We start from the raw sequence: 68,948 nt of genomic DNA, 5'->3' as shown, positions 1-68,948 counted from the left end.
CGAGTCACGAGGTGTGCTGGGTAACTTCGCCTTGTTCTAAGATGTTTTACTTCTCTTGTGGTTAGATTACCGCACCATATCACATTATTTGCAACGGTATCCACTCAAGGAAAGGCAATCTCAACGTGCAATTTAACCGATAATGTATTGGCTGTTTCGATGTCCATTATGTACGCTATAAAGGAGTGTAAGGCTTGTATCACGAATACATTCCCTTACCCTACTTTATTTGTCATTTCATCTATCGTTGAATGTATATCTTCTCAATTTAGTCACTAATTCATTGTGAATACCTCTCTTTCAAAAATACCGCCAAATCCCTGCCATTTCATCGGCCCGCTCCGAATTATCATTACCTGATAGTTGGATTTCCAAGTTGGAATCTTCCGATTTATGATTCATTCATCCACCTATATGTTTCTCTCTCTGTCTCTCTCTTCGTCTGTCTCTCTCTCCCTAATTCTTTTTCTTTGATCCGTCAACGTCATGCGCGGCTATGGCATGACCATGCGATGTCTGATCTTCTGAGAACGGAGGGAAAAGGGAAAAGAAAAAAGAAGAAGAAAAAGAAAAAAAGAACAGAATGGTTTATTTGCGTTCAGACGTAATACATATGTATTAAGTACCTGAATCCGTAATTATGAGTCCTGCAACTGACAGTCATTTAGTTCTTTGCTCATGGCACGCCGCCCTCTATCTATGTGAAACCGGGCCCATCACCACTTGAACATCCACATAGAGACCTTCATGCATCCTGGCCAAACTTGAGACTTGAAGCATGTCGTGTCTTAATGCCACATCCTTTCTCTTATATATACTCCTTCCTAAATTCAAACCCCGGGAAGACGCATAACCTCTGCGGTATATATGTCCGGTTGGCTGGTTTGTTCCTCTTCTTGTTTTCTCAAATATATGAGACTATGTCACTCTGCCTGCCCCTTTCGATCAGTCCGGGTATTCTGCGAAAACTTCACACGCGAGCTACTCGTTTGTGGAATATTCAACACGCAATCTATCATGGCCTTTGTTGGATCATCCATGGGCAAGATAAATGGCGTTGTACCGCTCCTCTCACGAAAGACCTTTTTCTGCCGGACTCGGTCCCTGCAATCTTAATATCGTTTCGCAAGGAGTATTTTTCGAACATATCAGAGGAAAGGAATACGAATCTTCGATAGAAAGCCAAGGGTTCTGCCTATGTCCCTTCAGCACTCAAATGTCGTATATAGACGTCCACGATGAGGATAAGATCCGTGATACACTCTATGCTGAGGTCAAGGAAGTATTACGAAGGCTGACAGGAGCGTCAATCGTTCATATCTGGTCGCATGTGGTAACTTAGCGTCATACCCCATCCAAGAACGACAATCATATGTCTGACATCTGACATCTCCAAGGTCCGTGGAAAATATGCAGATGGTCGAAAGCCGAGTGAAAAAGCTCACATCGGTAAGAACACTTAACCAGAGCTCCAAGACCTTACTTTTGACCTTCGCTTCCCAGACACGGCAGAGAGCTGGCGTCAACGTTTGTTTCGACGGTACTGTACAAAGCCCAATTCAAACATTGCGCCATCGGTACAAAGCCCAATTCAAACATTGCGCCATCGGCGAAATATGAGTTCTATAAGTATATAATCCATCTACATGCCGTTCGTGGTACACCCGGCTGATTGACATATCTTATCGGTAGCCTTTGGTTGCCGTTACTTCCGGTGAAGAATTACATAGGGGCCCGAAGGGCCGCGTAGTGAGGGTAGTAATACATTCAATAATATTCAATAATAATATATTACTATCATTCACTATTATTACCTGTAATTACTTATTCTTATTTACTATTACTATATAGTTTAATAATAATTATATATAGTAGTAGTCAGTTATTTATATATTATAAAAAGATTATTTATTATTATTCTCAGATAAATTTTATTTTAAATTAATAAATCTTATTTAAACCAGATAATTATATTTTATTATTATAAAGTTATATACTGTTTGATAACACTTATTAAATTTTATTAATAAAATAAATAATTCTTTATTTAATATTTTATATATTAATAATATCTGTTATTTACAGTTAGAAAAAATATTATAAGATTAAATAATATATATAAATTATAAATATTTTTAATTTATTAATTATATTATTCATGTAACAATATATTCTTGTAATTAAAAATCTTAAAAATTATATAAAATTATATTAAAAATAATAAAAAACTAAATTATAATAATTATATAAAATTAATATTCTATAGATAATATACTAAATCTAGTCTATTATTATTAGTTAATAATTATTTAAAATTATTATATATATTTATTATAAAGATCTGTTTAATCTTATCCTGTAATTTTAATAATAATTAATTCTTTAAAAAATAATAGTAAGAGAATATTATTATTTAATTTAAATTATTAAATTTTTAATACTGTATTAAAAGAAATAAAAAAATTTGTAACTGAAAATAATATTTTATATTATAATTAAAATATATTAATAAAAATTTATATTTAATAAAGCTTCCAGCAGTAATTATTTATAAATAATTATAAATAAAAAAATAATTAATATAATATTAATATAGAAGATTATTATAAAAGATTTTTATAATAATCTTATAAAATAACTAGAGATTTACCAGGAATAGAACTTAATATAATAATAATAAAATAAATTAAATTTATTATACTAAATAAATACTAAGATAGAATACTTTTTCTAATAAGTAAAAAATAATATATTTAGTATATTTTACTTAGAAAAAAAATAATAATAAAATTTAGTAGAATATATTATTAAAGTCTGTATATTAGTATTAAATTTATTTATAAAAATATATTTCTGAATAAGATATAAATAAGATTTATATAATTTTTAAATTATTTAAAATAAAATTAGATAATTATCTTACTAGAAATCAGTAAGGTCCAGGTATATAAAATAATAAAATTAATTTAATTAAAAAAAAATAAATTATAAGCTGAAATAACAAGGTATAATTAATTTATTTTTTAAATATTTTTATAAAAAGTATCAGTAACTGATTATATATATTTAAATAAATACTTATTTATATTTTAATTTACTTATTAAAATATTACAGTTTATAAGTAGACTATATTTAATAATAAATATATAAAAATAAAAGTTAGTATAGATAATAAATATTTTAAAATACTTTATTTATTTATTATTCTTTGCTGTTATACTAAGATTATATAATAATTTTTTTACTGTATATAAATAAATTAATAAATTAAATTTATTAAAAAAAAGGATTAAATTATATAAAATATTATAGATTTTAAAGATGTGTAGCTGGGAATTAATTAATTTTAAAATAATAATTATTAAATATTAGAAAATATAATAGTTATAAAATATTTAAGTATATATATTATTAAGAGATATTACTTAATTAATTAAAATAAGTATAATAATAAATATAATTTTTATATAAATATAAATCAGCTACTAAAGGAATAAAGATAAATTTATAGTAAGAAAAAAAGATAATATTAATAATTAAATTTATAATAAGAATCTTGTATAGAACCAGACTGTAGTTATATAATATTAAAAAATAATAAATAAAATAATAATTTTTTAATTAAATTTTAATAATATTCAGGTCTTCAGATATTTTAGAAAAGAAAATTAAAATTAATAAATAAACTAAATTATTTTTTGTAAAGTTATACTGAAGCTAGTAATACTAAAAAATAAAAGAATTTTTTAAATATATTTTAAAAGATAATAACTAATTTTCTTTTAATTAAAATAAAATATATTATATAGACAGCCCAGAATAATATTAAAAATCAGGATAATTTATTTAATTAGTAAGAATATAGATTGTATTTTTTTAATATTAAAATATTTTTATTATTCAGGAATAGTTATCTAATGATTATTCTTAGCTTAATAATATTAATATTAAAAATAGTATTAATTATAAAAGATTATATTATATTTTAGATTAATTTTTTTTTTAGGAGTAATAGCAAGTCTGATATCTTATATTAATATTATAATTAAATATATTATTATTCTTAGCTTACTGTGGCATGTCTCCAGTAAATATTATAATAGATATAATAATAATTACTTATTTATTATAAAGAATATTATAAAAGTCTTTTATAATAATTTTAAGATTAATATTAATATTAATCAGAATATTCTGAAATAAAATATTATAGAAGCCTAGTATTATAATAAAAAAGTTAACTAGATATTTTTATTCTTAATAAAACAGGCTAGCTGATGTTAGATAAATTTTTTTTAAAGTTTTAAATATATTATAGTAGGCTTTAAAATTATTGTTAGGGGTCGCCCCTTGGTTCCAAGAGTATATTACCTATTAGATAAAAAGAAATAGCTGCTGTTTAGAACAAGATCTCAGAGCTTCTGAGATTTTATATATTATATTTAATTAGCAGGCAGTAACAAGACTAGTTAATTAAATTTTTTAATAAAGAACTTATTTTATAATATTATTTCTTCTTCTTTAGTAAGATGATAATATAAAAATTAATATATTTATAAATTAGAATATTCTAGATTTAGATTTCTAGCTGATCTGCTCTACTATAATCTTATATTTTATTTTAATTTTTAATTTTCTTATTTATATTTCTGTCTTTGGTATTCAGTTTCTAAATTTTATATTATTTTTATTTTTTTTATTTCCAGATACTTAATATCTCTTAAATCTTTTTTTTCTATATTTTAACTTTAATTATTTATTTAATATAACTTTCCTTATTATTTCAAGCAGAAACTTTCTTTTTAATATAAACTTATCTAATTAATTTATTAATTAGATAATTAATTCAGATTTTTATAAAAGAAAATTTTTTTTTTCTTTCTTTTTTTTTTTTTTTTTTTTTTTATAAATAAAGATAATCTATATTCCAGCTGGATATTAAACTAGTTTAGATTAAAAATAAATATATATAAAAATATAGACTTATTATTTCCTATATTTAATAAGAATAAGAAAATTTACTTTTTTTATTTTTAATTTTATATTATTATTTTTCTTATTTTAATTTTATTTTACTTTCTATTCCAGTTATATTATTTATAAAATTACTTTACTTAGCTTTAATAAATAAAAAATATATTTTTAATATTTTTTTTAGAGTTATAATCTCACTTTACTCTAAGTCTAATAATAAAAAATAAACTTTTATTATTTTTTTTTTATTTTTTTTATTTTTTTTTTAAATTATATTTATTCTCCTCTGTATTCTTCTTTTATATAAAATATATAAAAATAATTTCTTTCTTTTTTTTCTTTTTTTTTTTATATTTTTTTTTCTTTTTTCTTTTTCTCTTATCTTTTATTTAATTTTATTAACTTTTATTTTTATTCTAGTCCTGCTTTATCTATTTCTATTTATTTTCTAATTTTATTTTATCTGCTTTTACTTATACTCTAGTCTTATTTTATTATATTAATTATCTAGCTAAAAACCTTTTTTATTAATATTTATTATATTTTCTAGTTTATTAACCTGCCTAATAACTCCTTATAAAAAGAAATAAATTTATTTATATTTTAAAATCTTATTAAGCTTTATAATAATTTATAATTTAAATATAATATTTAGCTAGTCTGTATAATCTTTTATCTTTTATTATTATAATTTATAAGATTTCTCCATGAATTTTTCACAAAGATTAAAATTATATTAAAAAATAATAGATAAATATAACTATATTTTTATAATATTTATTACTAATATTATTTATTTTAATTATAATTTTATTAATTTTATTTTTACTTCAGTACCTATCTTAGTATCTGGTAAATATACTAGTAATCTATAAATTATCTTTAATAATAAATATTTTTAGCTTTAAACTTATTAGACTATACTAATCCCTGGTTATATAAATAATTAAGATTATTATTATTATTTTTTAAAGTATTAGTAGTTAGCTCTTTAAGATATTAATAATTAATTTTTTAAAATATTAATAACTAGCTAGATAGCTTTTCTTTTTTTTTTTTATTATTTTAATTTAATAAAATCTTTTCTAATCCTAATAAAAATATACTGAATTCAATTATAATTCTTTCTAGAAATTCTTTTATATATAAATAATAATAATATCTTAAAGGGCCTTAACTGATTTCTAAATATTTTATATATAATTTATTTATTTAATTTAATAATAAAATCTTTAATCTTATTCTTTTAGTTACCAGGCCTTTTCTAAAATAATTTTTATTAAATATTTTTTTTTCTATTAATATAGATAACTGGAAACTGCTAATTATTTTTTTATTAAAATAATAATTAATTTATAATTATTAAATATAATAAATCTATATAAAATATATTATAAATTCTAATAAATATATTTAAATAAATAGAATAAATATCCAGTATCTTAATAATTTAATATTTAGTATTTTTTCAGTCTAGCTTTTTATTTAATTAATTAATATTAATATTTTTCAGATTTAGTTAAATTATATTTCTAGTCTAGTATATTAAAGCAGATAATTATAATTAATTTACTTATTATTTTATTTTTTATTAAATATATACTAGTAATATTCTGGCCCAGTTACTAGTTTTTTTAATAATATAAATAATATATTTTTCTACTTATACTGGGCTCCGGGGGGTTCTATTATATAAAATAAATTAATTTTTAATAAAATTAAAAAAAAATAATTTATATCTATAACTCAGAAAGAACAGAAATATATTAATAAATATTAAAATTTAAATATTAATAATTAATTTAATAAGTGAGAGAAGCTGGCCCTAGTTATTTTAATTATATTAAATATAAATTTAAAAATAGATTTTTATAATATTATTTATTTATTCAGTAGCTTTATCTATTTAAAAATAATATATTATAAATAACTGTCTTTTAATATTTATTAATAAATATAATTATTTTTAAATTTTATTTATAAATTATATTTTATAATCTAAGATAATTATCCATGGTAAGCTATATTAATATATATAATTATTTAAAATTATCTAAGTTAAATTCTTAGTTATTATCTCTCTTATAGCTATTAATATTATTTTTTTTATAAATTAATTTATAATAATTAAAATATTTATATAATTACTGCTTTCTAGTAATCCAGTAATAAAATTTATATTAATATTTTATTATAAATACTCAGAAACTGGAAGAGATTTTAATAGTTTATATTTTTTTTTATACTAGATTTTTATTCTCCTGTAAATATTATAGTTTTATATAAATATTTATATATTTTATATTATATTAAACTAGAAATACTTTTAATTTATTATTAAATATATTTATTCTTAACCCGGATATCCAGTTATTAATAAATTATAAATTTTCTATATTAGTTTTGTTTATAAAAATTCATAATTAAAAATTTATTTTTATTTTTTAAAAATCAGATTCTTTTATAAATTAATTATATATTCTAAGATTAAAACTTTTAATTCTAGGCTGGATAAAAACTTTTAGATATTTTTTTAAATTATTTATTTAATTTCTTAATATTAATTATTTTATTTCTCAGTTTTCTTTTATAGTAATATTATATTAACAGATATAAGAATTATTTTTAAAAATCTAGTCTAGATAATCCCGCGGTATCTTTCTAGTTAAAAAAATTAGAAAATTTATATAGTAATTTATTTATTTTAATAATTAAATATATCTTAATCTTTTTAAAAGAATATATTAATTTAATTATTTTCTGTATCTTTTCAGTAAATAAAAAAGAAATTAAATTTACTAAAAAAAAAACTTTATTAAATATATTTTTTTAATAATTTTTTTAAAATATAAAAGTACTCCAGATTCTTATAATTTATAATTATTTTAAATTTAAAAATAAAATATAATTCAGTATTTTAAGTCTCTATATATCTAATAATAACTAATAATTTCTTATTATAAATCTTATAGTTATATTTTATAGATATTAATTATTTTAAAAAATAAATATATAAATATAATTTTTTTTTATTATATTAGAATAAGTATCCTTCCAGGTTATAATTTAAAAAATTAATTTTAAGAATAGTCTATCTATTAAAATTAAATAAAATAAGTATTAATTCTATATAAAATATTTTTTTTAAATATAAAAAATTTTTTTAATATTCCTGAGTTTACCAGAACTGTATATTTTTTTTAATAAGATTATAAAAAAGCTTAAATAATCCTGAAAAATTTAGTATAAATTAATAATAAAAATTAATAAATTTAATAAATTTATATACTTCTCTAATTATTATAAATAATTTTTATTTTTAAATTATATAAATTTTTTTTAGATCCATACTTACTTCTTATTTAATTTTAATAATAAAATTAAAATATTTTATTTTCTTTTACTTAAATTTATATTTATTAATATCTAGATATAATCTAGTATTTTATAATTTAATTAAAACTTTTTAAACCTGCTCCTAATATTACTATAAAATTCTAATTAAAAAAATAAGTATATTATCTAGATAAATAGAGTAGAATTTATTTAAGTATTTTTATAAAATTTAGTTAATATATTTCTAAAAAATACTAGAAATATTTATAAGTTTAAATAAAATAATTAATTATTTATAAAATTTATACTAAATGCAGAAAGCTGTTATCTATTTTTATTTTTTAATAATATATATTTTATAAAATATTGTAGAAATATTAAACTTAGTAAATTATTATATTTTTTTAATTTAATTTAATATTTTATAAATTAAAAATAATAAGTATTAATTCTTTTTTATAATAATATTTAATTTATAATAATTAATACAGAAATAGAGGTCTTTTTCTGATTTCTAAATAAAAAATATAAAAATTATAATTAATAAATTACTTATCCAGATAAATTTTTTATCTAGTAATTTTATAAATTTTTTTTTAAATATAATAAGTTTTTCTTAAAATATATTATATAAAAGTTTTTATAAAGACTAGAGTATTTTTCTATTCTTTTTTTTTAATTTAATAAAATAGTTAATACTAGATCTATAATATAAAAATAAAGCTTCTATATTTCTTAGCTTAAATAAATTTAAAAATTATTAATACTATTCTAGCAGCTTATTCTTTAAATTTAATTTAAGTTTAATATATAAAATTTTTTTTATATCTTTCAGAAATACAGTAAATATCTTTATCTTTAATATTAATATTTTTTTTTTAATTTATGCTTAGAAGACAGCAGCTAAAATCTAAATAAAAATATATTTAAATTAAAATATTTATATTATCTTAATCCAGATCTAGATTATCTAAAAATAAATTTAATTTTAATTTAATTTAATTTTTCTGTCATGGTACTCTAACCAAGAAAAACTTAAGATAATATTATACTTAAAATTATAATTAAATATATATATATATAATCCTGATTCTGTGTATATCCTGATATCTAAATATATTTAAATAATATAATTAATAATCTTTCTCTCTCTAATTCTAAATATTAGAATTAAGATAATAGAAACTAGATTTAATTTATTTTTTTTTATATATTTTAAATTAATAATATTATAGATAAAGTATCCAGTATTAATTATAATATAAATATTAATTATTTAATTAATAATAATCTTCAGAAATAGTAATTTAAAATTTATATATTTCTTTTTAAAAATCTTTTATTAAAAATAATTTTTTTTATTTAAAAGTTTTTATTTATAATTTTATACAGAGACTATTCTTTTTTTTAATTCTTATTTTATTTATTATTTATAATTTTTTTTATTAAATATTTCTTATACTCTGTAGCAGCTGCTTAGACTAAAAATTAAAATATAAATTTTTAATAATAATTTTAAATTAAATATTTATTTTTTTTATATCAGAAATAGAGATCTGCTTTTTTTTTTATTATAATTTTTTAATTAAAATTTATTTAACAGAACAAGAATTATACTAGTCTAGATTTTTAAATTAAATTATATACTTTTATTTTCTATTATCTATTATTAAGATAATATATTTTTAATTTATAATATTTTTTATATTATTTATTAAAATTATACAGGAATTATAGGCCTGTATATATTATTAATAATTTTAATATTTTTTTTTAAATATTATTTATTTTATATTATAACTATATTATTAAAGCTAATTATAATATTTTTTATAAAAGAGACTTTTCTCTAGACTAATAATAATTTATAATAATATATAATTAATTAAATTTTTTAATATTATAATTTTAAAAATATTTTTTTATATTACGCCACCTGCCTGGGTCAGGATAATATTAAAATTTTCTAAAAAATCTTTAAAATTTTTATTATCTTATTAAAGAAAGTATAGCCTTTCTAAAACTTTTATTTTCTAATTTTTATTTTTATAAATTTTAATTAATTTCTTTATTATCTTTTTATAAATAGCTGTATTATTTATATTTTAATATTATAATAAAATTCTTTTTTCTATATTTTTTTTTAATTATTTAAATATATAAGTTACCCGGGATACATTATCCAGATATATAATTAAATTTATAAGAAATTTAAATTATAAATATATTTTAAATCTAGGATAATCCCTCTTATCTTATTTATTAAAGAATTTAATTTTTAGATATATAGGTCTCAGTTACAGAACTATATATAAAAAAAATAATAATAATATTATAAGAAATATTATTTATAATTTAAATATTAATAATATTTTATAACTTTATAATATATCAGTTTAGCTGTTCACGTTTATTCTATTAAATTTATTAATAATAATTCTATTATTTTATTATTTATTATTTAGTTCTTTCTAGTTTATTAATAAGATTAATAAGAAATTATAACTATATTATATTATTTATTATTCTTCTATTTTATTTTATTTTATTTTATTATATTTTATTAGCTATATAATCAGATTCTATACTGTAGATTTATCTAGAAAGCTATTTCTAATATTAAGAATTATTTTTTAATTCTAAGAGTATATTACCTATTAAATAAGAAAAAATAATTATTATTTAAAACAAGGTCTCAGAGCTCCTGAGATTTTATATATTATATTTAATCAGCAGGCAGCAACAAGGCTGGTTAGCTGAGTCCTCTAGTAGGGGACTTGTCCTGTAACAATTATTAATAAAAAGAAAAAAAGAAAAAGACTTTATTTATAGCTAGTAGAATAATTATATAAAGTAATTATATTTAAATATTTCAAGCTTAAGTTCTGTTCAGAGTAAGTATATAAGAATATATAATTATATTTATCCAATATAAAGAATTAAAATATAATAAATAAAGATAATATTATTAGATAATATAATTAGAGAATTTGTATAAATAAGCTAGAAATTAATATAATTATTAATTAATATAAAAAAGATCTTAAGTATTATATTTTTTATTAATTAATATTTACTATTAATATAAAGATCTGTAAGTTTAAAAAAGTATTTATATTTATTTTAAATTTTAATAAGCTAATGTGGTTTAAGAACAGGCTGGATAATATAAATAATTTAATTATATATATATAAATAAGACTGGATATTTTTATTAATAAATATTATTTTATTATACTGAAATAATATACTGGAGTACTGCTATAACTAAAAAATAAATTAAATAAAATTATTTAAAAAAAAATATCTCCAGAATCTAGACAAAAAATATATTAGCTAGATATAATAATAAAAAATAAGTTCTATATATAATAATACTATAATTTAATAAAATAATTAAAATATTCTACTATTTTAAAATGTAGCTTAGATGATTTTAGATTAAATAATAAAATAAAAAAAAAGATATAATAAATTATAAATATATTATATAAATATCTCTTATTCTAAGGAATTTTTTATAACTGGTAAGACTGAACTTTAGATTTTAGAATTAATTAAAATAAAGTATATCTTTATTAATAGTATAAATAAAAAATCTTATATATATTTTTTTAAAATATTTAATTTTTTAGGAATAGATCTGAGCTTTTTAAGTAATATAATTAAAATTAATATTTTATATAATACTATATAGTTACTCCGGGAGATTAGAATAGTAGAAATCTATAATTTAAATATAATAATAAATTTAGAAAGCTGGTTTTAAGAATGATTAATATTAAATTTAAAATATTTTATAAAAAGTTTTTACTGGTTATTTTTATTTTTATAAAAAAGAATTTTCTAAGAGAATATGATCAGAAGACTCTCTAAATTATTAAAAAAAAAAGAAATATTTTTATAAATTATATTAAAAAAAGATATATTATTTCTAATAAAATTAATATTATTATTTATACTAGTATTACTATCAGTATTATTATTAGAACTAGTAATACTATTAATATTTATATTAATATTATTATCAGTATCACTGCTGGAACCAGTATTACTGTTAATATTTATACTAATATTATTATTATTATTACTGTTAATATTTATTTCTGTATTACTATTTAAATCAGTACTAATAATATATCTGGTATAAATATTAAGATTAATATAAAAGTTATTTATATTAAAATTACTAACTACTACTGGTTTAGTTATTATTAAAATTAATATTAATATATTTTAGTTAAACAGGCTCTGCTTGTATAAAAATATTATTTAAATATTTAATAAAAAAAAAACTTATATTATATTTTAATTTCTGGTAACTAGTTTTTTAAAAATAAAATATAATAAGTATTATTAATTAGTACAGACTGGTTAAATAAAATAAAATATAATTTAAGTTAAATAATAAAGGATAAAAAAGAATAAAAACTAATTTATAAAAAATATAGCTAGAAATAAAAGTTCTAGATAATTTTTATAAATTTTATAAATTATAATAAAAGCTTAATAATATCTAGAGCTATATTATTAATAAATAATATTTTCTAAAATTTAGATATATTTCTATTATTAGAGATTTATATATATAACTACTATAGTAACTGAAGATATTAATATTAAAAATATTAATTATAAAAAGATAAATATTATATATATTGATAATTTATAAATTAATATTATTATAAGAGTTACTAAGAGTTTATTATATTTATATTTATTTAAGATGGATATATATCATGGATTATATAAATAAAAAAATAATAAGTAGAATATTATTACTAAGTAGTACTACTAGTAATTAATTATAATAAATATTACTAATAAATATATATCTGAGATTATTACAGTATTACAGTAGTAGTACTAGTACTATATACTTAAATACTATTATTACTTAGTAGTTAGTATTACTATAATTATAATATAATTTTAATTTTTACTACTAGTACTTAGTTACCAGTCTTCTAATATTAAGAAGATTCTGTAAAAGCCTTTTACAAGATCTTATATATTTAATAATAAAAATTAATATTATAATTATTATAATACAGCAGACAGAATTAATTATTAATTATTAAATTTATAATATTAATTATACAGCTCTCTATTATTTGTTTAATAATATATATAATTTATATTATTTATAGCTTGCTATTAGTTATCTTTATTCTATTATTTTTATTTACTATTTTTAATTTTTTTATAGATAATTATTTGAATAGCTTTATTTTAGTATTATTATTATAATTATACTCTTGTATTATTTATTATAGCTTATTATAAGATTTATAATAAAACCTGTAATAAGATCTACTTATAATTATATAAGAATTTTTTTTTTTTTTTTTTTTATTATTTTATTTTTTTTTATTAAAATTTTTATTATTATATTTCTACTAAGTCCAACTCTTATATTATTATTTTAAATTATTTTCTGTGCTGCTGTTATGTCTGCTATTATATTTATTATTATAATTATTATTATTATTATAGTTATTTTTATTCCTACTAGCCTGTTTTTTTATAAAAAGAAATTTATTGTTAGGGGTTGCCCCTTGGTTCCAAGAGTACGTCGCCTGTTGGACAAGAAGGAATAGCTGCTGTTTAGAATAGGATCTCAGAGCTTCTGAGGTTTTGTGTATTATATTTAATTAATAGATAATAATAAGATTAATTAATTAAATTCTTTAATAAAGACTTATTTTATAATATTATCTCTCTTCTTTAATAAGATAATAATATAGAGACCAGTATATTTATAGACTAGAGTACTTTAGATTTAGATTTCTAGCTAATTTATTTTATTATAATCTTATATTCTATTCTAGCTTTTAGTTTTCTTATTTATACTCTTATCTTTGATATTTAATTTCTGAATCTTATATTATTTCTACTTCTCTTATTTTCTGGTATTTAATATTTATAAATTTTTTTTTTTTATACTTTAATCTCAGTCATATATCTGATATAATTTTTCTTGTTATTTTAAATAAAAATCTTTTTTTTAATATAAACTTACTTGATTAGTCTGTTAATTAGATAACTAGTTTAAATTTTTATAAAAGAAGATTTTTTTTTTTTTCTTTTTTTCTTTTCTTCTTTTTTTTTTTTATAAATAAAGTGGTCTATATCTTCAGCTGGGTATTAAATCAGTCTAAACTGAAAATAAATATATATAAGAATATAGACTTATTATCTTTTATATTTAATAAAAATAAGAAGATTTGCTCTTTTTTTTTTTTTTTTTTTTTTTTTTTTTTTTATTTTTATTTTTATATTATTATCTTTTTTATTCTGATTTTATCTCATTTTCTATTCCAGCTGTGTTATTTATAGAACCGCTTTACTAGCTCTAATAAATAAAAAATATATTTTTAATATTTTTTTTAGAGCTGTAATCTTATTTTACTTTAAATCTAGTAATAAAAGATAAATTTTTATTACTTTTCTCTTATCTTTTTTATTTTTTTTCTAGATTATATTTACTTTTTCCTGTGTTCTTCTTCCATGTAAAATATATAAAAATAATTTTTTTTTTTTTTTTTTTTTTTTTTTTTTTATATTTCTTTCTTTTTCTTTTTCTTTTTTTTCTGTCTTTTACTTAATTTTATTAACTCTTATTTTTATTCTGGTTCTGCTTTATCTGTTTCTATTTATTTTCTAATCTTATTTTATTTATTTCTGCTTATATTCTGGTTTTATTTACTATATTTATTACTAGATTAAAAATTTTTTTTACTAGTATTTATTATATTTTCTGATTTACTGGCCTGTCCAGATATTTTTTATAAAATAAAATAAATTTATTTATATTTTAAGATCTTACTAAGCTCTAAAATAATTTATAATTTAAATATAATATTTAATAAGTCTATATAGCCCCCTGTCCTTTATTATTATAGTTTAAAAGATTACTTTATTATTTTTTTAAAATAATTAAAATTATATTAGAAAATAATAATAAATAAATATATTCATGATTTTTATAATATTTATTACTTATATTATCTGTTCTAGTTATAATTTAATTAATTTTATTTTTATTTCAGTATCTAGTAACCATACTGGTAATCTATAGATTATTTTTAATAATAAGTATTCTTAGCCCTAGATTTGCTAGACTATATTAATTTCTAATTATATAAATAATTAAAACTGTTATTATTATTTTTTAGAATATTAATAATTAGCTCTTCAGGATATTAATAATTAATTTTTTAGAATATTAATAATTAGCTAGATAGTTTTTTTTTTTTTTTTTTTATTATTTAATTTAATAAGATTTCCTTTGGCTCTGATAAGAATATACTAGATTTAATTATAATTTTTTTTAGAAGTTCTTTTATATATAAATAATAGTAGTATCTTGAAAGGCCTTAACTAATTTCTAAATATTTTATATATAATTTATTTATTTAATTTAATAATAAAATCTTTAATCTTATTTTCTTAATTACCAGGTCTTTTTTAAAATAGCTTTTATTAGATACTTTTTTTTTTATTAATATAAATAACTAGGGGCTGTTAATTATCTTTTTATTAAAATAATAATTAATTTATAGCTGCTGGATATAATAAATTTATATAAAATATATTATAAATTCTAGTAAATATATCTAGATAAATAGAATAAATATCTAGTATTTTAATAATTTAATATTTAATATTCTTCTAGTCCAGCTTTTTATTTAACTAGTTAATATTAATATTTTTTAAGTTTAACTAGATTATATCTTTAATCTGGTATATTAGAGTGGGTAATTATAATTAATTTATTTATTATTTTATTTTTTACTAGATATATATTAATAATATTCTAGTCTAATTATTAGTTTCTTTAATAATATAAATAATATATTCTTTTACTTATACTAAATTCCAGAAAGTCTTATTATATAAGATAAATTAATTTTTAATAAAATTAAAGAGAAATAGCTTATATCTATAGTTTAAGAAAAATAAAGATATACTAATAAATATTAAAGTTTAGATATTAATAATTAATTTAGTAAGTAGAAAAAACTAGTTTCAGTTATTCTAATTATACTGGATATAAGTTTAAAAATAAATTTTTATAATATTATTTACTTATTCAGTGGCCTTATCTGTTTAAAAATAATATATTATAAATAATTATTTTTTAATATCTGTTAATAAATATAATTATTTTCAGATTTTATTTATAAATTATATTTTATAATTTAAGATAATTATTTATGGCAAGTTATATTAATATATATAATTATTTAAAATTATTTAAGTTAAGTTTTTAATTATTATTTTTTTTATAGCTGCTAATACTACTTCTTTTATAAATTAATTTATAATAATTAAGATATTTATATAACTATTACTCTCTGGTAATTTGGTAATAAAGTTTATATTAATATTTTATTATAAATATTCAGAAATTAGAAAAAATTTTAATAATTTATATTTTTTTTTATATTAAATTTTTATTTTTCTACAGGTATTACAGTTTTATATAAAAATCTATATATCTTATACTATATTAAACTAGAAATATTTTTAATTTATTATTAAATATATTTATTTCTAACCTGGATATCCAGTTATTAATAAATTATAAATTTTCTATATTAATTTTATTTATAAGAATTTGTAATCAAAGATTTATTTTTATTTTTTAAAAATTAGATTTTTTTATAAATTAATTATATATTCTAAAATTAAAATTTTTAATTCTAAGCTGGATAAGAATTTCTGGATATTTTTTTAAATTATTTATTTAGCTTTTTAATATTAGTTATCTTATTTCTTAGTCTTTTTTTATAGTAATATTATACTAGTAAATATGAGAATTATTCTTAAAAATCTAGTCTAGATAATTCCATAGTATTTCTCTAGTTAAAAAAATTAGAAAATTTATATAATAATCTATTTATCTTAATAATTAAATATATTTTAGTTTTTTTGGAAAAATATATTAGCTCAATTATTTTCTATATCTTTTTAGTAGGTAAAAAAGAAGTTAAACTTATTAAAAAAAAATTCTATTAAATATATTTTTTTAATAATTTTCTTAGAGTATAGAAGTACTCCAGATTCTTATAATTTATAATTATTTTAAATTTAGGAATAAAGTATAGTTCAGTATTTTAAATCTTTATATATTTAATAATAGTTAACAATTCCTTATTATAAATCTTATAGTTATATTCTGTAGGTATTAACTGTTTTAAAAAATAAGTATATAAATATAATTTCTTTATTTTATTATATTAGAATAAATATTTTTCTAGATTATAATTTAAAAAATTAGTCTTAAAAATAGTCTATTTATTAGAATTAAAAAAAGTAAGTACTAGTTCTGTATAAAATATTTTTTTTAAATATAAGAAGCTTTTTTAATATTTCTGAGTTTACTAGAATTATATATTCTTTTTAGTAAGATTATAAAGAAATTTAAATAATTCTAAGAAATTCAGTATAAATTAATAATAAAAGTTAGTAAATTTAATAAATTTATATATTTCTTTAATTATCATAGGTAGTTTTTATTTTTAGATTATATAAATTTTCTCTAGATTTATATTTATTTTTTATTTAATTTTAATAATAAATCTAAAATACTTTATCTTCTTCTGTTTAAATTTATATTTATTAATATTTAAATATAATCTAGTATTTTATAGCTTGGTCAGGACTCTTTAAATCTGCTTTTAATATTATTATAAAATTCTAATTAAAAAAATAAATATATTATCTAGATAAGTAGAGTAGAATTTATTTAAATATTTTTATAAAATTTAATTAATATATTTCTAAAAGATACTGGAAATATTTATAAGTCTGAATAAAATAATTAATTATTTATAAAATTTATATTAAATATAGAAAACTGTCATCTATTTTTATTCTTTAATAATATATATTTTATAAAATATTATAGAAATATTAAACTTAGTAAATCACTGTACTTTCCTAATCTGGTTTAATATTTTATAAATTAAAAATAATAAATATCAGTCTTTTTTTATAATAGTATTTAATTTATAATAATTAATATAAAAATAAAGATTTTTTTCTAATTTTTAAATAAAGAATATAAAAGCTGCAGCTGATAAGCTGTTTATTTAAATAAATTTCTTATTTAATAATTTTATAAATTCTTTTTTAAATATAATAAGTTTTTTTTAAAATATATTATATAAGAGCTTCTATAGGGGCTGGAATATTTCTTTATTTTTTTTCTTTAATTTAATAGAGTGGTTAATACCAGATTTATAATATAAAGATAAGATTTTTATATTTCTTGATTTAAATAAATTTAAGAATTACTAGTATTATTCTAGTAGCTTATTCTTTAGATTTAATTTAAATTTAATATATAAGATTTTTTTTATATTCTTCAGAAATATAGTAAATATTTTTATTTTTAATATTAATATTTTTTTTTTTCTTAATCTATGCTTGGAATACAGTGGTTAAAATCTAGATAAAAATATATTTAAACTAAAATATTTATACTATCTTAATCTAGATCTAGATTATTTAAAAATAAATTTAATTTTAATTTAATTTAATTTTTCTGTCATAGCACTCCAGCTAAAAAAGATTTAAAATAATATTATATTTAAAATTATAATTAAATATATATATATATAATCTTAATTTAGTATATGCTCTGATATTTAAATATATTTAAATAATATAATTAATAATTTTTCTCTTTTTAATTTTAAATATTAAGATTAGAATAATAAAGACTAGGTCTAGTTTATTCTTCTTTATATATTTTAAATTAATAATATTATAAATAAGATATTTAATATTAATTATAATACAGGTATTAATTACTTAGTTAATAATAATTTCTAGAAATAATAGTTTAGAGTTTATATACTTCTTTTTAAAAGTCTTTTATTAAAAATAATTTTTTTTATTTAAAAATTTTTATTTATAACTTTGTACAGAGACTACTTTTTTTTTAATTTTTATTTTATTTATTATTTATAATTTTTTTTATTAAGTATTTTTTATACTCTGCAGCAGCTGCTTAAATTAAAAATTAAAATATAGATTTTTAATAATAATTTTAAATTAAATATTTATTTTTTTTATATTAGAGACAGAGACCTGTTTTTTTTCTTTATTATAATTTTTTAATTAAGATTTATTTAGCAGGATAAGGATTATACTAGTTTAGATTTTTAAATTAAATTATATATTTTTATTTTTTATTATTTATTATTAAGATAATATATTCTTAATTTATGATATTTTCTATATTACTTATTAAAATTATACGGGAGTTATAAATCTGTATATATTATTAATAATTTTAATATTTTTTTTTAAATATTATTTATTTTATATTATAATTATATTATTAAAGTTAATTATAATATTTTTTATAGAAGAGACTTTTCTCCAGACTAATAATAGTTTATAATAATATATAATTAATTAAATTTTTTAATATTATAATTTTAAAAATATTTTTTTATATTGCGCCACCCGCCTGGATTAAAATAATATTAAAATTTTCTAGAAAATCTTTAAAGCTCTTACTATCCTGTTAAAAGAAGTATAATTTTTTTAAAATTTTTATTTTTTAATTCTTATTTTTATAGGTTTTATCTAGTTTTTTTATTATTTTTTTATAGATAGCTGTACTGTCTATACTTTAATATTATAATAAAATTCTTTTTTTTATATTTTTTTTTAATTATTTAAATATATAAGCCACCCGGGATATATTATCCAGATATATAACTAAGTTTATAAGAAATTTAGATTATAGATATATTTTAAATTTAAGATAATTTCTTTTATCCTGTTTATTAAAGAATTTAATTTCTAGATATATAAATCTTAGTTATAAGACTGTATATAAAAAAAAAGAGATAATAATATTATAAAAGATATTATTTATAATTTAAATATTAATAATATTTTATAATTTTATAATATATCAGTTCAGCTGTTTACATTTATTCTATTAAGCTTATTAATAATAATTTTATTATTTTATTATTTATTATTTAGTTCTTTTTAGCCTATTAATAAGATCAGTAAGAAATTATAATTATATTATATTATTTATTATTCTTTTATTCTGTTTTATTTTATTTTATTATATTTTATTAATTATATAATCAGACTTTATACCATGGATTTATCTAGAAAGCTATTTTTAATATTAAAGATTATCTCTTAGTTCCAAGAATATATTATTTATTAAATAAGAAGAAATAGTTACTATTCAGAACAGGATCTCAGAGCTCTTAAGATTTTATATATTATGTTTAGTCAGCAGGTAGTAATAAGACTGGTTAGCTGAGTCCTCTAGTAGGGGCTTGTCCTGTAACATTTATTCTTTTTACTACAGAAAATTTTTTTAAATTTCTGGATTTCTTGATTAAAATTCTAGAGAAAATTATTATAATTCTAGAAGTTATTAAGAAGATTACTAATATTATATTAGAAATTAAGAAAATATATAATAAAATATAATAAAATAAAAAAAATAAAAAAAATAATTTAAGATTAATAAAAATTTTAAGTAAGTTTACATTTCTTTAAATATATAATTAATATATAACTAATATATAATTAATATTTTATTATCAGTACTATAGCAGGTTGTTTCAGAAAGATTATTATTAAAAATATAAGATAAAAAAAGACAGAAAAAAAGAATAATTTAATAATTATTTAAATAATAATACTCAGATATAATTTCTTATAAAAATATAAATTTTTATAATTATTAATTTTATAATAATTTAATATAATTTATTATCTAGTATACTTTATAAATATTATAATTTATTTATTTAAGTTCCAGTCTAGTATTTTTTTTTTATTTTATTTATATTTTTTGGTTTCTGTCCAGTATTATTATTTTTATTTTTATTTTTATTTTTATTTTTATTTTTATATTTATATTTACTATTAGTATTATATTTATTTTTATTCTTATTTTTATTGTTTTACTATTATCCTTGTCTACTAGTACTAGATATAATTTTAATTATTTTATTTTTATTTTAAATAGCCAGCTCTAGTTCTTGTAAATAGAATCTAGCTATATTTATTTTATTATTAAAATAATTTAATCTATTAGATTTTTTTAGAAAAAAATGTTTTTTTTTATATATTCTAGTAGAATTATTTTTTATAAATTTATTTATATTAATAGTTAGACAGGCATGGTGTATTTTAATTATAGATATTAAATAATAAAAAAAGTTTTTAATATTAAGCTTATTTTGAAATTTATTATAATTATATAAATTGTTAAAGATATGTAGAATAAAATAGTAATTTTATTTATTTAATAAAATAATATTAGATATATTTATAAAATATTATTTATTAGTACTTGTAAAATAAGTTAATATTATAAATTAAATTATAATATCTAATATTAATTAATATTATTTATAAAAGTTTTTTATTATTTTTTTTACTTATACTATAACTAATTTTTATCTAGACTAAAATAATTATTAATAAATAATATTTACTAGACTTAAAGAAAGATATTAAATATTTAATTAAATTTAAATTGGCTAGCTATGGCCTGGTAAACTAGAATAAAATTAATTAATTAATAAATTTTTTATATTTATTAAAAAGAAAAAATAAAAATTTAATTATTAAATTTTTTTAATGCCAGGTCCAAGAACTTGTTTTTTTATATTTTATAAAGATTATAGATACAGGCTATTATATTCTTATATATCTTATAAATAATAGAGAGACTGGGAAATATTTATTTAATTAATTATATTATTTTTTTATTATTTAAAATAGTAATAAACTGCTGCTGTATATAGAGAATTATTTTTTTAAATATTTTATTATTTAATTTAAAAACTCTGATTTAATTAAATAAATTAGTAGAAATAATTAGCTTTAACTAAATTAGTCTGTTTTCTTATAAATTATTATAATTAATAAGTAATTATTTTTATAAAAATTACTGGTATAATTAAAAATTATTATTTTTATTAATTTAATTATTAGAATTGGACTTTTACTTACTGAAAAAATAAATAAATATTAAGATTTTCCAGGAACTTTATAATAATAATAATATAATAATAATATTTAATATTATTACAGCTATAATAATATATTTTAACTAGAATAGACTAGTTAAATTCTAGTTTTAAAAAAATAAAAAATCTAGTTTATTTATTTTTTTTTTATAATCTTGCGTAGAGAAGTCTGGTACTAAAAAAACTAGATTATATTATTTTTTATTTTAGCTGTTTTTAATACTTACTTAAAATATATTTTTAATTATAATATTTTTTTTTAAAAATTATTATTATTAATAATATATAAATATTTAATATTTAAAAAATATTATTTATTTTATTATATCTGATACTGGCAGCACTTCTTATATAGATTTTAATTAAAAAAAGAAGTAAGTCTGTTAAAAATAAAGCTGATATTAAATTAATATTAATTAATATATTCTAGAATAATATTTTTAAAATTTATTTTAAATAATATTTATTATTTTTATTTATTAAGTATCAGTAAGAATACGGGATAGATACTAGTATAATAATATTATAATATAAAAACTAACTACTAAGTATTTTTATATAATAAAAATAAGTAGAAGAAGATAAGAAAATATTTATAATTTAAATATTATTTTTTTATTATTAATAATATATTAATAAATAGATACTGTTGGAATGTCTAGTATATAAATATATTTATATATAAAATATATCTTTTATTATAAATATATATTTATGGTTTTTCTGTACTGTTTTATATATTTTCTTAATAAATCTTTATATTATTATTAATTTATTTTTTAATTAATTATATTATTTTTAATATCTGCCGGCCTCTTATATCTTTTAATTTATTTATTTTATAATTATTTATAAGTTATTTATAGAAGTTTTTTACAGTATAATTATAATTTTATTTTTTATAGAAAGGACGGCTGCTGTATTTCTAATAATTAAAATAAATATTATTATTATTATAAGAATAAGATAAGTATAATTATATAAAAAAAAGAATTTTTTATTAGATATAATATAATATAAAAATAAAGATAGCTGATATAATTTTTAAATTAAAATTATATTTTAAATCTTGGTTTAATTATAGTATTTCTAATTTTAATATCTATATTTTTAATCTGGGATATAAAAAGATTAATATTAATAACTTTTTTTTTTATATTTATTTTATTTTTAATAAATATAAATAGCTGTTCTCTGAGACTTTTAAAATTATTTATATTTATATTAATAAGTATACTAATTTATTAATTTTATTATATTTAATTTTTATTTATTAATATATTTATCTAGATACCTCGTGAAGATTATTAATAAGAAAAATTTTTATTTTTATATTTATGTATATTCTTTTTATATTATCTATATTAATAAGATATTATTTTATATTAATACTAATTATCTCTAGATCAGTATATATAATATTTTTAATAAATTTCAGAATATTATTATCTATGTAAATATTAGCTAGATTATTCTATTTATCTATATTTATAATATTAACTATATTACTATTATTAAGATTTTTTATTATTTTATATATAAGTTCTTCAATTACTAAAAGATTATTATTTTTAAGAACTAGAATTTTATTTTTATTTTATAAAAATTATATTTAGTTTTACTTAGAAAGTAAACTTAAATAAAATAATATTTATAGTATATATTCTATACTAGTATATTTTGATTAGAAATATATAATATAATATTAAAATAATTAATAATTTATAATTATTTTCATACTTATAGTATGTTTTATAAAAGTTTTTTATTAAATATTTTATATTATTATTAATAAAATTAAGATAATTAATAGTCAGGAATTATAAAGATTTTAGTTATTTTTTATAAAATTATATATAATTTCATATACTATCTGTTCTATTATTAATTTAATATTTATAATATTATTTTTCTAAAACTTTTTATTCTTATCTAGTATTACTAGTTCTTTATTTTATATAATTTATTTTTTAATTAAAATTTTTTTTTTTAAATTATTTAGCGCGGGGGCTAGTTTAATATATATTATTATAATAAAATTTAATAAGATTTTCTATATATTTTTTTTTATTAAATAAATATTAAAGATTTTAGGCACATAATACTTGTATATAAAAATTATATAAATTTAATTTATATATAGTATTTAATTTATAATCTAATTTTTTATAACTTTTAAGATAGCTAAAGAAAATAAATATAGATTATAATAAAGATTTTATAAATTTAAATTAATTAAATTTACTAAGTAGTTTATAATTAGTATTATATATTTATTAAAGTCTTTAATAAATAATTTAATAATAGTAAATCTTTTTTTAATTATTAATTTAATATAAATAACTGTATGATCTAAGCCAGTTTTAATAAATATAATAAAAATATATATTTTTTTTCTAGAAAAATAAATTTAAATAAAAGATTTTTTTTTTCTTGAGAAATACCTGATCATAAATAATTAATAATATAATATATATTTTAAAAGTATTCTATAGAAGTTATTCCAGGTTTTCTATATTAAATTATAATATATTATTATTATTATTACTAAGTAAGATGTTAGTAGAATAATACTTTTTTATTTATATATAAAAGTTTTTTATAAAATTCTTTTTTACTATAGTTTTTATTTTTAGATTTAGATATATATAAATTATTTACTTATATTATCTGATAATATTAAATAATTTTATAATAATAAAAATAAACAGGCTGTTTTTAATATTAATAAAATTTAATTATAATAAATTTAGAATTAGTTTATAAAGACGGCTCATGTATTAATAAATATAATTTAATTTTTTTTAATTAATAATAAAAATATTTCTGTAATTTATGATTTTATAAATCTAGTATATTATAAATTTTTCTAATTTAAAATTTAAATATAATATTTTCTTAAATATAGAAGAAATATCTGTCCTGATCTTATTATTTAATTTAATTAATAAAATAAAGTCTTATATATACTAGATTATAAGATATTAAAATAATTTTTTTAATTAATATAAAATAGTATTAGTATCTTATACTTTTTTATTAAAGATATATTTTATTATGAATTTCTAGTTATAAAATAATTAATTATTCTGTATTTCTGAAATAATATTTATAATTTATTATATATAACTACTAGTAAATATTGTTTTTATATTAAAATTTAAAAATAAAAGAAGTCTTATATATTCTAGAAAATTATATATATTATTATAAAAAAGTATAATTATTAACAGGACACAGAATCTGGTATATAATTAAATATAAATAAATAAAATATCTGATTTTTTATTATATAATAAATAAATTTTATTAAATATAATAATTTTAAAGTACCTCTTCAGATTGCCTGGGAAATCTGTAAGTATATAAAAATTAATTAAATTATATAATTTTTTTTTATTAATATACTAAGTTTTTATTATTTAGAGGCTGTGGTAGGTTTTTTATATTTAATAAAAAATTATTATAATAATATATATATTTATCAGCTTGTTTTTAAAGATTTTATATTTATTTATTAACTTATTTTTAATATAGTTTCTGGTCTGGTAATATATATTATTATAATAAAATAATATCTAAAATTTCTTAATTATTAATATAATTTTATTTATCTATTGCTTGATAAGATAAGATAAAATAATAATAATTATAAAATAATTTTTTAAAAAATCTAACCTGTCTTTCTCAGCTGTAATAAATTTATATTTAAATTTATTTAATTATTATATTATATTAGCTGTAAAAATCTTTTATATATTTCTAAAAAAATATTTATATATAAAAAAAATATAATAATTTTTTAGATCTTTCTAATACTGATAATATTTGTAATGATTACTTTATATAATAAATTAAATTATATAATTTTAATAATATAATTAATATATATAGATTACTAGAATTTCAGTTCCTGATTATATAATATCTTTTTTATATAAAAATTTACTAGATTTTTAATATATAGATTTCTGCAGGTTTTTTTATAGTTATTAAATTAATATTTTTAAATGTTTAACTATTTTTTATATATTAAGATTTTCTTATAATTTTTTAATATTAATTATATAAGTAAATTATTTAAATTTATATTATTATTAAAAGATTATTACAGATTCTCTGCAGCTTGGTATATATTTAATTTAAATATATAATTATTAAATATTTTTAAAATATTTATTTTTTTTTTTATATATTTAAGTTTTCTTGGTATAATCTTATTATTTTTATTAATTTTAATATTTTCAATAATTTCAGTACTGTTACTATTTTTAATATTTTTAATAATTATAATTATTTTCTCTGCTTAAGCTATGGTTTGAGATTTTAATAATTATAAAATAATTTTTATATAAATATAGATTTAAAATAGATTTTTAAAATTAAATATCTTTAACTAATATTTAAAAATTAGTTTTTATTAATTATTTAATAGCTTATACTTCTAGATTAAGATTTATAATTACTATACTTTTAATAGATCTGGAGATTTATTATTAATAATAAATAATAATAATAAAAATTTTTTATTTAATACTGGTTTTAAAATTTTTTTTATATCTGACTTATTTTTAGCTATAAAATTAATTTTTATTTTAATTATTTACTATACTTTAGTTTTATATATTTTAATAAATTATAATTTTATTATTTTAATTATTAGAATTAACTGTAAAAGTTTTTTATAAAATATTTTTAAATTTTTATCTAATAGAATTATCCTAAAAATAATTTTATTATTACTTAACTTATTAATCTGTGATGAGCTATATATTTATATTAAAATATTTTTTAAAATTTATATTATTATATTTATAGTATTTTTAGAAAAGTTTTTTTAATAAAATACTTTTTTTAGTCTTTGCGTGTTTTCTGATCTTATATTATATAAAAAATAAATAAAATATTTATTAAGATTTTATTCTGTTTTATTAATATATTAATAGTTATATTTAATAATATTTTATATTTTTTTTTAATTATAAGTTTTTAGATCTGGATAAGTCTAGTTTTCTATTTTTAATTATTAATTAAATTTTTTATTATATAATCTTAAAATTTAAATTAATAAAATTTAATTAAATTAAATAATAACCAGTCTCTCTAGTTATTTTTAAAATTAAGTTTTAATAATTTTTATAATTTTTTTTTATTTTTCTTAGTTAATTTCTGTATTATAATTATTTTTATTATAATTATTTCTACTATATTATTATTTATTAAGAAGAATTTTATATTATTTTTATTATTTATTTTTTTTATATTAGTACTGTTTTCTTATATTATCTATAAAAGTTTTTTAGTTTATTTCTAGTTTAATTTATTACTGCTTTAACTATTTTATTTTAATATAAGAAAAGAAAGATAGAAATAAAAAAAATAAAAAAAAAATAAAATAAATAAGAGAAAGAAGAAGAGAAAAAATAAAAAAATAATATAAAAAAAAAATAAAAAAATAAAAAAAGAAAAAGATATAATATATATAAGAAAAGAATAAAATAATAATAAATTAATAATAAAATAACAGTGAATAACCTGTAGAAAATTTAGTTAATATAAAAAAATAATAATAATATAATTCTTTATAAATAGATTAGAGATAGAAAAGTAATAGGCTTTTAATAGTAATAAATAATTTTAAAATAAATTTTAAATAGTTAATCTCTTGTTGTTTTCTTGAATATAGTTTTAAAGTAATATATAAATACTAGTATAATTATTATGTACAGTATAATAGAATATTTATAATTTATCTTAGTCAGTAATCATTGGGAACTGTTATATAACTGGCCACAACTCCCGGTAACTTCCACCAGCGGCCTACTATGTATCCTTTAGCCTTTTGCGAACCGAGTTCCGTGGAGCCGGATGATGTACTTCCTGTGATATATCACAGTGATAACATCCCCGGCCAGAACTGCGATTTGCAACAAAACAACTCCCAAAAGTGGTATTATAAAAGCAACCAACAGCCGTCTGAGGCTTGGATCTTCTATCAAGGGGGTAACAGATTCGATAATAAACCAGGTATGCCAGCGTCATTTGTCTCACATGATTCAATAGCTGTGGCTAATATAGTAATGGTTTTCGACAAAGGTGTCCCACATGCCTCGTTCCGCTTAGATGGAAGTGGTGCTCCACGACAGAGTATTGAATTCAAAGCCATGGTCTTTTTTTGAAAATTTCGATGCTTTTTTTTGGGCGACTATTAAGGTGATGGGAATTTGGCACTTTGGAGGAGTTTGATTTTGAATATTATGCTTCTTATTTCTAGATGGTGCAACTGAAAAGAATGAGTTATATTGATGAACCGAACGAACGACTTATTTATGAGGGATTGCGGGAAGGGGCAATCCTTGGTCCAGGTAGCTAGAGAAAACCGGACCACGACTGATCTCAATGACCATTTCGCTGGTAGTCAACAGTCGTAGCACTGGAAAATATCCCCAAGAAAGAGGTCAAAGAAAGGCACCAAAGAATCGGTTCTAATCTGGTCGCTAGCAAGGCTGTTTTCGGCTTCGTTTGGAGCGACCGCTGTAATATTCCGATCATCCTCATAACCCTCACTTATCTTCGTACGGGACTTTTGCTCATAGTAGCGTCGCTCTTCCTCTCTACTCATTGGCTCGGCCTTTAGATCGTAAAACCAATCGTCATCGGGTATAATTCCCTCATATTCCAGTGGCATAATCCTTGAGTTTCTGTCATATGGCAAGTCTTTTTGCTCCCAGAATACCCGTTCCTGGCGCCGCAGCTCTTCAGCTTCAGACTCGCTCAGTTCCAGTCGTGTAGCAAGCGGTGGCCGATAAGATGGATCTGTAGCGTAAGCCTGCCAGTCTGTAAGTCGGAAGTCTTGTTCCATTTGCCAGACAAGACGGGGCAATAAATGCTTGCGATTGATGTTGATCTCATCATCCAACTGGGCCCGGCGCTGACGTCGCATTCTGTCAGCTTTGGTCTCGCTTGGACAAAGCTGGGTATTCGGCTCATTTCCTGATGGCTGAGGCATCTGGTCGTAGGGCTTGGTTTCTTCCTTTGCTGGGGTTGTCGATTCGTCCGCCGCTTCATTTTTACTTGTCTGCTCTGCTTTCAGATCGGCCAACCATTCCTCGTCTGGTATCCCGCAAAAATCTTCACATTTCATGTTCTCCTCATATGACCTACACCACTCTCGTTCCTGGCGCTGTAGCTCTTCAGCTTCGGCTTCGCTCAATTCCAGTTCTGTGCCTACTGGTGGCTGATAAGATGGATCTGTAGCGCAAGCCTGCCAGTCTGTACGTTGGAAGTCTTGCTCCATTTGCCAGATATGGCGCGGCATTAGATCCTTGCGATCCCGTTTGATATAATCGTCCAACTCGGCCCGTCGCTCGCGCCGCAGTCTGTCGGCTTTGGTTTCGCTTGGGTCTGGTTCGGGGGAGTTCGACTCGTCTTCCGATGACTGGGACAGCTCGTCGTCGGCGGGCTTGGTTTCGTTCTTTGCTGGGGTTGTCGATTCATCCGCTTCTCCATCTGCTCGTTTGTCCGTCTTCTTGTCATCGTTGGGGCTTGGAGACGGGTCGTTGTTGAGCCCAGTTGCCTCCTTTGCTTGGATTCTCGGTTCATCCGCTTCTTCGTTCGTCTTGTTGTCGTCGTGGGGGCTCGAAGACGAGTCGGTGGGAGGACCGTCGAGAGGAGGAGAGGAATCTGGCTGATGAGGTTGTTTCTCAGCTTCAGTGGGATCGTTTGCGGTAGTGTGCAAATTGTCCTTCATTAGCTGGCATAGCTTCTCCTCAACTTCCCTTGGGTCATTGGTCGATGACTGATGCTGATGCTCATCGTTCATGATGGAAGCCATTGCTGTAAGCAGGGGCCTGGATGGCAGTGCGTTGTAGTTGCTGGAAGGGAGGAGAAGGTTGTTTTTGGTGAGAGGCAGATCTGTGAATGATCTTTTGCAGGGGGCTGAGGAACCGAAAGTAGAACCAGGTGGCTATGAGAAACCGGTTGATTCTGCATCTATCTCCAACTCATTGTCTGGATAATGAGGGGATATTTATATCTGATGAATAGCTTCATCTGCCCTTGATCAAGGGGACTGTACCCGACCGCGTGAAGGCATCTTCCTTGTTGTCGGCCATATGGACGATATCTCAAGCAAATTGTATCGAGGAATAGCAGAGATCATCTCTTCAAGAGTGTTACGATGGGGGGATACCAAGATAGAAGTCGTGATGGCCGTCAGAATGACGGTATTGGTGTGGGTTGACCAGGGAAGAGCCCTCCAAAATGCCTCGGTCGGGATTGGAACAACAACAGCAGCAGCAGCAGCAGCAGTGGCATAGGCACTGGCAGCAAAGTAATAAGAATACGGTATGTACAGCAGCGTTGCACCTGGACCAAACGGGAATAACAACTCGGTCTAGATCCAAATATTATACTACTCCCAGTCTCAGGTGAAGAGCGGTATACTCCGTGCGACTGTAATTGTTTGCTCCCAACAAGTCTTGTTTGGAACGGAGCTCCAAGCAATTGCAGAGTTACTTAGACTCATGCGCTCTATCTACCTCAGAGATGCAACTTTACGGTGACTTCCATGACACTGTCACTGCAAGGATTCTTCCTTCATTCTATGATTACAGGGAGATAACTATGGGTGCTCTAGACTGTCTGACCCTAGGTCATCTTCATCAAAGACTTCTCTTGACGGATACCTTCTACACAAAAGCCATTGAATGACTCATACCATATTACATCTTGTTAACTATGTTGTACCTGGAACAAACAAAGCGCAGGGCATGATCATCATGTGATTATCAGACTGGTCTTGCGAGAGATTTGGTATCCTTCATGTTTATTTGGCCCTTTACTAGTGCCTACAAGCAGCAATTCACGTTTGGCATGGCTTCCAATCGTCGCAGTTACAATCAATCATCTATTGCTGCTCGCCTCCTGATACTATCTCTGGTCGATTCGCTTCTTCCTTCGACGCCTCGCGCTTTATTTGCCAGGCTCCTTTTCGGTTTCCCTCTTATCCCCTGTTACTACAACATTCGAATGGAGTCTTCGGGTCTGAACAATGCTTACAGCGAAATGGGAGACATGTGACGCCCAAAGCCAATGTTATCTCTGTGGGCAGGCTTCAGGTAACATATCTTCGATGCGAAGTGCAGACGTCAAACGTTGATGATTTGGCAAGGAGATGGGTCCCAGAGCTCAGCGCCAAACCGGCCACTCCTACTCGTAACCTCCGTTGCTTTCAGTCACCACATTGACAAGACTGTGGGGAAATCGCTTGAATATACGAGTTTGGTACTTCGTTGATTACGATCAACGCTAATCCACACATCATAGAGCTGGAATCGCCAACAGAATAAAGCAACCGACACTTCCAATCTCGAGACCCTCCAAAAATATGAAGCACTTCGAATGCGGGCAGACTTCGACAGCACCGACAGCACAGTGAATAGCGACGGCTTCATTCTAGGACCCAAGAACCAGGCAGCGTCATAATCGGGAGCACGTCCACTCAAAGTTCCTGGTCTGGTCGCAAAGAAACAAGTGCGGAGACCTTTATGGAAGTATACCATCCTACACTTGGGTAGTTGGGAGCACTGGTGAATACATTCCGCAATATTGAGGTAGGGGGAATCCCTGCCAAGGTCATTGTTCGCACCGGTTCCATAACGGGTATCTATGCAGGGTTAGTGGAGATCAAGAAAGGCATCGAAGCTGCTTAACAAGTGCAGACAGGAGGGGATATTCATACATCTGTCAGTGTGCAGCTCCCATCTTCTGCTCTCATAGCTAAAGACGTTTTCATCATTTCGAGGACCTGATGGAGGTGGATGTTTGTCAGCATACCAAGGTAGCTTCGTGTCTTCAAACATTTCATATGAGGGCGAACACTCACAAACAGCATCATTTGGTCCAGTTCCTGAACCGCCGTCGTTACCAGCATTTTCACCTCCCTCTTCCCCTCCTCCGTTATCGCCTCCATCTCCTTCCTCGCCACCACTAGAGGCCTGGCAAGCTTCCAAGTCCTTTTTCAACTGCTCCATCTCCCTCTGTAAACCACTGACCTTATCCTCCAACTCCCCCACCAACTCAAGCTCCTCCTTACAATCAACCGGGTCCAAAGGCGAAACCTTCCGATACGACATCCACAACACACGATCCATATCTTCAAGAACCGGCTCAGTGGCACCCGAATACAAGAAACACGGAGCCCTGCGGTTCGCCGGTTGCGCACTGTATAGACTTCCTTTGCAGGTAGAGTTGGCTACACAGGCGCGACTGCAGGCTTCAGGATCCATCGCTGCAGGGTAGCTCTCCAGAAGATCCCAGTCCTCGGGGGCCTTTCCACAGTGGTATGTGACAAATAGTCTCTTCTCCAGTTGGACCTCCTGTCCATTTTTGGAGGGACAGAATCTGTCGGGATGTTCTCGGACAGTTTGGGCTGAGATTAGACTGGCGAGGAGGGCGAGGAGGTATGTGGTGATGATAGAGGTCTTTGGAGACATTGTGGGGGCAATCCTGCACTGACTGTGAATTAAAGGAGGGTGAAAAGGAACCAAGCAAAGTTTCAGTCAATCATTACTTCAAAATATGGGCTTTGCTCCGTGTCTGAGAATTGGGTGCTCTAGTCGTTTACTATATACTACATGAGTGATTTGTATGGCCCATCATAACGATGAAAAGGATGGTCCGCGCCATGGTCATGTCCCTACTGCTGATAGTCTGACAAGCAATCAATTAGCTTCTAGGGTCCCAGCCACAGCCAGCACAATTAAACCCCAGCTCATTGTGACAGACAGCCTCAAACGCAGTTTGTGGGATCTGAGTCTGAGTCCAGACTCTTTTTCCCGCTTTCATCGATCGAGGGAATGAACCCTATCTGGAATATTATCGGCGAGTGTAGTATCATCAAGGTGTTACTGAAAAACCCCCATCCCCTTTTAGTTCAAGGGAATCACATCGTCTGTGTACTTGTAGATTCCAGTGTTGACTAGGTCGTATAGTCTATCATAGGGAAGTATTAGAGAAGATGCGAGCTGATTAATTACTCTATTTCAATCAACCACATAGATGACAGATAATAAGGATACCATACACCAATGCAGTCCTCATAAGAAGTCATAATAAGACAAAGCAAACAAGTATAATACCCTATATCATTCAATCTGATTCATATCCCCTTTAAGAAACTATTACTGTAAATAGTACAGACACAATAGCCTCAATTGAAAAAAGTAGAGAAAAAGAAATAACAAAAAAAGGGGAATCCAATTATAGCTAGTACAACCGCACCTCCCCTCTGACCTCCTCCTAGCTACTATACTACTTCCTATACTAAATCTCTAGTAGTAGTACCTATAGTACCTTCGACTCAATCTACCGTTTACTATACTACTACTATTACTCCTACCACCACTGCCATCACCATCTATCACAGAGTACATGAAGTAGTAGTACTGCACATTCTGAAAGAAATGATGGTATGTAACTAGGAGCTCGTTAAGTTCACAGGTTTGATAAAAATACAAGTATATATAGAAAAAGGATATCAAACATTGCTGGTAGTAATAACTAGCAGGGTGCATATGTGTATGTGGAAAATGTACCCATGACGGTATTATATTGTGATAGTTCTTTCTTTCACGAGGCGTGCTTGATGATATGTAGTTAAGTATTGCAGTGCCTATGGTTGAAAGGAACTGCACGGGGGAGGGGAGAGAGAGAGAGAGAGAGAGTGGAATGTGACTTCAAAGTGATAGCTAGTAAATAATAGTAGACTTATTAGGTGTGTAGTGCGTATGTTAATCTACTATCTTATGCACTAGGATCTATTGTATCGTTGGTATGGAATCCATGTTGTCTTCTATTTGTTTCCTACCTTTACACATCTCTGTAAATAGAAGTATCCAATCTCAATTCATCGACCATCACCTAATCAATCATAACCCATGTACATATCAATACTTCTCAACATCGTTCCTACAGCCCAACCCAGTACCTCGTCCTCTCAACCCCAAACTCCCCCTTCAACTGTCCCTCCCCAGTTCCTGTGACTAACACCTCGTATGTTCCCTTCTCCGACGCCCATTTCTCGCGCTGTTCGTCCCACCAGCTCGTCGCCAATTTCTTCTCCACGACAATCTCCACCTGTTTCTCCTCTCCAGGCTGGAGGAACACCTTCGTGAACCCCTTCAGTTCGCGGACGGGCCGGTTCACCTCCGTCTTCGGGGGAAGAACCCACAGCTGGACAATTTCTGCACCGGCGACGCTGCCTGTGTTCTTTACTTTGACCGTGGCTGTGATGGGTTCGCTATCGGTGAGGGTGGTACCCTCCGGGGAAGTAGTGATCTTCAGATCACTACGGGAGAAAGTGGTGTAGGATAAGCCGTGGCCAAAGGGGAAGAGGGGTTTCACGTTCGTCTTTTCATAGTACCTGTATCCGACGTAGATGTCCTCACCATAGAGGACGCGGCCCCGTTCGGAGCGGAAGTTAAGATAACTAGGGTTGTCCTGTAAGCGGACGGGGAAAGTTACGGGGAGCTTGGCGGACGGGTTGACGTCTCCGAAGAGGACGTCCGCGATGCCGTTACCACATTCGTTTCCGCCGAACCAGGCGTGGACGAGGGCTTTGGCTTTGTGGACCCATGGCATGGTGACAGGGGTACCGGACTGGAGACACACGACTGTGTTGTCGGGCTTGGCATCGAGGACGCGAGAGATCAGTTCATCGGTTCCAGGAGGAAGGTCCATGTGTTCGCGGTCGTTGCCTTCGGTTTCCCATTCGCTAGTGAGACCGGCGAAGATGATGACTTGAGAGGCTTGGCTGGCTTGGGAGACGGCGTTTGAGATCAGTTCTTCTTGGCTGACCTGGCGGGCGGCGCCGAAGCGGAATCCGCCGGGTCCGAAGATGACAATGCCCCGGGTGTCGAGGTCGGAGGTGGGCGCGCTGCCGAATTCGAGGACTACTTTGTAGGTTTGGCCTGCGTTGAGGTGCTTAGAGCCGCGTTCTTCGACGGTGGCGTTGCCGAAGAAGGCGGTGCCTTGGCGTTGGTTCTTGGTGTTGTCGACGACGGTTTCGTTGTCGATTAGGAGACGGCCGGTGCCGACTACAGTGACGCCGAAGTCGTAGACGCCGGATTCGGTGGGGGTGAAGTAGCCTTCCATGTCGACGTAGAAAGTGAGGGAGTGGATCTTGGGGTTGACGTAGTCCATGAGGAAGCCGCTGGAGCGGAGGAGATGGAGTTCGTCGACGAGGGTACGGTTCTCGTGGGAAGGAGGCTCGTTGTAGACACGGAAGGTGAATCCTGGTTTACCGTCCTGGGTTTTAAGCAGGGGACCGAGGAGAGGAAGTTCTTTGTGGGAGTAGACGCCTTGCGAGAATTGAACTTCGGAGGTGGCTTTGGCGGCGACGCCATCAAAGGGCGAGACGGTGTAGTAGGGGTCTAGGGAAGCAGAGCCGCCGCCACAGTAGGCGGCGATTTGAGCATTGGGTCCGATGACAAGGACCGGCTTGTCTTTGCGGAGGGGAAGAATGTTATCTTCATTTTTCATAAGCACGACGGCTTCAGCAGCGGCGCGGCGGAGAAGCTCCCGGTCTTGGGGGCGGTTGAGGGCTTTTTCTGGGGCGTGCTCGGGGATGCCCAGAGGCTCGACCCAGTTGATGAGGTTAAGAATATTGCGGACACGGTCGTCCAGAACGAATTCTGGTACCTTGTTGGACGACACAGCATGCGCCAGGGCAGAGCCACGCCAGCGTGTCTTGCCGGGCATTTCGAGGTCCAGACCAGCAGCAATAGCATCGGAGGTGCTGTAGGTTCCGAACCTGGGGCACTGTTAATATCCATGCTGGGCAGCTATTTATATAGATATTTCTTACCAATCACTCATAACCAGACCATCCCAATTCCATTCCTTGCGGAGAATATCCGTAATAAGCTCCTTATTCTCACTGACATGCGTGCCATTGACCTTATTATAGGCAGTCATAACACACGCAGTAGGACATATCCTCATAGCCAACTGAAACGGCAACAGGTATATCTCGCGCAGGGCACGCATAGTGACGATACTGCTGACCGCCATACGCTCATGTTCCTGATCATTGCAGACAAAGTGCTTTAGCGTGGCAGCAACGCCCTTCTCCTGCAACCCCTTGCAGTAATTCCCAGCCAAAATTCCAGAAAGTACGCCATCCTCAGCGAAAGACTCGAAGCCTCGACCGCCGAGCGGAGAGCGCTGGATGTTGATGGTGGGACCGAGCACGATATGCGAGCCCTTAGCGATGGACTCGTCACCCATCAGCTGGCCCACCTCGTGCAGCAAATGGGCGTCCCAGGTTGCTCCGAGGGCGGTGGCACAGGGGAAACAGGCGGCTGGGATTCCGTTGAAGAAGCGGGTGCCTCGCACGCCATTGGGACCATCGGACATGCGCAGAGCGGGGATGTTCAGTCGGGAAACTGAGGCAGTGTGCCAGAAGTCCACGCCTGTTGTAATGATTAGTGATCTTTTCTGTTTTTAGTTCGGTTATAGGTCGTTACTTGCCAGCTGTGAGAGCTACCTTTTCGCCCAGCGTGAGCTCTTCAATGGTCTTTTCCACGTCCAGACGTGCCATGGTGACGGAGACGGGAGGGTGAATTTATTGTAATTCGAGAGTGAGATGGACTGGCATTCGAGTTAACTGCAGGTTGTGCAGCAGAGTTTAGTTTAAGAGGCGGAGAATCGTCGGTAATTGAACGGGAAGGGAGGGATTGAAGTATAAATTTATCACAGATCAGACTGACTCGAGTCGAGGACTACTACTGAAACAAGTGGTTGGAGCGGGGCAGACGGAGGAGTTCATATATCCGGAACTCAACGGTGCCTGGCACCCCGCCTGAATCATCCATGCATCCGATGGCTGCAGAGTGGGATGGAATGCATCATGGATCAACATCATGAATGGCGGATCGACGGGAGGAATGGCCGAAGGAGCAGCCACGAAATGCCCCGAAGATTACCCGCTTGGTTTGGTCGGAGTGTCGGCCCGCCTGCCCTGTCGCCAGTTGGCCTTTTGTCTTGCAGATGGACAAGGTATCCTGGCAGCCACCATCTCACTTGCAGATGCAAATGCAGGGTCTGAAAGTCAACCACGTCGGACATTGTCCTACCCAGAAAAGCAAATCATCCCACTTACACCCCTTGTCCCTCGACTACTCATGCAGCCAGACTACGGACCGGAACTTAACTCTCGTAACGTGCAGCCAGCTGACTGCGAGTAGGTAGTAGCTGCTATGCGTCCGGGTATCCAATCAAGAACACAAATGGGGAATGGAGGAAAAATTGTATGATACAGGCCATGCGTGCACATAGATCAGAAAGTCCCAGGTAAACAGGCGGAACGCAAAACACCGTCCAACAATGCTAGTAATAGAGTCATGTAATAGGTCAAAAGGAAATGGTAGATTCAATGAGAGACAAAAAAAGAGCAACATGCAATCACGCATCATTCCGCCGGTATCAAACCCCTTGTATCTTCCGTCATCCTTCATGCGCCACGTCGGGGCCGTTTGGATTCATTTCCCATCCGCATTCCTCCACGCCCACCACCATCGCCATGTCCTCCTTCATCCCCAGGTCGATTACGCTTGCGGTGAGGCCCACTAGGCGCCCCCTCGCGATGGTAGTCCCGTTCACGCGGACGATCCCGGTTACGGTCACGATCACGATCCCGCAGCTCACGCCCACCTCCCCATCGTCGGTCATCCTCAGCACCAGCAAGCGGGGGCGGCGGAGGTGGTGGGGGACCCTGTCCGCCAAGAGAAGACGGAGGTCGAAGACGGCCTTCATGCTCCTGATTACTTGGGGCAATGTCCGAGCCCTCCTCCCGGTCACGCCGCCGCCGGTTGTCTTCACGTGCGCCAGGCCCACGTCGAGATGCCTCGCGAGACTCATACCGTTCTTCCCGAGGCCCTCCCGGTGCACCACCCGCGTCGCTTCGGCGACTCCGTTCACGCTCGTAATCCCGGTTTCGGTCTCGGTGCTCTTCCCGTCGACTGCTACTGCGTGATCCCTCCTCTTCGCCGCCACGCCGTTCCCGATCGCGGTCCCGTTCCCGTTCACGATCATGTGGGTGTGTGCCCGAAGAGAACCGTTGGCTTCGTCGGCTCTCCGCGCTGGACTCCTCCGCAGGCTCTCCTCGACTGCCTCCTGGTCGGCTGCGTGAAGGGCCATCCTCTTCACCGTAGGGAGCGCCAGAAGACCGACCCGCCAGAAGATCGGGGCGACCTTGAGATGCTGAGCCGCCGCGGCCACCATCCTCCTGCGCACCGGGAGTTGGAGGCCGGGCCGCTTGCGGTGATGGTGCGTTCATGGCACCAGACTGTCGGTTGGCACCCCGTCCTCGAATCGTCGGACCAGGGCCACGGTCTGGCGCCCCACCGGATTGCTGGAGCATATTGTTGATGCCAGCAAATCGCTTGTCTCCCCGGCCACGTTCACCACCAAACCCGGGACCTGAAGGCGGGCCACGTGGCATGGCTGCGGGTCCAGAGGGTGGTCCTAGTCCACTGCGTGGACCAGACGGGGGAACAATCGATGCAGGAGATGACGCATGATGCGAGCGTTGACCGCCCCCGTATGAGTTATCTTGGGGCTGCTGCTGCAAGACCTTCAACCTATCAGGGTGGATTCCGCTAGTGTCGAGTTTCTCGGGGCCTGGTGATGGGGGCCCTGTTGTGGTAGACTGATCTGGTGCGTTTCGTAAGCCTTGCCGGCCCGGGCCAGTAGGAGGCTGGCGTTCAGTCGGAGCCATTGCACCGGACGCAGGTGGTCCTTGAGAATGCTGTAACCCGGCGGCATTGCGGCCACCACGTCCAGCATTGTTTCTTCCTCTCGGGCCTGACGGAACGTCCGTAGGCGGCTCTGGTTGACGCAGTCGGCCATGATTCATGTCAATGCCGGTCACTGTATCTCGACTGTCAGCGCCATCCATGGAAGGACGCCCATATCGCTCACTTCGTGGCCCTGTGGGCATATCCTCGTTTCGTGCATGAGACTGAGCAAAATTGGCAGCACGGCGATCATCGGCTGGGAACCGTTCCGGACGGCCCAATGGTTCCATTCTTGGAGGAGACAATGCTCGTGGTTGCAAATTTCGTCGGTCGTCTCTATCTTGTCGTCCACTTTCACCCCTCCGAAAACCTTCTGAGTGGTCGTCTATCATACCAGCGCGATCAGGGTGCGTGGGAGGAACAGATCGTACATTTGCTGGTCCCTCCCGAACATCTGGCCGTAGACGGCCGGGCCGATCCGGCCAGTCCGCATCACGCGGCGGACGTCCATCCCGGTGAGGAAAGCTCCGGAATGGTTCGTCCATAGGTTGCCTTGGGTACTCCCTGTCAATTCGGGGGTAGGGTCTCACATCACCCATGGCCGGATCGAATGGCCGAGGATAGTCATGGTCCCCACCAAAGCGACCACCACGTGGATAGTCTTGATGTCTGTCACGGCGGTCCTCTAAGAGATCAGGCCGAGGGGGTAACTTGTCTTCACGGGTGAATCGGTGTGGTCCCTGCGCTTGTGCTCGGGTGTTCTGCGCACTGGATGGTGCCCGTTCCGGTTCAGGGCGCTTCGGCACGTTTGCCGGTCTACCTGAGTCTGAGATTCTCGACGTAGCTTGCGACGCAGCGGGTGATGCTGGCGCCTGGGGCCGAGCAGGCAAGTCTGCCTCTGGATGAGCCCCGCGAGCTGAAGTCACATCCTTCTCGCTTGATGTTTGCTCGCGATTGGCGGACGCTTGTGTTTCGGCAATTTGAGCCGCAGGTGAATCACGTTGAGATGGCGTAGCCTTTGTGTCCGAAGGCTTTTGTGCTGTCCGATCAGCCAGCGGGACATCGGCCATCTTTGCATCCTCTATCTCTCCATCTTCAACCTCGGCCTTCGTGGCGCCCGAATCGGGTTTCGACTCTCCTTGCGACCTGTAGTTGCGTAAGATATCAGTATTTGGGATCAACACAGTGAAGTGATTTTTCTCCCCCTGAGGACTTACCCGTTGGTAGTTGTAGGCTTGAACTCGACAGCACTAGCATTCAAGGGGGTGGGTGTTGTAGACGATGGACGTGGTGTGGTTGGTTTCGTTGCTGCACCTGGTCTGCCAGGAACTGGCGGGCTTGCGCTCATGAACGCTTGAGGAAGCAACCATTTCTTCTCACGCCGGTTGAGATCGCCAATCAGAGAAGCAGCCGGAATCTTGACATCATCTCGTTCGTCGTTCTGACTCAAGCTGTTCATGCTGGTTAACATGTCCCGGCCTATCCAGTTCACGGCGGGGAAGTTCTGCACAACAGCCTTCAACACGCTGATCGCGTTACGAATGTGCATGTACTCGCCACCGTTCAAGCACGTCTTCAGAGCTGAGGAGAAGAGGCGGTGCCACTTGTACAAAAGCCGACGGAAATCTTCGTACTCCAGATAAATGGCTGGCTTCCCATCCGAGTCAACATTCTTGGCGAATCCAGGAAGGTCTTTCTTGGTGCCAAACGCTTCCTTCTCGTAGACAGCCTTGTCGGCATGCCAACGACCGAGGTCGCGTAAGACCTCGTTCAAGAAACGACCCAGGTTATCTGCCTCTCTTGATGTGCACTGGAATATCAGCGCGGTAAGTCTTTGCTCCCTAAACAGCTGATCCAGAAGTCCGACGGTTCGGAAGTTTGGAGTTCCAGTTGTATGCAAGAATTTGAGCATCTTGAAGCAGTAGAATGCATCAATGGGAGACAACAAGAGACGCGGTAGGAAGCACTGCTCAAGAAGGGCAACATTCAACGAATCATGCTTCCCACGCATACCCGCAAACCAGCGATCCTTCTCCTTCTGTAGTTTGGTCCTTGTTTGCCCGTAGGCTTTTAAGTGGGCCTTGTTCTCTTCCAGTATCCGATCTTGGAGTTGCGTGAGTTGCTTCTTCTCTCGCTCTTTTCTCTGCGTCCCTGCCATGCTGATATCGGACCGATCGTTGCTGATCGCCATGACCTTCCTCTTCTGCCGATCAATTTCATCTTCGTACGATTTCTGGGGTATATGCACGTCGTACAAAGACAGCTGCCAGAAAGTCACATAGAACTGTAAGCCGACAACGCCCCATGTCTCGGGACTCAACACAGCCTTGACTTGGTCCTGGAGATCTTGCAAGACGGGATTCAAAGCAGGCGCATCGGCAGCGACAGGCCCAGTAGATACTGTAGCAGCGTTATTGTCGGTGTTGTTCACGGTCTCGGCTTTATCGGCATCGACATCCATGGCATTCTCTGACGGCTGTTCGCCTTCAGTCACGGTCGCCTCCCCATCTTCCGTCGTTTCCATCTTATCAGTTTCGGGCTTGGGTGGAGATGTCTCTTCGCTCTCGCGACTGGACACCAGTCCGACCGGGGTCCTTGATGATTCTTCATCCTGCATCGTCTTTTCTACATCTGCAACCTTTTTCGCAATACTCGGGCGCCGAATCCAAAACGCTACTTCGGGCTGGATGCCGAAATCGCTGATGAGGGAAGCTAAGTCGGGAACGAACGAATCAAACTCCTCGACCGACAAGTTACTGCGAAGCAGGTCCAGGTACTGAACAAGGATACGGTGAATCTCATCGAAGATGTTTCCCAGGAGCTTGAGCTCTGAAGCGCCTTCTGTTTCTCTGAAGACGCAGATCAGTCGTTCTTGGGCAATGGCAATGAGCAATTGTCCAGCAAGTTTTGAAACAGTGAGAGATTTCATAAGCCGTCTCGAGGTAGTCTTTGACTCGTGTCGCTTATCCAACAACTGCAAGATTGTCTGTGATTGTAAAAGTTCGCCACCTGCCATGGCCTGGATTTGCGCATCGTTGAAATTGTTGTCTGTGATGATTCCCGCCATAGAACTAATCATCTGCTCGAGGATGATCAAATCTGTTGAATTGTTCTGGCGAAGCTGGTCCACAACGTACTGTAAGACCGGGGTTGGATCCATCACTGAATATCTCTTGAAAGTCCTTCCTGCAAATGTCGCCAAGGCGTTCAACCAACGACTAGTCAACAAGCCGCCTTCTTGAACGCGGCTTCGTCCTTTCTGGCCCAGCGAGCTGATCATGACCCACGTCAGGATATCGTACCCAAGATATGTGAAGTAGCGCGCACACTCCACAACGACTTCGATAAGATTCTCGTAAGACTCAATCTGATTGATGGCCACACTGATAACGATGCCCGGATTGGCGTAGGCAATCTTGGCCAACGCACGAGCCATAGGTCGAATATTCGTTTTGCTGAGCCTCTTAAGAACATCTTTCGTTTCCGCCTTCGCCTGATCAAATGCCGACTTGATGTCAGGAAGTCTGGACGTCTGGCCGGAGTTCCACTCGGCATACATGTTGTACCGTATCTCTCTAGGGAAGAAACTGATAAGGTCGAAGATCTCATTCACCACACCGGGATTCGCCTTCGTAAGACTGATCGACGGAACCAGGAGTCGTTTGCAAAGATCCTGCCAACGAGCTCTGTTCTCTGGCGAGTGATCTTTGCTCATGCTGTGCTTTCCGATCCTTGCAATTTTTGTTAGTAGGCTTGGATCTTGGCCGATTTTATGACCAGACAGATTAAGGAATGATGAACACAATGCGAAGACGTCGTCAACAGTCTGGCAAATGGGAACATTATCCGCCCAATCATCCCAATAGAACCTGTAGTCGGTTCCATCGTTCGTATCTTCTTTATCGAGCTGAGCCCACCGAAGAACTCGGCGTGGTGGCGCCTGCGTCAGCCGTATTTGTCCCTTTGGCACGCCAGACTGGTCATGATTGAGTATTTGCTTTTGGTCTTTGACCGCGTCCACCGAGGGCAATGGGCGTAATGAAGAATAGACCTTGCCAAGACAGTGGTGCAAGATGCGGTGAATGAATTCAGGGAGTTCGGGATAGACATCCATAAGCCAGGGGAATTTGCTGAGGATGAAAAGAGACTCGGGGAGAGCTCCAATGGCGAGTAGGCTCTTGAGAAGCATCACTTTCTGGTCAGAAGGTTCAGGAAGCTCGTCCTCCTCCGCCTTTACGCCTGTAGATTTGTCCGTTTCCTGATCTTTTCCTGGAGTCGCTGATCGCGTCTCAGACTCGCGAATGCGTGGAATGGGTAGGGTGTCGTCTGATAGAGCACCAGCCATCATCAAGGCATTGATGCCACCACCAGGCCGTGCTGCCCGTTCGCGATCAGCCTTCTCCTTCAGCTTCTCTTCTTTGAGCGTATCCATGGAGTCATCCGGCCTCCAGAGGTGCGGATACAGGTCACGTAGTGAAATGAAACCAACTTTGATCAATAGAGCCGCAAGGTAGATGAGGTTGTCCGGAAGAACATCGTGTTTGGCGCGAGCGCGGGAGGAATAGAAACGAAGCTTGAAACCAAGTAACTGTGCTGCTACTCGACTTCCCTTGGGAGGTAGTGTTCCGGTTTCCTCAATCCATTTCCGCATTTCCTTTTCCTCTTCCGAGAGACTGTTGCTTTCCGGGAGAATTCGCTGTAGCTCTTCTTTGGACACAGGCCGGCGACCGATTTCAAAGAAAGCACGGATCCCGATTTCTCTGACTCTATTCCAGAACTCGTGATCTCGTTGTTCGTTCGCTTTCATTGCTTCGAGACGTTCCTCGTCGGTAGTTACCCACCCAGAAGACCCAGGCAAAGCCCAGTTGGGTAGACCAGAATCACGGTTACCCGCATCGACTGTGCGGAAGGCATCCTCTTTCGGCCACCAGGAGCTAGCACGCAGGAGCTTCACGAAGAAGCGGTACTGCTTTACAAGAACAGCAGCAAAAACATCGAGAGTAACATCAAGGACACGGCCTACATCCATATCAAACGCGCCAATCATCGCCTTCACCTTCTCAAATGTATCCTCGACGACTTCGCTGGAGGGGGGCTCGTTGTTACTCGTTGTAAACAGCTCTGTAAGCAATTTTGAGTATCCTTCAGACTCTTCCCGCAGAAGGTTGTAGTTCGATTGCCGATAAAGGAGGTTCGTCTGCTTGCGAATACCCATGCGCGTGAACGTTTCTCGGACAAGTCCTAGGGATTGAAGGAGTTGAGTGTCGAGTTGGAGGCGCATGAGAGCGGGGTTGATCCTCGTAGAGAACACGAGCGGCCTCAGGGCACTATTAGAAGTGTCGGAATCGGTGAGGATAGATAAAGTGTCCAGGAATAAGGAGCGGGTGTCGAGGATGGCTTGTGTTTGTCCTTCATTCTGCATATCAACATCCTCAGCGGCAACATCTTCGCCAATGACATCCCTGACTGCAGCTCCAGCTTCCTCCGGTGGCAGACGACCGTGTAGGGCGGACCGAATGAGTTCCTGGTATATCGAAGCAAGTGCGGCGGCATCTTGTGCGTCTCTCACTTGGATACCCTTTTCCACAAGATCCTTCTTTCCAGTCGTCGCCCACTCGTCGATGGCGTTCTGTGTAACATATTCGTAGTCGTAGGGTGGCGGGGGCCCGGCAGGAGGCCGAGGAGCCGACGCCTGAGCTATCGGCGCAGGTGCTGGTGTGGGAGTAGGCGCGGGAGATGGATTGATGTGTGACGGTGGTTGTGACGAGGAAAGAGAAGGTGATGGAGGGGGCTTTTGGTGATCTGTTGTTGAAGGCACGCCGTTTGCCTGGTTTTGTTCTGAGACGTCTTTCGCGGGAGTTGTGCTGGGCGGGGACATGGCATTATCCCTCCGACCGGCAGGAGGGTTCTGACCATCGGTGCTGGGCCTTCGACCCATGCTATTCCTTCCAGCCCGACTGGGTTGCCTTCGTAATCGACCACGCGCGTCAGAGTAATCGCGAGATTGCGGACCGTAGTTATGTTGCGACATGTTGAGATTGCCCGGTCGATGGGGCGATGGCCGTTGACCGTCGTTCCCTGAATCGCCAGACCACGATCTATCACCTCTCTTTCTCTTTCCTCCGGCACCTGGAGCCATGACAGCCCGATTGGAGCTAAAGTGCGCGGATAGAAAACCGATGTGTTCCCGACAGGTCGCAATTCATGCGGCGAACCTAGATTTCCGAGGGTCAGCTTCCTTCACGTGGGACCACAGAGCCGCAATCGGTCGGACAAATCGATGGAACGCGGTTTAGGGGACTATTGGAAACAACCTGCTGTGGAAAACTCATACGGCGGAAGGAGGGAAAGGATGATGCCTGGGGAAGACACAAAGATCGCTGGTCAGATCAAAGAACGTAATGGCAGTGAATGCACGGGTAGCAGTAAAGGCGGCGGCGTCTACGGGCGGGTGTCGCGCCTCGATCGCTTAGTCTCGAGAGCTCCGCGCTAGGCTTTTTCGGTGTTACCCGCCTGAGGCATTTTCCTTTGTTCACAAAACTCATTAATATTTGCTACTTGTTACGACCAATATATCACTCGGTTTTGAAGTAGAATCTTTCGCTTCAATGGCGATGGTTTACACCTTACAAAATCCATATCGCATTTTGAACATTATCATGTCATTCATTATATCAATACGTCGTAGTTGGCTACATAAACTTCCGAGCTCCCTCACAGCAAGCCCAAAGCCTTGGCCTCAATGTCAACGATGTCAGGAATAAGCTCCTTCAGACTAGGGCGGTGGGGGTTCCAACCCAATAGCTTTCTACCACGGTAGGAAGTACCGCGAGAGCTGCTACCCCAGGCATACAGGCCAAACTGATTGATCTCAGTAACCTGTTCGTCGGTCAAGGGCTCAACCTCAGGGGACGGGATGAGCTTCTTCTCATAGGCCACCTGGGCCACCTGCTTCTGGATGTCACCCCAGCAGAAAGGACCGTTCTCTGCCAAGTAGTAACCCTTGTCGTTCCAAGTGGCCTTGCCACCGCCCGCAGCAGCAGCCTCACTCAGCAGAAGGTAAAGGTCACTCAGATCCTGCACGTTGATTTGGTGCCAGATATTCTTACCCTCACCGACCTGCAGACCCTTCTTGCGCTTCAGGACAGCAGAAGCCAACCAGTATGCCTGCACACTCTTCTGGTTGCAGGGTCCACGACCGGGTCCATAGATGGTAGGCGGACAGACGATGGCAATCTTGACACTGTCGGGAGCACGCTTGCCAGCATTGATGACAATCTCATCGACATTGCGGTGGAACGAATCGGCAGGAAGGTTGAGGAGCTCATCTACACCATCCCAGTCATCATGCTGCTTGGCACGTTCCAGACCCCAAGTGTTGCTACGGAAGTCCTCCACGGTCAAGATGCCGGTTCCAGAAGTGTGGATCCACCACACTGGCCGGTCAGGGGTGTGGTGAGTGGCACCCTTCGCAATGGCTTCGGCGGCAGCGACATGATCACAGTCGGCACAGTCTAACCATGGCCCGTGAGTTATACATTCGAATTACAGAAGAGCACGTGAGCAGGGACTCGGGAACATACGGAGTACGATGTCAGCGTTCTTGACTTCCTCCTCGATGATGTCGGCCGAGTCAAGGTCACCCAGTACAATCCTTACGTTGGGGTACTTGCTGGTGACTTGAGCGGCTTTGTCCTTGTTGCGCACCAAGACGGAGTACTGCCAGTCAGGATGAGCCTGGTAGACGTCGTAAAAGGTGTCTCCACCGATGTATCCAGTAACACCGGTGCTGCAATATACGAGGAGCAGCGGTCAACAAGAGTACTAACATCTGTGAAAAGATAAGCGGAAACCTACAGGAAAACCTTTTGGGGAGCCATCTTGTCGTAGTGTTCGTAAGAAGGTTGGTATGAGAATGGATAAGGGATTGCTGGGGAAAGAGTGCTACTAGAAGTGGGGGAGGGGAGCTCGACTTTTATAGCTTGATCAAAACAAAGAGAGACCAACTGCCAGTTCCAGCTTAAGCTCCGCCATGCTTTGAAATCAAGAGTGGGCAAGATGGATCCTCGCAGGTGCAAGAATCAATCAGAAGTTTCAGACCTGGGCAAAAGTGGGGGTGGGGGTACCAAGAAGTAGTAGCTATCCCCATCAATTGCGGGCTTTCCTTGTGCTTCCAGTCTTTACTGGAATGGATGGCTCGGAGTATATGTCTGGTTCCACAGGATGAACTTTCGGCATGAACCTATAAACTTAACATGACACAAACCCTTTTCACGGTATCCTATTACTACATTGATCCTGATATTGTGTCGTGGGGATGGATACTCTACTACAAAGTATGTACCCCAGCTACCCCTCATGACGTACATGGGCGGGGCTGAAGCCCAATGAATTCAACAACTGGCCAGTTCTCGGACCATTGCACATAGACACCTCACTGGTACATTACTTGGGTCGCAATTGACAACGTGGCCCACATCTGCCACTCAAGGAACCCGGGTGCCAATATAAAAGTATATCTGAGAGGCTACGGATTGTTTGTATAAGGTAGACGTACATATACTCTTCTTGAACCGACACAAACTTCAAGGGCATGGTACAACATAAAAGGCAAAGCATAGTGGCTGGATTGCGAAACTCAAAGGTGGGCTTATTTCAATAGAAAACCGGCATCAAAGGGGAATCTTGCACAAGAATCATGCCTATAATCTACAGTTGCTCAGAAAGTGCTCGTGGCCAGGCGACTAGCAGCGTTACGAGCGTCAAGGCGATCATCGTCGTCTTCCTCCACAATCGAACTCACACCACTGGCAGAGCGCAGACGCCCCTTCCCAGTGCCCTGTCCATTGACCTCCTCGTCATCTTCAGTGGGTGTTGGTGCAACAAAGCTGCCACTGAGGCTCCGGCCGAGGCTGTCGCTGCGACGCGGTATGCCGCTCCAAGCATCTCCCTTGGGGCCTTGGCTTGAACCAAGATTAGGTCGACGAGCAGTTGGGTGGGATTCGCGTCCTAGACGGCTAAGTCCTCCCGAAGCGTCAATTGCTCGAATGTCAGGTCGCACACTCTCCAAGGTAGCAAGGGTCCTCCGTTCGGATTCAATCTGGCGCAGGGTATACTCGCGGAGGCTGTTCAGCATGTCGTTTGTTGTCCGGTCAAACCACCGTTGCTTCTCAGCGAGTAAGTTCGATGTGACCCGCTGCGTCCGCTTTGTGAGGTAGTCCTCGTGGCCTTGGGCCTCGTCCAGGGCATTGATAGCCTCGTCCACCTTGTCCGAGCGGACGGAGGAACTGACTTTGAGGCGGTCAGCGGCGGCGCGTTTGCTACGCGTGGCCTGTTGAGCCTGGATCAAATCACGAAGGAGGATGTGGCGGTTGGTAAGAGTCTCCTTGACGATAAAGGCATCGGACGAGTGGTAGCTTAGAGGATCCCCCAGTGTTGTGGCCTCCGCAGTCGCTTGGACGGCATGGAAATCTCCGACGGTTTGGATGATCTTCCCCAATTTCCGGTATGCATTGGACAGTCCAGGGTGTGTCTCTTGCACGTGCATCTGGCCTAGCTTAACACCAAAGTCCGATTCTGCGAGACCGAGTCCTGGATAGCCAAATGTTAGTACCCTTGATAATAAAATAAGAGCCGTCCTAGCGCATACCTCGACGAGCCTTGACGACACGGTCAACCTTGTGACTAGTATCCATTGTTCCTAGATAAAACATCTTCACAATCGGACGCGCATTTTGTAATTCAGGCGTGTCATCGGGGGGCGGCGCAAACTGCTTCAGGACCTTCCTTCGAACCCCAGTTGCGGGTTGTTTCATCCGAACCACAGGACTGTAACCAAAATCACTCTCGACAAACAGGACAACCTCGTCATCATGGGTGAGGACTTCATTGCTCAGTACGACATTCAGCCACCGCTGCATAGACGACTTGACTCTGTGTTCATCCTCTTCGGTTCCAGCGCCGGCAGGGGTAAGTGGTGGAGGGACCGCGGGGACCAACGCTTCCGGATTAGCCGAAATCAGATGGTCCGCAAGCTTGACAAACTCGGCATGGGTGCGACGAACGTCTCGATACTGCGTTGTCCTGAATTTGGGGATATTCGTCTGGAGCCTGTTGTCAGTAGGCGCAGGGCGAGGCAAAGAAGGGTACCACTCACGTGAACATCGAACCGAAGAATAGGGTCCTTCTTGCCCGTTCTTTCTAGCCCCGTAACTTTCGCCTGGATCCTATACACAGGTGCAGGTTGTCTGGGATTCTGTCTTGGGCCCGTTTGGTAGCGGGCGGGGAGCTGAGAACGAGGTTGTTGTCCATGCTGCTGCGGAGATTGTTGCGACTGCTCATCAGCATAGCCGGGCTCACCAAGTTGTGCACCCTGCAGTCGCGCAGACAAGTCAGGCGATCCAGTCTCGTTCTCCTGGAACCCAGGAGCTTCGGTAGGCTGCGATTCGGCATTGTAGGGATCTTGGGGAGGCAAGGGGGCAGGGGGGATGTCGCTAGTCACGGAAGCCGGAAAGGTTGTTTGTGTCGGGCGTGGTGAAGCCCAAGGAGAAGTGCCCGCGGGATGATCAGGATCGTGTGATATGGCGGAGTAGTCCATCGTGGCTGTCTTGGTCTAATGGGACCACGTCTACACCGTGCTGCGGGCGCGCAATCATCAGTATTGTCTCATCTGGTATGATTATCGTTGCGGATCAATTGGTGTTCACCTATTGGAACTCAAAAAAAAAAACGATTGAGAAGAGGATAATGCCGAAAACTCTCAAGAATTCGGGCTTGACAAAGGAAAGGCCGATGCAAGCGTTGAGATGGGGGAGGGGAAACTGTTCAACTGAGCGGAACGGGATGGACTTCGGAGGTTACGTCGTTGGTGCCTATGCAGCCTGATTGGCCAGGCATCTGCAGCCCCGGTCACTGGACTGCCGGAAAAGCTTCAGCAGCTTCATTCATACTCCCAGTTCCTCCGCACACACTACCCTTTGAAGGGCTGGACCTTTCTCTTTTCTACATTATTGTCCTTATTACTAGTTGTCTTCGACAATGTTTGTCAAGTTCTAGGTTCCACATTACGCCAATTTGTTGTCTCCCATTACATAGACAGTTTCCGTCCCAATGGTTACAGCTCTTTTCTTACGCGCCTCTCACCAGACGGTGCGGCCAACTGGCCTACGACAATGCCAGGCAGCTACCAGCCGTCTGGGATGTAATGCGTCCTTGATTCCAGGGGCCAAGAAGGGGCAATTTCCTAGGATCCAGTTGCTCTCATCGTCTGCATCCAAATTACAGGCAGACACCCTTGACCGAACTAGAAATATAGGCATCATTGCACATATTGATGCCGGTAAAACAACGACCACTGAGCGCATGCTCTACTACAGTGGCTTTACCCGAAGAATTGGAGATGTGGATGAAGGGTCCACCGTCACAGACTTTCTCCCTGCGGAACGCGCTCGCGGGATCACCATCCAATCTGCTGCCATCACCTTCCATTGGCCGCCTCAAGCAGCTGGTGATCAGATTGCAGCCGCTCAGGATAATTCAAAAACCCCAAGGTCTGCCACATCTCATACAGTAAACCTAATCGACACTCCTGGGCATGCGGACTTTACCTTTGAGGTTATGCGTTCTTTGCGCATTCTAGACGGGGCGGTGTGTATTCTGGACGGCGTCGCTGGCGTCGAAGCTCAAACGGAACGAGTATGGCACCAAGCAAGCACATATCGTATTCCCAGGATTGTCTACATCAACAAGCTGGATAGAGACGGTGCAGCTTTTGGGCGTACGGTAAGAGAGATAAGCTCCCGTCTTGCGGGCTACCCCGCGGTCTGCCAGATTCCGTGGTTCGAGGGCGGAAATGGTCGCTTTGTTGGAGTTGGCGATGCGATTAATTTGCAGGGTCTCCGATGGCAAGATGGTGACGGTAAAGCTGTCAAAATGTTCAACCTGCAAGAGTTGGATGGCGAGGAACCAGGGCTTGCACAGGAGATTCGACGCGCAAGGACAGCACTTGTTGAGCTACTTAGCGAGCATGATGAGACTATGATCGAGAAGTTCTTTGAACATGACGAAGATCACCTCGAAGTTCCTCCCAACGACATTCTGGACAGCTTGCGCAGGTGTCTTTTGCAAGAACAGGGTAGAAAGATCATCCCTACCTTCGCAGGTGCTAGCTTCCGCAACATCGGTGTGCAGCCTCTCCTGGACGCCGTCACAAACCTTCTTCCCAGTCCCCTCGAAACCCCTGATCCAGAGGTTAGCATCGGAGGCGTTAGCGGAGGTCTTCGGAGTCTACTCTCCGGCGATCTATTAGTCAAGCAGAGCGAAAAAGCAGCCACCTCCAAAGGGAAGCAGAAAAAGAAGAAGTCCGTCACCCAAGCTGAATCCCAGAATGCTATCGAGAAGCTTCAGAGCTGCGCGCTTGCTTTCAAGGTGGTTAACGATGCCAAGCGGGGAGTCTTGGTTTATGTGCGCGTTTACTCGGGTTCCCTGGACCGGAACAGTGCTATATTCAACACCAATCTCAATATCACTGAACGTGCACCGCGCCTGCTCAAGATGTACGCTAATGACGCTGTCGAGGTGGATTCCATTCCCGAGGGACATATCGGCGTTGTGGCTGGCCTGAAGCATGCTCGAACCGGAGATACACTGGTGTCATACGCAGGCAACAAATTAACGCCACCTGAACCACTTGACACCCTCCAACTACGCCCTATCCAGGTGCCGCCTCCCGTTTTCTTCGCCAGTATTGAGCCACACAGCCTAAGCGAGGAGAAGAAGATCCATGAATGCCTTGCCCTACTCCTACGTGAAGACCCTAGTCTCCACGTCACTGTTGACGAAGACTCCGGGCAAACGCTTCTAAGCGGCATGGGCGAGCTCCATCTCGAGATTGCCCGAGATCGCCTGATCAATGACCTGAAAGCTAAGGCCACAATGGGCCGTATTGAAATCGGCTACCGTGAATGTCCGCTTGGGGAGTCGCCTGTCACCAGCAAAATCTTCGACAAGGAGATCGCCGGCCGCAAAGGCAAAGCCGGCTGCACGGCAGTAGTGGAACCTTTCGACCCGGACAACGCACCTCCAGTACCCGAAGAGGCACTTTCAGTCGAAACCAAAGAGGGCAACCAGATCATCATCCTCGCCCCAGAACTGCAGGTAGAAAGCAACCGTAAAGGCATCGAGGAAAGCCCCATACTTCCCGCAGGCCTAGACGTACCCTCCTTCCGAGCCTCCCTCCAAAACGGCTGCCTAGCTGCCCTTGCTCGCGGCCCTCAGTTCGCTTTCCCTATGCACCACACCCGCGTCACCCTCACTATCAACCCAACCGAACACCTCTTCGGCACCGACACCACCCCGGCTGCCCTGTCCTCTGCAGCTCGTCTGGCCACCTCCGCCGCTCTCCGCGACCTCCTCTCCTCCGGCCCAGGCACTTCCCTGATGGAGCCCGTCATGAACGTGATCATCAGCATCGACGAAGCCAGTCTCGGAGCCGTCGTACACGACATTTCCTCCTCTCGCGGCGGCCATATCGTTTCCCTCGACGAAGAAATCCCCCTCACATCAACCGACCTCTCCGCGTCCCCCCAACCGGTTGAAGACCTCCCACCCATCGACCCGAAGAAGGTCTACGCCCCTGCGGACCCATTCGAATCTGGATCCGTTGGTGCCTCCCTCCCCGACACCGCCAACCGACCCAGAACCATTACGGCAAAGGTACCTCTCAAGGAAATGGTCGGGTACTTGAAACACCTGCGCAGTCTGAGTGCCGGTCGCGGTACCTTTGTGATGAGCGTCGATCGGTTCGAGAAGATGAGTACCCCGCGACAGAAGGCTGTGTTGACGGAATTGAGAGGCGGGTTCTAGGTCGACCTCTTCTATTACGTCACTTCTCTCTATATATACTGTATATTATAAGTACATGGCTTGGTTAAGCCAAAATAGGAAATCGAAAGTGTGTAGGATATCACCTGGCGTCTAAGAAAACTTGGTTCTTCACGGAATAGAATGCAAGGACCTTGAATAAGGAACTCCAGTATGCACCTGTCTCGTTTCGTTCCTTTCGGGTTGCAGCGCGGCGTAGAGTGAACTTAATCCCAGGGGCTAAGGGTGGTGAAACCTCTACGATCTCCCTCAAAACTACCACGCTCTGCTTTTCTACCATTGCGATCTGTAATGGGCAATTTACCGTGCATTGGGATTATTACGATAGGTGGTGTAGTTCTCAGGGGCCTTCCTTAAAAGGTAAGGCCAGGTTTGTTCCACTTTCACAATGTGCAGAAATCCTACCGCCTCCGCCTTAATAGAGATGGTTTTTGCCTAAGGCATTATATTTCTGCCTCAGGTATAAGCCCGCGACCTCGGATCAAATTCGAATAAGGTTACTTTGAGGGGACGGTGAAGTTTCGCAGGCTCAGAAGTGAGTCTTACCTTATTTGGAATCATCTTTGCCTTCTAAGATAGGTTGAGGGTGTGATATGAGTGAAGGCTGGTGTGGCGGTAGCGCTTCCCAAATGTATAGTGCTAAACTAGTAAGACTATGCATACAATCTTCCACATTTCCCCTGGAAGGCCAACAGAAAGATGAAAAGGCTGAAACCAAATCCGGCAAAACAGATAATCCGTCAATTGATAGCATATCCTACACTGCAAATCAAATAAAGTGTGCTCGCACTACAAGTTCGGTTGTACACCAGTCGACGGCAAAAGCTGCGTTCTAGTTGGAATCACCCCAACCTTGGCCATACGGTCAAACGCCAAGATATGGCCCTTGCCTACTGACCTCTCCTCCGTGAACCCAAAGCTACGGATCTTGTCCAAGCTGAATTCGCGATTTCGATCCAATAGTTTGAACCCGGCGTAGACGAAGAGCCAGGTTTCTGGTCTGATATCCCGCTTTTGGAGACCGTACTCCTTGCACATGCGATCGTAGTCGTCCTGGTGGTCGTACCACCACTTATCGATCGCTGCGTAGTCCTCCTGCGTTGGTCCTGTGGCCTTCAGGCCGAAGTACTCCGCGAGGATAGGCCATTTGGCGCACCATGGGCCTGGAGTGGCCGTGTCTGCGATGTTGAATGCTTCGCCATTGGCTTCGTGTGGTTTCACGACAGAGAGATAAATCTCTGCTCGCGAGATTATGTCTTGAGATGAATCTGTGAACGTGTAGACATAATTGGTGGGCGTTCCTGGAAACGGAACAGTAGCGCCGTGGCCGTACACGTAACGGTAAAGTGAGAGGTAGAGAGCTATTGGCTCGACTGTGGTCATGCTTGTGGTACTGGGTACATGGCCTGGGTATCCTCTTGTTAGCACAGTCTAACCTAGTATCTCATGGTAGGCGTGTCCCTACCTATGATTTGGTCTGGGCGGACTTCACACCAGCCCCAGCTCTTCCCCTGAGCTGCTTCTCGGATCAAGTCAACCTGGCCATAGTAGAAAATCTCGTCACCGTATGGGGATCGGACACGCGGGGCGTCTTCCCTCAGAGGTGTATTGAAGGTGAGCTTGTCGATGTGTTGAAAAACCGCGACGCCGTAGTACTATTCAGTTAGGTTATTGTTGACTCGATACTTTCAGGGTATAGCATACATTGGTACCTGTTTGCAGCACGAAGAAGGCCATGTTTTTACACAGTGTATCGCAGGCATGGACAGCATTGTAGGTCATGGCAACGTTGATGCTCTTGATGTCCATCACATTTTCGGTGTATGCGGTAGCATTGGAGTACGCTGAGATGTTAGTAGAGATACTCACACCATACCCTACGCGGTCACCTATTAATAAATGATGTCTTACCGAGATAGTATACATGGGTGATCTGATCTAGCTGCGGGATTGTTTCACGCATTTGGCTCATCACTTCATCCAGGCTACCCCGTAGGTTAATGCCTGAATACACCTCCAATCTCGGATCATCGGGGAGGCCTAGTTGTCCCCGCGTTTGGGGCCGATGCGTCAAGCCGATCACCCTTGAAAAAGTGCTGTGAGTTGGATATTCCAGCAGGCTTCTAGTCACAGCCCAGCCGGATATCCCACTTGCGCCGAAAACCAAAGCGACTTTGTCGCCAGAGATACTGCCCATTGTGAACCACGCTTAAGGTATAATGAGATTCAACTTGAGAGGAAGAAAGGGGTCTCCCCCACGCCCCTTTTATCATTAGAAGTAAATTTTAGGTGGAATAAGAAGACCAAGAATGACCCGCCGTCATAATTGACAGAGCCGTAAGGGATTGGTCGTACGCTCCGCCATGGCATCCTAATCCAGCGGGCGACATATGACCCCATCATTCTTCGATAGGCGAGATGCCAGATCCAGTAATAACTCGATCCCGTTTTATTATAGAGTACTTTGTTAAGAAACGGGGGCAATTATAACACCGGACGGAGCCTTTTAGTGGACATAGTTTCGAAAAACTAAAACTAACATGTCATATTAGTCGCCGATTCCAAGGCTTTGACAGAGATACCAGAAAGTGGCCCGGCCTCTGAGTTAGATTAATGATGAAATCGAATGTGCACATGTTTGTCCGTAGCCAGCTACTGTTTCCAAGTTTCCTATGCCTAGTTGGTCATAGATTGGTGTTCATATCCACCCGTGTGCGCACCAACTTGAAGCCGTTCTTTTGCCCCACTAAGTGCAACGAACCGGTCGTCTGCCTCAGCTGGCTAACAATGTGGAAACACTTCATGTCCGGCGACCAGTGGTGCTCTCATTATGTGGGCTCTTAGGTCCACGGCCGAGAATCATTGGGCCTTATGGCAGCCTTCGGAATTGTAGACTAGATTCTAGATGTGCCCACAAAGTTTCTCTTGTCACCAGACATGCCCCTTTCTTTCAGAGAAAAACTTGTGTAAGTATCTGCGACTGCAGATCTACCTAAGCCCAATGCTAGGCCTGGAGAAGACTATGGGTAAATTGAAAGAGAACGGAGAGAACAAGAAAAGGGAGAGACATCAGAGACTGGAAAGGAAGCTAGGCCCCGTGACAGGGCGCTAGGCTCATTATAGGACCGGGATCAAGCCATCCCGTTGTGGGCTTCCCACTAAACTATCCATCGACAATTAAACTAAAAGTGCATCTAGTTCCTTGCTCCTGCTTTAGCCCTCGATGCGATTCACCCGTGCTTACTGTGGGACCTAAGGCTAGATATGTCTCTTGCCTAATTAGTTATGATTTGTCTTGACTTCATTTAATCGGCGTATGGCTGTTGCTGTCCAACCCGAACTCCGAGGCAATCAGTAATATCATGAGTGGTGATCCCTTCCCCCTCGGCCGAGTAGTTGGAGACAACATGGCAGCATCCTTGTACTTACTCCCTCCCACAGTCCAATCAAACACTTGAGGAACCCCTGTTAATTCGACCTCCTCCTCCACAGAAGTCTGGAACATAAACCCTACCGGCATGACCCTGGTTAGTTAGGCGAATGTAATGGGCCGCTTCTCTTGCTCCAAAGTTGGTCTAAGCCGACATATGATATAAGGAAATGTCGCACTCCGATCGCGAGAGAGGCTTCTTGAGCACTGGCTGTCGTTGCAAGGTCTCGAGATGCTGCCGCGATCGCTGGAAAAGGGTACGTCCTTCACGGGGCAGCAAACGACGGTGCTTGGGATTGGGGTAGCATTTATGGCATTTACCTCGGCCGTAATTGCCCTTCGCGTCTATGTCAGGACAATTTTGCTGCGCGCGTGGGGAGCTGATGACGGTGAGCCGAATACCGTACCCATGTCCTCCCATATTCGCTAACCGACATGCAGTCCTTATGGTAATCGGAACTGTAAGCATACAGCGACGGCCCAATGCTCCATCAGGTGTTGACCTTTCAATCAGATCTTAACATACGGTCTCTCCATCGCATCGATTGTGGGTAGGTCCAAGCACGTAAAGACTTAGGTAATTGAGTTATTGACCACGGCAGCCGCATATTATGGCGTTGGAAAACACTGTACGCCATTTACTAGTCCTCTTGAATTTACCTCCTTCTAATGTGAAATCAAGATTCAGATGTTCCTATCGAAGATCGGGTCCCTATGTTCAAGGCAAGTTATAGGGATACGCTACAGCCACACCAGCCAGGCTGCCTCCACATACTAGCCTTCGCTTATGCCACACCCTCCACCTACCCTACCTGCCACTTTATGTATGTCGCCGTCTGTGCGAGAATTTGTCGCCTAAGGCATCTACATGCGTCTCAGGCATTATATTGGTCAATCGGCTGCTAGATCGGGACCCCAGCAGGATCTGAAATGGATGGGAAGGTGAAGTGTTTCTATATCTACAGAAAACAAGCCTTGCCTTCTACATTAGGCAGAAGGTGTGGCATGAGCGAAGACTGGTATATGGAGGTAGCCTGGCCGGTGTGGTGGTAGCAGCTCACAAGTTATAACGCCAGGCCTAGGAAGAGTATGCCCTGCTGACTATAATCAGTGTATATGGGCTACACGCCTCCTCTACGTGCTGGGATTGTGTTTCATCAAGCTATCTCTCCTATGGTTCTATCTCCGGCTCGAAACACGACGTTTCATGCTATGGCTTGTGTACTCCGTTATCTTCATAGTTCTGGGAGTATCGATCTCAAGCTTCTTCGTTGATACAATCTCCTGCATACCACCTTCTAAATTTTGGAATTCGGCCAAGTCAGGACATTGCATGTCAACGGCGTCCCAGCAGAAGTTCTATGAAGTTAATGGCATCCTCGTCATTGTCATGGATATTCTCATCTGGGCTGTTCCCATTCCGATGCTATGGCGTGTTCGTATCTCTTTGGTAAGTACAAAGATACTCTTCCCTACTCTTTTGCTACCTACTGATCATCATCTTGCAGCGAAAGAAGATTGCAGTATTGGGAGTTTTTAGTGTAGGCCTTTTGTCTATAGCTGGTACGTTGTCTGTTCTGTCATTGATGTTTTTCTTTCCTCTCACTCTTTGGTCTCACTCCTTCCACTCGTTCTCTCTCTCTTTTCTCTTCGCTTTACTCTGCCACTTTCCCATCTCCTTTCCACTATCTTTTTTTATTCTTCTTTCTTTTCTTCTAGAACCATTTTCTGATTAACCAATGCAGCTGCTTGCGTGAGATACCACACAGTCTTGCAACTAGCCAACAATCCAGACGAAACATACGTGCTGGCTGCCTCACTTAATTGGTGTGGCATCGAAGCCTACGTCGGTACGTACCCTTTCCCGTCCCTAACGCCTCAGGCCTAGGACTGAATATTATACCTATAGCCATATTCTGCGGCTCCACTCCAGCATTATATGTTTTTGTGAAGCGCTACCTCCCACGAATGTTGGGCCCGTCCTACGCGCATAATCCAACCTATTCAGGACAGAGCAATGCGAAAAGATTCAGCGCGCCATTCCGCGCAGTCTCCCGCCAGCGTATGAGCGAAAGCCGGTTAGGTGAGAGCCAAGATGCATTACATGATGGCGATGGTATTATGCTTAAAACAGACATCCACTGGGAGGTCACTGATATAGATGCGGAAGCTCGACTGGACCCGCACCATGTAAATATTTGAAGATTTGATCACTATAATTAGAGCAGCAGATGAAATCCAAGTGAGGAACTTGCGACTGTTGTAGACGCGGCACGTTTGTTAGAAAATGTGACAATCGCAGGCTCAAAGTGGAAAGATTTCAGACCCACCGGACTAGTGAAATCCGTCACCGTCTCTTCATCGTCTGCATTGCTACGGTTCACTGCATATTCTTTCTTCATGTGCTTCTCTCCCCTCCTCTTGGCAGGGACTCCTCGAGTCGGTTAGAGCCGCCTGTCACTGCATCTCCGCCGTCTGTCCCACGGAACGTGGTTCCATCACCTTTCCCAATTACTATACCTTTTTCCGACCTCTAAACAATCACCTGCAATTACCAAATACACCTCTATCTAACCGCATACATCCGAAATGCTTCCGACTCTTCCGCCGAAAATAGAAAAATAGAAACCGAAGCCTGATATCATAATCAAAGCCAGCCCAAATTCCCCATTACCTGGCATCCCCGCCATCACCATGAATTCCTGTTAGTCAATCCACTCCCAGATCTCCCCCTCATCCCGAGCTATTAGCTTCGGTGGGTCATAGAAAGTATTCCGGTTTTTAACAACCCATCAGTCTTCTATTCCACCAAGCACGCCAAGACATCATACTACCACATCCCCTCCACCCTCAGCTTAGAAGACGTCCAACAAATCCTCCACAACCACTCTACCTTAGCACATATATTCTGGCCCCAATCAGTAAACGATCCAGAAAACCTTCTTTTCGAAAACCAAACCGGTCCTAGTACTACGGAAATCCAAATTCGCCCAGCATCAGGCTCCGGTCCCGGCCCTTCCGGGACAAAATGCAAAGCTAGCATAACTTCTCACCACGAGGCCAGAGAGGTCGTCGTCGCCGAGGAAATGCCTCTCGGGCTTCGGATGACGCTGGTTCATAGGGTTTCTGACGAGCCTCCGCAGGGTATCTCGGCAGAAGAGGGTGATGGCCTGCTTGCGTTGGCTGACTCGCAGCCTTCTACGTCGCTCTCGGGCACTGGGTCACGAATAGGGCTGTATCTGCAGGTGGAGAGATCAGTAATGGCACCGCGACCTCTTTCGATGCTGGTCAAGACGACAGACGGGCCGATTGTCAAAACGAAGAATCTGTTGTTCGTTTTGGATGAGTTAGGGAATGGGAAGGAGTTGGATGCTGCGTTGAATGCTCTGAATGAACTGGGAGAGTCGGATGATGAAGGGGATGAGGTGTTGGAGAAGTATAAGGCGGATTGAGACGAATACAGCCACATACTCTTAGAACTTGGGACTAGCCGCTAGTGTATAATCAGACCTTGATAGACTTAGATCATTGTTTTACTGCTGTGCCTGCTACAAACTCCTATTACTGGGCAGTGACCTTGAAGGGCGACTGAGCTAACTGTAAAATCTAATATTCCGATATATGCATCTGCACCAACCCCGTACCTCAGTTAGAGCCAGGGCTTTTCGCATCCAACGCAACCCGATCCCAGGCATTCCCGTTTCCCATCTCATGCAGAGTGAAGGAAGATAGTGATAGAGGTAGTGAAGGCAAATACTTGAATACCAACATGAACTGGCAAAACAGTATCATCAGGCAGGGGTGGGAATGAAGCCCTATCACCTCTGCCTGAAGATTCACCGTACTCGAAGAGGTATATAAATGCCCTCCTTTCCCCCCGAAGCTTCTTCTTCTCTTCTTCCAACACCTTGATTTTCCTGGCCTTGCTGCATCTATAACATAAACAACTAAGCATCTTGATGAGGTTGGGAATATGATCATACTAGAAATACTGAACATCTGTATGCTTCATTAGATTTATAGCTTCGAAAAAAAAATTACAATCTTATGATTATGGACAGGAGGTATGAGACCGACCATACGTCTCTCAATTCAACGTCTTCTATCGTACTGCATCTTTCCACTAGAGTTGGACACATTCCAAAGCCACAAGATATATCGAAATCTCCAAGCCTAGTTAAGGCACGAGTGCCGGTCACTGTGTCAATGTTGTTTACTAATGATACTATATATTGCGAACTAGAAGACTGGTAGAGTTTCATATCTGCTGCCCAAAATCTGGCAAAATGACCCCGATAAACTATCCCTTCAGAAACATAGGGGAGAACCAGTCCTACGAATAAGAAATTGGGTTCTTGCCATCCAGTTGTTTCTGGTGCAGCCACAGAGCTCTATTCGGCGACTAAGATATCGAAACCGAAATTGGCATTACAGACAGCTCTTTCAGACTCCGAGGAGCCCCGGGAAGTGAAATCATCTCTAATAGATAGCCCGTTTAGTACTCCTATAAATACTCCTAACAAGAACAAGCGTCCCGCTGCGTCAATTGAGTCCCCAGTCCCATCTAAAAGATTGAGAAGAGACGAGGCAGCGAGAAAGATTGTAAGACATCTAAAGAAGTTCCTAGTCCTATACTAACAGTTATAAAATGCAAGCAAAGAGATGTCTCGTGTGTAATCACACAGACACCGGGTGATTATTGTGACGTTGCGCATGTTTACCCGTTTTCTTTACGGGATATAACAGTCGAGTCAACAAAATTCTTCTGGAGCAATTCGAAACGAGAGGGTGGTTAATTCAATCAAAGTTGAGTTTGCCCATATTTTCCCCATTGTCTCTGGGTAAGAAAGCTGGACATTGCGAAAACCACTCATATTTGAAGATACTGGAGATATTTCAGGTCATGAAGAGCAATCAGTCCTATAACATTCAAGTGGTCAAGCGAAGTAAGAGAACATCTCGTGAATTGTGAACTTCCAGAGGACAATATCAGCCCACATGCAGAGCTGAGCAAGGAAGACAAGAATGTTGCTACAGTCAACTTTCTCAGTGAACTCTGGGACATTGTTGCACACGACAACCAGTGGAGAGACGAAGAACTGAAGAAGTCTGTATGTAATATCTTTCTAACTTAGATCAGAAGAGACATGCTAACAGTAATAGCTTATGCTATTTCCCACCGAGAATATCATAATGGTGAAAGGAGAAGACTGGCAAATCTACATCGCAATGTTACACTATCACCACTAGGCCATGGTGGTCCAACGTTGTTCCCATTTCACTGATCCCGGAATGCGCGGAAACATGCGCGCGTTCCATGATCCAGATGCAAACATAAGTTTAAATATTCACCAACAGCCGTGTACGCCAGATTGTTGGGGCCCCTCCCGGGACAGAGGACGAGCGGTTGCTCTGCAGTCGGGAGTTTGTCACCAAGCACATCAATATCATTTTATCGCTTGAGGAAAATACTGCAGCGACTTATGATCCGCCGAACGCAGGGCTCAGCGCTGCCGATTGGGTCCACTAATAAGATCGGAGCTGATTTCCCCCCCCGCCTTTATACTAATCCATGAGTAGTCACGTCTGTTGATTTCATGGTCTCTGTTTGCACATCTAAAGATTAAAGCAAGCCTATTATTTCGGTAGCAGACGGGATGGTGGGATCTCGGCCTTCTGTCTCTGGCTTCTACTATGCACGAAATATCAGATAGTGGGAAATATAACCCTTGAGTGATGTCACTGATAAGGCAACGCAAAGACACCCATTGTGGGATTTCACTGGCTCCGAGACTGACTATACATACGATCTCTACCGTTTCTGATACTAGCAGCAACTGATATATACTGCACATCAAGTTGAGCTACAAACTCAGAAGTGATGCGCCCCATTATCCCTTGTATCTCATCCTCCCGTCTTCAATCGCAATGTTACGGGTGAGGCAAGCTGGAGTTGCCGCTACAAGTCATCATTTCTAAGAAAGAGAACACCAGGAATGCCATCCACCGAAATACTGATGTCACAAGGAAAATGAAACTGATAATCCGGAAAATCGGTAAGTAGACCCAACACATGTGAAAGGTCCGCTATGAAGCTACAATGCCTTCAGAATCACCCAACACTTTAGAGAGAAGGATGGCATTGTATATCTGCTTCAGCGGTAGAAGATGCCGGTGATACTGCAGAGACCACGCAAGCAGGTCAAGCGAGCAGTGGATATCTCGAAAATTCTGGAAAACTGCGTTTTCGAGTCAAGCGCATATCAGATCGCAGAGAATCTCCAGTGGTCTTTTGACAGCAGTACGGATTCAAATGACCTGCTCATACAACCGACATTAGAGGATTACAAGAGGATCTTGGTGCATGAGAAGTGGCTGGATGCCCAAGAATATCAATTCGATAATCATGAGGAGGCCTGCGTGAACCTGGGTTTTGTTGATCAGGCGAACCCCCGAATGAAGGGCATGCAGAGCAGGCAAGAGCTAAAATTTTGGCAGCCGGTCTGTATAAATTGTGTGGCCGAAATGATTCTCTGCAGCCGTGAATTTCGAAGCAAGCATATTCTCGCTAAGGAGAATGATGTTACCCCATCTCCTATCGGCTGAGAAAGATACTCCAGCGATTGATGATGAACACTTTTGGGCGGATATCCCCTCCGCTGCCAAGCTGCCTTGATTGGGAAGAGGGGCTAATGATAAATAAGCTCATAACTCGATCTCGGCTATGGAAGTGACATAGTAAACTTACTATTACTATGTCATTATGGCCTACCGTCGGAACTTGCACGGCCACTAGGGGCTTTCGGCAGATACTGATGAGCCGATACCATTTCAACTTTACTACTTTGTCGCCTGGGTTAAGTTTCCGAAGGGCTGTATCACAATTAGGTAATGCATCGTGTTAAGTCTAATAAATGCTTATAGTCTGTCCCACAGATAACATGTTGCAGAGACTGAGTTTCCATCGCGAAAAGCAGAGTAATATTTTGAAAGGTCTTTCCGATCATGCCTTGGAATAAGTCTAAAGCAACAATGCGTTCAAAGTGGTTCTCCCAGGAAGAAATTGGTCCAGGATCAAAGATAAAGCTAAATAACGAATGGGTTGTCCAGGAGGCTATCAGCGAGCACGCCTTCCAACACGACCACGATGACCACCTCGCTAGGGTGGGGCCCTCTTGGACAGCGATACGCCTCCTTGTTGAGAAGAAAGGTTCGCGCACTAAGGCGTATATGCGCATCTATAAGCAGATAATGAACGGGGGCACGGAAGCCGAGTCGGCCAGGATGCGAGCTCGGCAAGCTAATACGTCGTGGCGCCCCGCTGAACTCCGAGTCTACCAATCACTGCCCCACAAACGCCCTCTGATTGTCCCCCGTCTACTTGAAGAAAAAGTCATCAAACAGGACGAGAGTGGTTCTGTCCCAGATGGCTTCCTTATTTACGTCGTGTATGAGATTGTGCCCGGGGTGCAGCTCGGGGACCACCGGGGAGCTGACGTCTTCTGGGCCTTGGATCGACCTGAGAGGGATCTTATCCGGGAGAGATTCAAAGAGGGGCGCATGAAGCTCTATCCGTGGGGCTTCGACCCGTATCCTGGGAAGGCTCGAAATCTTGTCTGGCACGCGCCCACGTCCACCTTGTAAGTCAACTGGAAAACCTCGTACTCCATTTACTATCTCACATGCTGACCAGTTTAACTATGGTTCAGGTACTTCGTTGGGTGGTTCTTGGCCTACGAAGGCATCGAGAACAAGAACTGGACGCCGAAGTTCTGGCAGGGGTGGGGCCTGGTCCGTCCTCCTAAGGGGTGCGATGGTAGGGGGACTCCGGATGAAACTTGGGTTTGGTAGCTTCTAGAAAGTCGCGTATCTGGCATGGTAGATTTGAAGAACCAAGTTTCTATGACCTTACCCTATTACCGGCGCAGTCCAAGAACAACACTTTCTACAATTTCACACTCGATGCCGGCCAGCATCGAAAGTATGCTCTGCTCAAACTCATCAAAACTATGGCAGCACGCAGAAAGGCCTACGAGGAGCTCCCAGTTAATGAGAAGGCTAATGTCAGCGATATACCCCCAGGGGTGAGAGGTACTATCAATCCTCAATATTCAAGAGCCTTGCCAGCGCAAGTCGCGTTTAGAACATGTCAAAGGAGGACAAATTTATATGGAACATTGGCTAGTTCGAGTCGAATAAAAGGACTTGAGACTACATGTCAGCCTATGTATTCAGTTACAGGACTGATCTGTTAGCTACTATCTAGAATTAACTCCTTGCGCAGTGTCTCAGATTTATAATATGAATGAACTAGAGGACATTAAGTCACTAATCTGATTTGACTGCCGGTATCATAATAATCAAACAGATATGGAATTATCGAGTCTACCAGCTAAATGAAAGTTCAACGGAGATGAGGTAGTATCAACACCTTTAATTTAATTATTAGTTAGATTTATCTGGTCAGATTTGGTAGTACAGCTACTTACTAGTTATGGCTTATTTTTTATATCCTAGGATAGTATGCTTTATATATACAGATCCTGTATCATGCTACCAAGCTGATAACAAACCTGACCCCCGGGGTACTCTGAGCCAATATGGCTTCACAAAAACCCTCGAGAGATCTCACCGTAAGTCAGTCAGCATGGCATGAGACTTCACCCCGGAAGTCAAAAACCTGAACAACGTCTGTCGTCACTGTCCAGGAGCCACTGTCGATATACACTTATAGCACGGGCTATGAGCAGGGTTGATGTGTGTGACGAGCATGGAGCCCATGGTTGGTTTCTTGTCAGTACAGCATACATGCGAGAAAGTTCCGGTAATTATGATCCAGGTTGCTGCTGCATCTCTCGTTGCGGCTGGGGAGCAAAGGCCTTCTGGGCCAAGCCATGATACTCTGGTCTTGGATTAGACTCATGCATGTCTCAAAAAGCAGTTCTTGTTGCTCCGTACTCTCTGTCCCGAACAACAAAAGCAAGACCTCATGGTCAATGCTCATTTTGGCTTCTTGTCCTGTTTCCCTTGATCACCCAGGCGCGAAATCTGCTACAATCAATAGCATCCCAGCGGCCCGACATGCTACATATCGGGTAGTCCCAGTGATTGACTGGGTCTTTCTCTTGAGCAGGTGCTAATGATACGGAATATACTACATATGTCAGGGAAGATAAGTGGCCTGATGAAGGTATTGTTAATGCAGCTTTTATCGAGCGTCTCGATGCACTGGCTTCTTTCTTCGGATGAAAGTTATATGTAACTACATACTCACGAAGATAGAGATCTTTGGAACTGGCTGAACAAAGAGCATTCTCTTTGCCAACCTTGGACGCACGGTCATCACTCTTCAACCACAGATTACAATATGAGGGTTATAAATATGGGATGCAGCGTTGTCCGTCGATTTCCAGTGGTGTATGGGTGTCCTGCCCAGAGACAAGCAATTGCAAATCGTAAATAGGCCCGTATGATGCAAAGGCTCTAATGGTTCCAAAAAGGGCAAATCGTAGCATCGGTGTCGGCTTCATCACTTGATAATAGCAACGAAGAAGAATACCAATTAATCTTAATCACTAATGTTGTCTATAGCATTCGTGGCGTGAACTCACTGAAGCATAAAATTAGCTATGTCAAGAATAACGCAAACCACTTTATCTAATCATGCCAACGTCAATACGATAAGATACCTTACAAAATATTATAGTGGTAAAGATTAGCGCATTATTGTAATTGTTCACTCGTCAGTAAATATGTCTATGTGCCAATATATGACCTCTGTGCGCATAATAAGCCAGTCATTACTACATCATCATCAAGTGTAGTAGCTTTAAATATCTGCTGTGTGACATCTCTCCAGCTTTTCCAAATTATTTCTGCTGATCTCTCATCACTACCACCATCCTCATCACAATCACCACTCATCACTCATCACTGATCACCCTCACCATCCAAGATGCGATTCTGGTCCTGGCTTCGGGGAGAGCCCAGATGCGAATACTACTACAAAAAACGTCTTGAGGAGATTAAAGATCGAATTGGCAATGGCACTCCAAAAGATCCAGTCAAGAAATGGATAACCGAGTACAATGATGAGGAAGCGCTGGGATTTGCCATTCTACAGCGCCAGCGTCGTCTAGAAAATGAGAAAAAGACGGCGGGGGCGCAACAACAGCAACAACAATTTCGGCGGCGACGGTGCATGCGGTGTCAGTATCAGGAGGAGATGTGCAGTGCTTGCCATGAAGCGACGCAGGCAGCAGATGTCCCACCGTCCTACTTGAGCCAATTCCCAGAAAGTCTCGAACGGGATCTGGCCAAGCTGCGCGAAGAGCTTTGCAAGAATCGGGCTCGCTTGGAGGCAATAAGCCAAAAGCTGTCGGATAGTAGGAGTTGGTGGGCCTTATATGCTATGCTTCCACGCTGGCGTCGAAACGACGCTGGCCGGACGTTTAAATGGGTTGAAGGCCGGATGAAGTGTGCTAATCGGGGAGGTTGCTGTGGCCGTACCTGTGGATGCTGCGAGGAGGTTCTGTTGGAATATCAACGGCCAAAGTGGAGGGACTCGGGAAAGGTACGCATCAAGGTGCATAGTCATTGCACGGCGGAGTGTGCTTGCTGTATTCAATTCTGGGGGTTCTATACTCCCCACCCTGCTCTCCCTGCTATATGTTCCTAGGTATTTGAGTGAATTCAATACAACTCACATACGTATGCCTGACCGAGCCTACCGTGTATATGCTAGCTATGCAGGTACTTCACCGTCTGGAGAACAAAATATGTATGGCCCAGAACGCCGTCGAGTTTCTCAAACTCGCTGTAGACACATGTAAACCACGAAGAGCGCACGCTACGACGTAGAAAGGTCGTCGCCATAGCTGATCACAACTAAACAGCACAGCAAAGTAAAGCGTAGTCATACAAAAGTAATTATAAAATAATGACGTATTCTAACATACCTTTTGTTGAGACATTCACTGCAGCCAGGCAGCTGTCAGCTGATCCTTCGCCTCTTCTTCCTGCGTGACCTCTTCCAACCACCAACCATCTTCTTGAGATCTAGATAGATCAAATCCATATATCTTTGCGCCTTTTGTCTTGACACCTTTCCCTTCTGTTGTGCGTGCCTTCCCTGCTGACTCTGTGTCGCTAGGTTGGCAGGTACTTGGGTAGTATCATAGGTGCTTTCCTTTTACAGACCGTACCTTCCTCAAATATCAATGAATTGCTCAACGGCAGCCAAAACATCTTCTTAAACTTCGAATCCCCTCTCTTTTCTTCTCTTCTCTCTTCTTCTTCTCGAAATCAGTCGCTCGTTTGACAACGCTCGTTTCATCTAGGATTAAAGTCACTCTTTGCGACATCACTTTTATCCACTCGTTCATTACCCCACACTCACCTTTATATACCCTTTTCTTTCTTTTTTTAGATAGTTATTATGGCTGAGGCGGTAGATGCCAACGCCGCACTTTTGTTTTGGCAGAAGCTGGACCCCAGCCACGCTTGGTGGCTGTTCCTCGTGATCTTCGTGATCGTGATTTGCAACGCCCTTTTAGGTGTGGTGAGGCTCTACAAGCTACTGATCAAACGCCACCACATCAGGAAGCTACGTGCAATGCCCCCATCACGGAGGCGTGACGTGGAAGTGGGTATGAATGAGGAAAAGCGGGTTCAGAAGAGAGTGAGGAGAGGAGAACGGAGAGGGCGGTGAGGACGGGGTGGGTGTTGTTGAGCTGGAAGTGAAGTTGGGAGCCGGAAGAAGAAGAGGAGGATAGGGGAGAGAAGAGGGGTTTCAGATGGGTTAAAGGGTGGGTGTGGCGGGCGGGTGGGAGGGTCCCTTCTTTTCGATCAATGCTGGCCGTTTCTCTAGGACTAACCGCATCGACCTGACGAGTTTGTCGAATCTCAGCGTATACGGCATGAAACTGTGAGGTGAAAGGGCCCCTTTGTTTCTGATACTATATACTAACCGTTGCTATAGGATATCGTTTCATCTCTTATATCGTGTTGACCAGTTAGATCTGGAGAAACTCAGTGAGGACGACATTAAACTGTGAGGCGAAAGGTCTCTATGTCTCTTATATATACTGATTTTTGCTATAGAATATTGTTTCATCCTTTCATATCGACTTGGCGAGTTAGCCGACGGTACTCGGCGTATATGGTATCAACCTGTGGGATGGAAGGGGCCCTTTGTTCTTGATATATATAAACCCTCGTTATAGGACATTGTCCGTCTTTTCGTGTCACCTTGACGAGTACGATACGACGAGTTTTGAAGACGTTCAAGGGGGCGTTGGATGGTAGAGAGGGGGAAGAGAGCGAGATGAATTAGTTCAGTGAGCTGAGTGAGTGGAGATATTTTCTAACTGCGTACTGACTTCGCCTTTCACCAGGAACCTCCGAAAGCGTGACTCAGTGTCATTGTCGTTGTGGGCTCAGGATGATGGCTTGAAGAGGAGGGCTCAGGGTTGGGCGGAAGAACGAAAGGT

General features: G+C 35.9%; 16 protein-coding genes across 16 annotated transcripts; 9 read left to right on the top strand and 7 right to left on the bottom strand.

Annotated features, from left to right (window-relative positions):
• Positions 1-28,172: 28,172 nt before the first annotated feature.
• BO79DRAFT_222385 (uncharacterized protein) lies at positions 28,173-28,526 on the top strand (the record flags this gene model as incomplete). The annotated part of the gene is made up of 2 exons (XM_025683557.1): positions 28,173-28,374; positions 28,426-28,526. 2 exons carry the CDS (start codon positions 28,173-28,175, stop codon positions 28,524-28,526), a joined length of 303 nt encoding a protein of 100 aa, XP_025534441.1.
• Positions 28,527-28,743: 217 nt separating this feature from the next.
• On the bottom strand, positions 28,744-30,181 carry BO79DRAFT_233127 (uncharacterized protein; the record flags this gene model as incomplete). Its single annotated transcript, XM_025684270.1, has 2 exons — positions 28,744-28,758; positions 28,820-30,181. The coding sequence occupies 2 exons, from the start codon at positions 30,179-30,181 to the stop codon at positions 28,744-28,746; spliced, it is 1,377 nt and encodes a 458-aa protein (XP_025534440.1).
• A 1,627-nt stretch (positions 30,182-31,808) lies between these two features.
• BO79DRAFT_125756 (uncharacterized protein) lies at positions 31,809-32,483 on the bottom strand (the record flags this gene model as incomplete). The annotated part of the gene is made up of 3 exons (XM_025677959.1): positions 31,809-32,014; positions 32,209-32,345; positions 32,374-32,483. Coding segments are annotated over 3 exons (453 nt in total), but the record flags the coding sequence as incomplete, so codon positions are not given.
• Positions 32,484-34,317: 1,834 nt separating this feature from the next.
• BO79DRAFT_241033 (beta-glucosidase H) lies at positions 34,318-36,949 on the bottom strand (the record flags this gene model as incomplete). Its single annotated transcript, XM_025685082.1, has 3 exons — positions 34,318-36,160; positions 36,215-36,821; positions 36,880-36,949. The coding sequence occupies 3 exons, from the start codon at positions 36,947-36,949 to the stop codon at positions 34,318-34,320; spliced, it is 2,520 nt and encodes an 839-aa protein (XP_025534438.1).
• A 779-nt stretch (positions 36,950-37,728) lies between these two features.
• Positions 37,729-45,541, bottom strand: BO79DRAFT_66637 (putative THO complex component (Rlr1)). The gene is made up of 4 exons (XM_025689573.1): positions 45,461-45,541; positions 40,364-45,361; positions 39,331-40,292; positions 37,729-39,279 (listed from the first exon to the last, which is right to left on the bottom strand). Exons 2-4 carry the CDS (start codon positions 45,283-45,285, stop codon positions 37,862-37,864), a joined length of 7,302 nt encoding a protein of 2,433 aa, XP_025534437.1. The 5' UTR covers positions 45,286-45,361; positions 45,461-45,541; the 3' UTR covers positions 37,729-37,861.
• A 246-nt stretch (positions 45,542-45,787) lies between these two features.
• Positions 45,788-47,075, bottom strand: BO79DRAFT_291064 (putative nucleoside-diphosphate-sugar epimerase). The gene is made up of 3 exons (XM_025688956.1): positions 47,004-47,075; positions 46,730-46,935; positions 45,788-46,660 (listed from the first exon to the last, which is right to left on the bottom strand). The coding sequence occupies exons 1-3, from the start codon at positions 47,024-47,026 to the stop codon at positions 45,861-45,863; spliced, it is 1,029 nt and encodes a 342-aa protein (XP_025534436.1). The 5' UTR covers positions 47,027-47,075; the 3' UTR covers positions 45,788-45,860.
• Positions 47,076-47,677: 602 nt separating this feature from the next.
• BO79DRAFT_291063 (retromer subunit VPS17) lies at positions 47,678-49,949 on the bottom strand. The gene is made up of 4 exons (XM_025688955.1): positions 49,853-49,949; positions 49,303-49,783; positions 48,796-49,249; positions 47,678-48,737 (listed from the first exon to the last, which is right to left on the bottom strand). The coding sequence occupies exons 2-4, from the start codon at positions 49,741-49,743 to the stop codon at positions 47,866-47,868; spliced, it is 1,767 nt and encodes a 588-aa protein (XP_025534435.1). The 5' UTR covers positions 49,744-49,783; positions 49,853-49,949; the 3' UTR covers positions 47,678-47,865.
• A 469-nt stretch (positions 49,950-50,418) lies between these two features.
• On the top strand, positions 50,419-53,062 carry BO79DRAFT_211784 (mitochondrial elongation factor MEF2). Its single transcript, XM_025683079.1, has one exon. It carries the CDS (start codon positions 50,508-50,510, stop codon positions 53,007-53,009), a length of 2,502 nt encoding a protein of 833 aa, XP_025534434.1. The 5' UTR covers positions 50,419-50,507; the 3' UTR covers positions 53,010-53,062.
• A 556-nt stretch (positions 53,063-53,618) lies between these two features.
• On the bottom strand, positions 53,619-55,279 carry BO79DRAFT_182602 (SDR family oxidoreductase). Its single transcript, XM_025680233.1, has 4 exons — positions 54,939-55,279; positions 54,732-54,871; positions 54,493-54,682; positions 53,619-54,433 (listed from the first exon to the last, which is right to left on the bottom strand). Exons 1-4 carry the CDS (start codon positions 55,222-55,224, stop codon positions 53,817-53,819), a joined length of 1,233 nt encoding a protein of 410 aa, XP_025534433.1. The 5' UTR covers positions 55,225-55,279; the 3' UTR covers positions 53,619-53,816.
• Positions 55,280-56,673: 1,394 nt separating this feature from the next.
• BO79DRAFT_241027 (uncharacterized protein) lies at positions 56,674-58,672 on the top strand. Its single transcript, XM_025685081.1, has 9 exons — positions 56,674-56,846; positions 56,899-56,918; positions 56,972-57,008; positions 57,060-57,086; positions 57,140-57,180; positions 57,569-57,907; positions 57,966-58,020; positions 58,203-58,307; positions 58,367-58,672. The coding sequence occupies exons 1-9, from the start codon at positions 56,690-56,692 to the stop codon at positions 58,657-58,659; spliced, it is 1,074 nt and encodes a 357-aa protein (XP_025534432.1). The 5' UTR covers positions 56,674-56,689; the 3' UTR covers positions 58,660-58,672.
• Positions 58,673-59,151: 479 nt separating this feature from the next.
• Positions 59,152-59,909, top strand: BO79DRAFT_260038 (uncharacterized protein; the record flags this gene model as incomplete). The annotated part of the gene is made up of 2 exons (XM_025686388.1): positions 59,152-59,161; positions 59,254-59,909. 2 exons carry the CDS (start codon positions 59,152-59,154, stop codon positions 59,907-59,909), a joined length of 666 nt encoding a protein of 221 aa, XP_025534431.1.
• Positions 59,910-61,360: 1,451 nt separating this feature from the next.
• BO79DRAFT_222375 (uncharacterized protein) lies at positions 61,361-61,987 on the top strand (the record flags this gene model as incomplete). The annotated part of the gene is made up of 4 exons (XM_025683556.1): positions 61,361-61,403; positions 61,438-61,568; positions 61,621-61,688; positions 61,816-61,987. The coding sequence occupies 4 exons, from the start codon at positions 61,361-61,363 to the stop codon at positions 61,985-61,987; spliced, it is 414 nt and encodes a 137-aa protein (XP_025534430.1).
• A 638-nt stretch (positions 61,988-62,625) lies between these two features.
• Positions 62,626-63,063, top strand: BO79DRAFT_260036 (uncharacterized protein; the record flags this gene model as incomplete). Its single annotated transcript, XM_025686387.1, has 1 exon — positions 62,626-63,063. The coding sequence occupies one exon, from the start codon at positions 62,626-62,628 to the stop codon at positions 63,061-63,063; it is 438 nt and encodes a 145-aa protein (XP_025534429.1).
• A 426-nt stretch (positions 63,064-63,489) lies between these two features.
• BO79DRAFT_204325 (uncharacterized protein) lies at positions 63,490-64,308 on the top strand (the record flags this gene model as incomplete). Its single annotated transcript, XM_025681780.1, has 2 exons — positions 63,490-64,097; positions 64,167-64,308. 2 exons carry the CDS (start codon positions 63,490-63,492, stop codon positions 64,306-64,308), a joined length of 750 nt encoding a protein of 249 aa, XP_025534428.1.
• Positions 64,309-66,412: 2,104 nt separating this feature from the next.
• Positions 66,413-67,135, top strand: BO79DRAFT_160484 (uncharacterized protein; the record flags this gene model as incomplete). Its single annotated transcript, XM_025678990.1, has 1 exon — positions 66,413-67,135. The coding sequence occupies one exon, from the start codon at positions 66,413-66,415 to the stop codon at positions 67,133-67,135; it is 723 nt and encodes a 240-aa protein (XP_025534427.1).
• A 759-nt stretch (positions 67,136-67,894) lies between these two features.
• Positions 67,895-68,167, top strand: BO79DRAFT_160370 (uncharacterized protein; the record flags this gene model as incomplete). Its single annotated transcript, XM_025678985.1, has 1 exon — positions 67,895-68,167. The coding sequence occupies one exon, from the start codon at positions 67,895-67,897 to the stop codon at positions 68,165-68,167; it is 273 nt and encodes a 90-aa protein (XP_025534426.1).
• Positions 68,168-68,948: the final 781 nt, after the last annotated feature.

Source organism: Aspergillus costaricaensis, assembly GCF_003184835.1.
Source record: "Aspergillus costaricaensis CBS 115574 unplaced genomic scaffold BO79scaffold_52, whole genome shotgun sequence".
NCBI classification, from domain to species: domain Eukaryota; kingdom Fungi; phylum Ascomycota; class Eurotiomycetes; order Eurotiales; family Aspergillaceae; genus Aspergillus; species Aspergillus costaricensis.
This window is presented reverse-complemented; position numbering and strand designations above follow the sequence as displayed.

What these genes read in the sequence shown, in the direction of transcription:
- BO79DRAFT_66637 (XM_025689573.1), bottom strand. Translation starts at nt 45,285, where the DNA reads ATGGCTCCAGGTGCCGGAGGAAAGAGAAAGAGAGGTGATAGATCGTGG. An exon ending in AAGCCTACAACTACCAACGG is followed by an intron (nt 40,293 to 40,363) that starts GTAAGTCCTCAG and finishes ACGCAACTACAG; the next exon opens with GTCGCAAGGAGAGTCGAAAC. An exon ending in TATGCCCACAGGGCCACGAA is followed by an intron (nt 39,280 to 39,330) that starts GTGAGCGATATG and finishes GTCGAGATACAG; the next exon opens with TGACCGGCATTGACATGAAT.
- BO79DRAFT_291064 (XM_025688956.1), bottom strand. Translation starts at nt 47,026, where the DNA reads ATGGCTCCCCAAAAGGTTTTCCT. An exon ending in GCTCCCCAAAAGGTTTTCCT is followed by an intron (nt 46,936 to 47,003) that starts GTAGGTTTCCGC and finishes CGTATATTGCAG; the next exon opens with CACCGGTGTTACTGGATACA. An exon ending in GAACGCTGACATCGTACTCC is followed by an intron (nt 46,661 to 46,729) that starts GTATGTTCCCGA and finishes GGCCATGGTTAG; the next exon opens with ACTGTGCCGACTGTGATCAT.
- BO79DRAFT_291063 (XM_025688955.1), bottom strand. Translation starts at nt 49,743, where the DNA reads ATGGACTACTCCGCCATATCACACGATCCTGATCATCCCGCGGGCACT. An exon ending in TTCTTCGGTTCGATGTTCAC is followed by an intron (nt 49,250 to 49,302) that starts GTGAGTGGTACC and finishes AACAGGCTCCAG; the next exon opens with ACGAATATCCCCAAATTCAG. An exon ending in TGTCGTCAAGGCTCGTCGAG is followed by an intron (nt 48,738 to 48,795) that starts GTATGCGCTAGG and finishes TTGGCTATCCAG; the next exon opens with GACTCGGTCTCGCAGAATCG.
- BO79DRAFT_211784 (XM_025683079.1), top strand. Translation starts at nt 50,508, where the DNA reads ATGCTCTACTACAGTGGCTTTACCCGAAGAATTGGAGATGTGGATGAA.
- BO79DRAFT_182602 (XM_025680233.1), bottom strand. Translation starts at nt 55,224, where the DNA reads ATGGGCAGTATCTCTGGCGACAAAGTCGCTTTGGTTTTCGGCGCAAGT. An exon ending in CACCCATGTATACTATCTCG is followed by an intron (nt 54,872 to 54,938) that starts GTAAGACATCAT and finishes CTAACATCTCAG; the next exon opens with CGTACTCCAATGCTACCGCA. An exon ending in TGCTGCAAACAGGTACCAAT is followed by an intron (nt 54,683 to 54,731) that starts GTATGCTATACC and finishes CTAACTGAATAG; the next exon opens with TACTACGGCGTCGCGGTTTT.
- BO79DRAFT_241027 (XM_025685081.1), top strand. Translation starts at nt 56,690, where the DNA reads ATGCTGCCGCGATCGCTGGAAAAGGGTACGTCCTTCACGGGGCAGCAA. An exon ending in TCCTTATGGTAATCGGAACT is followed by an intron (nt 56,919 to 56,971) that starts GTAAGCATACAG and finishes CCTTTCAATCAG; the next exon opens with ATCTTAACATACGGTCTCTC. An exon ending in CTCCATCGCATCGATTGTGG is followed by an intron (nt 57,009 to 57,059) that starts GTAGGTCCAAGC and finishes TGACCACGGCAG; the next exon opens with CCGCATATTATGGCGTTGGA.